Source organism: Colias croceus, chromosome 16, assembly GCF_905220415.1.
Source record: "Colias croceus chromosome 16, ilColCroc2.1".
In the NCBI taxonomy this organism is placed as follows: domain Eukaryota; kingdom Metazoa; phylum Arthropoda; class Insecta; order Lepidoptera; family Pieridae; genus Colias; species Colias croceus.
Genome location: NC_059552.1, coordinates 4460201 through 4510891, shown reverse-complemented (window position 1 = coordinate 4510891; position 50691 = coordinate 4460201). Strand labels below are relative to the sequence as shown.

General features: G+C 33.1%; 5 protein-coding genes across 5 annotated transcripts; 4 read left to right on the top strand and 1 right to left on the bottom strand.

Moving 5' to 3' along the window:
- The first annotated feature begins 3726 nt into the window (after positions 1-3726).
- Positions 3727-5252, top strand: LOC123698704. The gene is made up of 3 exons (XM_045645454.1): positions 3727-4396; positions 4534-4692; positions 4765-5252. Exons 1-3 carry the CDS (start codon positions 3727-3729, stop codon positions 5250-5252), a joined length of 1317 nt encoding a protein of 438 aa, XP_045501410.1.
- A 14016-nt stretch (positions 5253-19268) lies between these two features.
- Positions 19269-27985, bottom strand: LOC123698495 (dual specificity mitogen-activated protein kinase kinase dSOR1). Its single transcript, XM_045645141.1, has 8 exons — positions 27687-27985; positions 25231-25400; positions 24691-24966; positions 24173-24366; positions 23700-23864; positions 22611-22778; positions 21644-21799; positions 19269-21289 (listed from the first exon to the last, which is right to left on the bottom strand). Exons 1-7 carry the CDS (start codon positions 27803-27805, stop codon positions 21680-21682), a joined length of 1212 nt encoding a protein of 403 aa, XP_045501097.1. The 5' UTR covers positions 27806-27985; the 3' UTR covers positions 19269-21289; positions 21644-21679.
- Positions 27986-32050: 4065 nt separating this feature from the next.
- Positions 32051-36945, top strand: LOC123698465 (chromatin assembly factor 1 subunit A-like). The gene is made up of 6 exons (XM_045645099.1): positions 32051-33190; positions 33525-33744; positions 34217-34672; positions 35020-35198; positions 35584-35742; positions 36146-36945. Exons 1-6 carry the CDS (start codon positions 32186-32188, stop codon positions 36590-36592), a joined length of 2466 nt encoding a protein of 821 aa, XP_045501055.1. The 5' UTR covers positions 32051-32185; the 3' UTR covers positions 36593-36945.
- A 200-nt stretch (positions 36946-37145) lies between these two features.
- Positions 37146-40681, top strand: LOC123698466. The gene is made up of 2 exons (XM_045645100.1): positions 37146-37776; positions 40469-40681. The coding sequence occupies exons 1-2, from the start codon at positions 37486-37488 to the stop codon at positions 40631-40633; spliced, it is 456 nt and encodes a 151-aa protein (XP_045501056.1). The 5' UTR covers positions 37146-37485; the 3' UTR covers positions 40634-40681.
- Positions 40682-41750: 1069 nt separating this feature from the next.
- LOC123698464 lies at positions 41751-50197 on the top strand. The gene is made up of 3 exons (XM_045645098.1): positions 41751-42238; positions 43877-43898; positions 48650-50197. Exons 1-3 carry the CDS (start codon positions 42077-42079, stop codon positions 48781-48783), a joined length of 318 nt encoding a protein of 105 aa, XP_045501054.1. The 5' UTR covers positions 41751-42076; the 3' UTR covers positions 48784-50197.
- The last annotated feature ends 494 nt before the right edge of the window (positions 50198-50691 follow it).

Below are 50691 nucleotides of genomic sequence, written 5' to 3'. Positions count from 1 at the left end.
TGATTTGTAATACGTTATTCATCGTTATAGGATATCGGATATTAGATGTAATAACTGACAAAGTCTGGGAAAAGATAATCCATAACATATTAATTTGACTGTCGATATAATTTGCATTTACTAATATTTTATATATTTTGTTAAATATTATTCAATATTACAAGACATAATTGGAAATTCTATATTACACCAACTTCAATAAAATAATGTGGAGCATGTAAAATTAATGGAATCAATAAAATATAGGGTCCAAATTCGTATACTTGATTACGTCCATTTAATTCTGAATATGAGTTAAATTCTGCGAATATTGTGAGGTTAGAGTAGTGTGTGCCGGCATGTGCTGCTATCATAAACCGAATATAATGACCCACGTTCGTAAGTTCTAAATTAACTTACATAACTAAAATTTAAGTTTACGTGACTCTTCAAAATATTACATACATTGATGTGGAAGTAAATTGGAACGTTGGTTTATACTTTATAGTGAAATGAAAATATAGATATATAATTTATGACATTTTCTCGGTTTCAAGTTTCCGTAGCTATTTTATTTTTTAAGGCGGGAATTAAGATCATTTTTTTTTTAATAATATAAGTAGCTTTACCAATATGAGACCGTAAATAAAATACCTATATATATACAGGGTGTCCCACTATTGGTGTATAACTAAGCTCAAAGGAGCTTATAGTTTTGCATACGCTGAGTACGTAAAAAATACTTATAAAATTCCAGACGCAGTTTTTTTTTCAAATAGATGAATTCTTAAAACTCTATGTGGACACCCATAAGCAACCCCCCCAGCTTTGCTACCAGCACGTGACCTATCGTTTAAGATTATGTTTTCATAGACAAAATGCTCATATACAAAATACATTAGCGAAGCGGTATTTGCCGGCTGCGCGAATCTAGAGAAGAAAACATGGATTTTCAGGAAAAAATTAGCAAAAATTTTTTGATGTAATTTTGTTGTTTAAGTATTTTTTACGTGATTAGTATACCAATAGTGGGACACTGACCTGTATAGTCTTATGAAATTTCATTTCAGTTATGAAATGTAAATATACAACTAAATAAGACTCAAATTTTCCTCGACACAGCTGTTGTTTCGCTGAAGGTTTGGCAGGATACACGTAAACATTATTTTTTATCATAATGGAATCGCATTCGGAATAATAAGCAGTTTGGGGAAATTATGATAAAATAACATAAAATAAGAAAAGAAAAATTCTGTGATTTTGAAGAATCACAATATGAATATTGTGTTTTATTGTTACGTTATTGTCGTAAATATTATGAAATAGGATGTCTGTGTCTTTTAATCCCTACTAATATTATAAATGCGAAAGTAACTCTGTCTGTCTGTCTGTTACTCAATCACGCATAAACTACTGAACCAATTTGCATGAAATTTGGTATGGAGATATTTTGATACCCGAGAAAGGACATAAGCTACCTTTTATTGCGAAATATGTACCAAGGGCGAAGCCGAGGCGGACCGCTAGTAATTAATAAAAGAAAACACACGACAAAATCAGTGCCATAACAATTATTGTTTTTATTATAAATCCGGACTACAAAGGAAAACATTGAATGCCTTTCAAAGATTTAAGATTTTCATTGTTGTGTCCAGCACTTGTATGAAAAACATCTCATATTCACCTTTTATGTTCACTTGAGGCAGATCGTAATGACTGGCATTTAGAAAAATACCTATGTATTTCTCCTTATTTATATTATGGAAAAGAATACTGCTTGTAGTACAAATTTTGTTATAAATTAGGTAACAATTTTAATTAGAGGAGGCATTTGCACTGAGCTCCTTTTTCATAATACGACATCCACACGAATGACGAATTGCCTAATACTTATACAAATAAAAACCTACAGGTATTACGGCCAATTGTGTAAGTTTATTATTAAATAATAAAACATTCTCAGAAATTTGAGAACTGATGCAAAAACTACATTAACTTTTGTGCATTGTGTAATAATTTTCATGACGAAGTACACAAAATTCTAATTAGGTACTTTCAGCGAATGGTTACTACTTACTTCTAGCAGAATCAAGTTTAGCACTACGAAATAGGTTTTAACGGAAAACTGCACCAAACACCAAATATGTAGCTGAACGTAACCGGTTCTGAAAAAAAAAAAGCCGCGTCATGTGTCCACGTCACAAACCACGACAATCCTTTGATGTTACCGACACAAAAATCCGACGCCGGATGCAAAAGAAATTGAAAAAACCTACAAACGTCAATGAAAATACCTACATGGAACTATTTGCGAATTGCGCATAAGCTTCACTAACCTTGATTAAAGATTTCTGTTTGAAGCAATATTTAAAAAAAACTGCTCCTTTTAAAATTTTTTTGATTTTTTTTTAATTTCGTCCATTTGAACCATCTCAATCAAACAATGCCTTTAGCTTACATGTGAAATTTATACTTTATAATTGAGAATTTGGATTGTGAAGTACAAATATATAGTGCAGTCGCACTATAAATTACACTACCTTCCAAAGACAGAAATGCTTCATTTGCGTTTTTCTTGCCAGAACAATACAATTTGAGATCTCTATTCCAAAATTTTGTCTTTCGTCAAGTCCTTTGATAAATTCATCAGTCTATTTAATAAGCAGCATAATTTAATGCTTCCTTTCATTAAAATCGACTGACAGCGCTTGCAATTAATAAAATAAACATTCAAAATAAACAAAAGGACATGCAAAGACATTGCAGACTTTAATGAAATTTCGTTCATCATGCACAGACAGGTAAAATATTAATTATAACTACACAGTTGGAATGCATATTTGCCTCCATCAGCTTGACGCCCAGCGAGGAAGTGTTGACACAAACAGTTGTGAGTTGACTAACGGAAATAGAAGTTTATTCCCATTGCATCCAGCTATTTCATCCCTTCAGCAATTTAACTTCGTGTCTTGTATAATTGAGGTTTTATCATAAACTTGGTAAACGGAACTTTCATGATGTTGTATCGAATAATAATAAAATGCATCACAAGATTTTATTACAATAACTACTATTACCTATAGTTACAATATTTGCTTATAGTCGTAAAAACCTACTTGCTCTGAATTATGTAATACACTTACTATATTCTATTCCATTCCTTGGTGGATTTTATATTTTTCCAAACCATTTGTCATTTTATGAAATGTAGCTTTTGTGGTAGCTTTCTACCAATGCTTTTTTTTAAATAATAAATAGTTCCAGCTATTTCTTCCAACACACTTTCAACAAATAATTTACATATTTTGCAGTCTTGTATAATGGACATATATAAATATATGTAGGTGCTGTGCTGACGCAGGATTTTCGGCCGCGTCGCACAGTCACATAGCGTCGCCCCTCAGTTGTCCCATAGCTCGCGCCACCGACCCACGTTTTGTAGTTAGTGAATATAAATAGTATATTTTTGTGTAATTTAGAAGAAATATAAAATTTAATTGGCCGCTATCTTTAATTTCATCTCCCTACACACAGCTACACCAAATTGGTGACCCCGACGTGATCTCGACCGGCGTGATATATCGACGTGAGTGTGTAGTAGGGAGAATAAATATTCAAAATTAATATATAAATATATAAATACGGACAACTCAAGAAGAAACTACAGGGCGGTGGCAGCGGTAAAATTTAAATAACTAAATAAAATTTAATAACACATAAAAGTACATATAAAAATTAAATATCACCATGGAACCGGTTAAAGAAGAATTTGCAAGTTTATCGTCAGTCTCCATTACGTCCCGCATCCCAGATTTTTGGAAGAAATCGCCGAAAATATGGTTTATACAAACGGAAGCAGTTTTATCGCCACAGAAAATGTCAGATGAAGCGAAATACCAAATAGTAATTTCTAAATTAACGCCAGAAGTCATCGAGCAAGTCACGGACATTTTAATTAGCCCGCCGGAGACAGGAAAATATGAAAAATTAAAAAGAAGATTATTACAAATTTTTGAAGAATCGGAAGATCGACAAATAAAAAAATTAATTGGCGAAATGGAATTGGGTGATCAAAAACCGTCACAATTAATGAGGAAAATGCAAGATTTGGCGCGTGGACGAGTAACAACAGAAACACTTCTAGTTTTATGGCAAAATTTATTACCGCCGTCAATAAGAGCTGTGTTAGCCGTATCCGAGAGTAAAAGTGAAGATATTTTGGCATCAATAGCAGATAAAGTTATGAAGAGCATGACACCCTTAAACTCGGTATCAACAGTTCAACAGTCCAGTTTAAGCAACAGACCAGAAAATAATTTGATTGGTGAGATAGAAAAATTAAATAATCGACTGAGAAGATTGGAAACAAGAAATAATACATCAAATTTTAGAACGAGGTCACGATCCAGGTCAAGAGGTAGATTTCAACATAATCAAAGGCATAATCCCAATTGGCTTTGTAAATACCATTACAAATATAAAAACAAAGCGACGAAATGTGTGAAACCGTGCAACTGGAAACCTAGTCAGCGTGAGAAACCAGCGGAAAACTAGCATCGGTGCAGCCAGCGACGGGTGCCTGCGACCGAGTCTACAGAAATAACCGTCTCAGTGTTTTGGACAGAAATTCAGGACTAAACTTTTTAGTTGATAGTGGTGCAAATGTGTCCGTCATCCCGCGTAGTGTGGTGTATGGTAAGGTTTATGCAGAAGGTAATAAATATAAATTATTTGCTGCTAATGGAACGGAAATTAAAACATATGGTATTCATTTTTTGTCTCTAGATTTGGGTCTGAGACGACCGTTCCGTTGGATTTTTATATTAGCGGATGTAAAGCAACCAATTATTGGTGCGGATTTCTTAGCTAATCATAAATTATTAATTGATTTAAACGGACGTAGATTGATTGATCAAGTAACTAATTTGAGTACTAAGGGAAATATCTCAAATTCTACTGTGCCCACTTTAAAAACAATTATGGAATGTCCATATTCCGATTTATTGAATAAATTCCCTGATTTAACTAAACCTATTTCTTACAAAGAGACGCCAAAACACGATGTTTGTCACTATATCGAGACGACAGGACCGCCGGTGCATGCGAGAGCGAGGCAGCTTCCTCTTGACAGGTACGTAAAGGCTAAAAATGAATTTATTGTTATGCAAGAGTTAGGGATTTGTAGACCGAGTAGTAGTCCTTGGGCAAGTCCACTACATATAGTTCCAAAAAAGATGGTAATATTAGGCCTTGCGGTGATTATAGACGTTTAAATGCAATTACGAAACCCAGATCGTTATCCAGTACCACGTTTACATGATTTTACATATATTTTGGGTAATAAGAAAATTTTCTCTAAATTAGATATTAATAGAGCCTATAATTCTGTGCCTGTTGCAGAAAATGACATAAAAAAGACAGCAGTTATTACACCTTTTGGTTTATTTGAATTTATGCGTATGCCATTTGGTTTGCGAAATGCTGCGCAAACTTTCCAACGTTTCATGCAAGAAACAGTTTTAAAAGGTTTAGATTTCTTATTTATTTATATCGATGACGTCATTATCAGTTCAGAATCAGAAAGTCAGCATAGAGAACATTTAGAGCAAGTTTTTGATCGTTTTAATCAATTCGGTATAACTATCAATTTTTCAAAATGTAGTTTTGGTCAGCAAAAATTAGAGTTTTTAGGTTATGAAGTTTCTACCGAGGGCATTAAGCCGCTCGAAGACAAGGTTAAAGCAATTTTAGATTTTCCTAAGCCTAGTACTATAGAAGAACTTAGAAGATTTTTAGGCATGTTAAATTTTTATAGATCTCATATTTCTCACTCGGCTGAACATCAGTCAGAGTTAAATAAATATCTTGGTAGTGCGAAACGGAAAGACAAAAGTAAAATTAATTGGAATAAATTAGCAGAGCAAAATTTTGAACAATGTAAGATCGATTTGAAAAATGCAGTTTTGTTGACATATCCTTCCTTAGATTCTCCATTGTCTCTTATGACTGACGCTTCAGATACGTGTATAGGTGCAGTTTTACAACAAAAAATTAACAATATTTGGCAACCTTTAGGATATTTTTCACGTAAACTTACGGAAGCTCAGCGTAAATATAGTACCTATGATAGAGAATTATTAGCGATATATTTATCAATTATTCATTTTCGCAACATGGTTGAAGGCCGCGAATTAATAGTTTATACAGATCATAAAGCGCTTTGTTTTGCATTTAGTAAAATAGGTACAAATAGGGAAACTGCTCGAAGAACTAGGCAAATTATGTTTATTAGTGAGTTTTGTACAGATATTCGTCATGTAACAGGTAGGGAAAATATAGTCGCTGACACGTTATCGAGAATTGAAACAATAACATGTCCCACCGTGTTAGATTTCGCAGAACTCGCCCGAGCGCAGGAAACGGATGAACAACTTGCAGAAATGCGACACCGGTCAAACGTAAACAGTCAATTTACACTTAAGCGTGTTGCAATGTTCGATTGTAATAAACAAATTTATTGTGAAACATCCACAGATAGAATTCGACCATATTTACCTAAACAATTTCGACGTTTAGCTTTTGATGCTGTGCATAATTTAAGTCACCCGGGTATTAGAGCCACAAAAAAATTAGTAACAGATAGATATTTTTGGCCAGAAATGAATAAGGATATAGGAATTTGGTCTAAAACATGTATTAAGTGCCAAAGAGCTAAAGTCTCAAAACATACTGTATCCGATTTAGGAAGTTTTCAAGGCTCGAGCCGTTTTGAGCATATACATATTGATCTTGTAGGGCCATTGCCAATTTCATCAGAAGGGTTTAGATATTGTCTAACAATCATAGATAGGTACACCAAGTGGCCCGAGGCTTTTCCTTTAAAAGAAATTACTGCGGAGACTGTGGCAAAGGTGTTGTATGAGGGTTGGATTTGTAGGTTCGGTTGTCCCCTTAGGCTTACAAGTGACCAAGGTCGACAATTCGAAAGTAATTTATTTAAGCAGCTTATGTTATTAATGGGAATACAAAAGTTGCGGACCACCCCATATCATCCACAGAGCAACGGTGCAGTAGAGCGTTGGCATAGATCTTTAAAAGCAGCGCTTATGGCTCGTTTAAATTGTAATTCATGGGTTGATGAACTAGCAACAGTATTGTTAGGGTTACGCACAACTGTTAAATTAGACACAGGCGTAACTGCAGCTCAAATGATTTATGGCAGTAATATAAGGCTGCCTGGTGACTTTTATGACACAAGTAATATAAAACCGTGTGACGAACATAGTTATGTTGATAAATTGAGGTCGATTATACACAGTATGAAACCGGTACCTAGAATTAATAAATTACCGTTTAAAATGTTCATTCATAAAGATTTAATTGATTGCGAATATGTATTTTTAAGAAATGACACCGTACGGAAACCATTACAACCGCCGTATGATGGGCCATATCGTGTCATTAGTAGAAAGGATAAAACTTTTAAAATTCAATTAATGGACAGACAACTTAACGTTTCAGTAGATAGGTTAAAACCTGCATACGTTTTACCTGATGATAATAATATTGTGACTAAGTTCACAGGTAAGTCTGTTAATATGAGTGATAGTAAAATTAATGATTCGCTACATACAAAAAAGGTAATTAAAAAGGTAACGTTTGAGACAGACAAATCCAGCTGTAAAAATTATGTTACACGATCAGGGCGAATACGAAAAACGCCAAGTAAATTTATGTTTTAATCATGTACATAGCCATTGTTATTGCATCATGCAAAGTTGCAAATTGTATGTTGTTGTTTTAGGTCACGTAATTCTTTGAATTTAAAGAATGGTTATATTTAAATATTTTATTCAACATTTTTATTTTCAAACTATATACAACTAAATATATACATTTTATACAATTATTTTTCTATATACAATATTTTACAATTTTACTATGGGATTAAATCAAACCAAGGAAAGTGTTGTCATTAACGAAAGTATTTCCAATGTTTCAAAGCTGGAAAATAAAATTAATATATTTGGAATCGTAATAATTTTCATTGCAGTTATATTAACTATTTTTGTTTGTTGTGTTTTGAAACAACAGTGTATTAAAGTTGCTAGTAATTGGTTTAAAAAAGAAGTTATGAGTACTACTAGCTTATCTGTTCCTGAAATCAAGGTGGAAAGAACACGAGAATTAAATAAAGTTGTGTATTAACAAACATGTAAGTTATATTTCTTTGTGTGTTATTAAAATTTTAATGTCATGACGTTTCATATATTGCATTGTTATTGTATCTATCGTCATAGTGTAAGAGACGGGAACAATTTTAATTATATTTTCGTATTAATTGTGAATGATTTTATTTGCATGTTAATGTACTAGGTACATGATACCTTAATATTATACATTGCGTATTTTTTTTATTAATAATGTTACTTTACATTATAATGTTTGTGTGTATGTAATGTTATGTTGTTCGATCGTAGGACTTTATTAGATTGTACTGTTGGCAAATGGCCGCAATGATGCCAAGAGAGGACATCATAACGTTATATCAAACACCATGGCTGCAGACTAGTAATTTTTATATTATGTTAAGTATCTTTTTTAAAATAAATGTTCGTGTGTTTATAAAAATGTTTCACCGACTCCTGAACTAATCTTGTATTATGTTTCACATTGTTATTTTTTGTCTGTCAGCAGAATTGTTAGGGTTCGTTGTGCGAGTTAGTAATCTAAATAAAGATAATTTAATTTGATTTTGTTTAAAAATGTTCCACATTTTTTTTGAAAAGGGGGGAATATTGTAGGTGCTGTGCTGACGCAGGATTTTCGGCCGCGTCGCACAGTCACATAGCGTCGCCCCTCAGTTGTCCCATAGCTCGCGCCACCGACCCACGTTTTGTAGTTAGTGAATATAAATAGTATATTTTTGTGTAATTTAGAAGAAATATAAAATTTAATTGGCCGCTATCTTTAATTTCATCTCCCTACACACAGCTACACTAAATTTATACAGTTACCTGAATCCTGCCTGTGCCTCGTGCCTCGGTAAATGCACTAGGTATTTATTATAACTCTAGATAGCAAAAAAACCTTTTTCTAGTCTAAGGTACCTAGGTAGTTGTGACCTATTATTGATAAATATTCAAATACCCCCAATATTACCATTTCTAACACATTACTACCACAGATTACTAAATAGTTACTACTTACAACAAACATAGGCATCTTAAATTGTTATTATAATTAAAAAGAAAGAAAGGCAGGAAATTAAAGGCACAAGGCGGACTACTGTCTAGTGTAACGACAATAATTTATGAGTGCAAACAAAATCACTGAGTGAGACACTAACGTTTATTCTATTGTATTTGTGTATATTTTTATACAGCTATTAAATGTGTTTTTGTAACTTTGTAACCTTACTATCTCCACATTTAAACTAAGATTTTCAATTTGTTCGCTACGTTTGAAAATGCTTTCTCATTTTGTTTATCAAATAAAATTTTCCGTGTAGGAAAGTTTGTAAAATGTATTCTTGCGTTAAAGCTGACACTAGACGATCATGAAGTGACTTGCACTACGTGAATAATTTCCTGCAGCTTAGCTGTAGCTTGCATGACGTTTGCATGTCATTCACTTAAATCGATATAGTAAAAGGTTCGCATAATACCATGAACTCATACTGTATCATGATTCATGATCGTCTCGTCTATGCTCCGTTATCCGTATTTATAGCATATGGCTTATTGAATATAATATAATATAAGAAATCAATAAAATTATTCATAGCTCACTTTTAAAAGGTTGTCAAATTTTTTATGTGATTTCATTTGTATGCAGTAGGTATATCCTTAGACTGCTTTTTATCGTTTAACTTTCGGTTCAATTTCTTAATATTTGAAATATATTGCCCACTTTTAAAGACCTATTCTTGTATGTATGTGCCTATGTATTCAGTATTGAGTATCACCAAAACGGCTCTAAGGACTTGAAAGCACGGGTACATAGGAGTCTAGTATATACCTATTGCCTACTCCTTCAAAGAATTGAAATTACAATTAATTACCTAACAATAAATTGCGTATATGGACCATATCACTAATTGCTCAGTAGACACAATAATGTTTGCGGTTTGCGTAGAATTATGCCCGTATAAGTTACGAGCTCTCTGGCATTGAGATAAATTGGAAATGGTATCGAATTAACCGTGGTCATTACCTATATTATGCTAGTGATTTGTGTCGCATGTGCGGAATACGGATGGCACCAGATACTATTGGACAAAAGATTTGTCGTTGCAAATGCCATATCCTAATATATAAATAGGAGTTGGATCTAACCAAGAAGGATCTAACTGCTCCTTTTTGGGATATTTTGTACTGTATGCATTAATAATAATTAAAGTTGAAACAATAAACCTAATCATGATTTTTCATTGAGATATAAAAGATGAACAGGGGACGTACCTATCAAGGGAAATTTTCCAGGGCGGCGTGAGATGAGAATTTATGATTTCTAGCGTTGATTAGAACTTTCTTATAGTTGTGTTTAAAACTGTATGTTTTAAAATACACGTACTTCTATAAAACAATGCATTGAAGTATAAAATTGTCTATTATCGTGCCAAATTTTGCACCCATCCATCGTATTCTAAACCTCGTTACAATAATATCTCATAGGCCCTAAATCTCACTGAACCTGTAATACATCACACGGTGGGTAAAGGAAACATATCTAATACGTTTCTCATTGTGGACCCATATCTTTGATCCATATTTCCCCTCGTTATCGCCGACAGTTCATTTTATTAAGTTACATTACCGCTATAGTCTAAGATCCGGCTGCAGGATTAGTGCGCTCATCGGTTTTTTGCTGAAAACCGAATTTTTATGTATATTTATAATTAGGAGAATATATATCGACTAGGTTGCCAGTCAAAATTTGGCCACAAGCATGTTTAATTAAAATTTTTCTAATCGATTTTTGGGAAAAAAATTCGTTCACTTGTTTTTTTGAATAAAATGTAGTCTACATCACGGCAAATGATATAAAGATTCAAAAAAATCACGGTTGCCGCTTTTCACCTGGCTGCAACATCTTGGCAGCCTGGTGCAGACAGGTATGATTTCGATTCATTTTTACGTTCATAACGTACATTTATGAATCATATATCAAATTAAAGCTAATTTTTTTCTATTTATTATCATATATGGTTGCCTAATTAAATCCGGCCGCAAATAAGGGTTGCCGGCTGTTAAAAATTATATATATTTACGCCTATTAGTACACCAACGCATTCTTTTTATGTATATTTATAATTAGGAGAATATATATCGACTAGGTTGCCAGTCAAAATTTGGCCGCAAGCATGTTTAATTAAAATTTTTCTAATCGATTTTTGGGAAAAAAATTCGTTCACTTGTTTTTTGAATAAAATGTAGTCTACATCACGGCAAATGATATAAAGATTCTAAAAAATCACGGTTGCCGCTTTTCACCTGGCCGCAACATCTTGGCAGCCTGGTGCAAACAGGTATAATTTCGATTCATTTTTACGTTCATAACGTACATTTATGAATCATATATCAAATTAAAGCTAATTTTTTTCTATTTATTATCATATATGGTTGCCTAATTAAATCCGGCCGCAAATAAGGGTTGCCGGCTGTTAAAGATGTTGAATATTTAAGGTTGAGTGAAAGAAAATATGTCGTCCTTTTCAAAATGACAAATTTAAAAAGTAATATTGATTTAATATAATTAACAGCCGATCCTCTCTTTTTCTCGTTGTTTCGCTGCCGCACGCGAATGCGTCGGTGTACTAATAGGCGTAAATATTTATAATTTTTAACAGCCGGCAACCCTTATTTGCGGCCGGATTTAATTAGGCAACCATATATGATAATAAAAAGAAAAAAATTAGCTTTAATTTGATATATGATTCATAAATGTACGTTATGAACGTAAAAATGAATCGAAATCATACCTGTTTGCACCAGGCTGCCAAGATGTTGCGGCCAGGTGAAAAGCGGCAACCGTGATTTTTTTGAATCTTTATATCATTTGCCGTGATGTAGACTACATTTTATTCAAAAAACAAGTGAACGAATTTTTTTCCCAAAAATCGATTAGAAAAATTTTAATTAAACATGCTTGCGGCCAAATTTTGACTGGCAACCTAGTCGATATATATTCTCCTAATTATAAATATACATAAAAATTCGGTTTTCAGCAAAAAAACCGATGAACGCACTAATCCTGCAGCCGGATCTCGTACTACTAGGTATATGTTAGATGCAAATGATCTATTAATGATTCAGAAATTTGTACGGTATTGGCACAGACTAATAATAATATACTACGTATACAAGTATTGGTATAGACGTAGTAAACAATATTAGCAACAGCATACAGGCAAGATTATACCCTTTTCAGCTATATATTTTCCTTGGTAAATGTAGATTATAATTTGTAGGTATCTAAATATTATGTAATTATATTATTGTAAGGTTCTTTATAAAAAAAACATAGAAAATAAAATGCGTTTCCAGTATGTGGGATTAATACCTAAAGGACTAGAGCCTGCCCACAGGCCACAGCCCAATGGACGCTACATTTGCATAATACCTATGTTTTAAACTTTAATTTGTAGGCAGATTACTCTTCCTAATTCTACCTTATACCTCGTAGTCCCGTTTAAATACCGAGTTTAAAGGTGCTTTCGGTTTTCAAGTAATTGTTACCAGAAAGTTTAGAGGGTCGACTAAATTTAGAAGTTCAATAGCCTTGTAAGTTCAGGAAGCCTTATTTCAACATTCAAACTGATTTATAGGATATACCTAATAGAACTCAAACATTGGAACTTTATGTTTTACTATCGGTCCGCCCCGGCTTCGCCCGTGGTACATATTTCGCAATAAAAGCCTATGTTCTTTCTCAGGGTCAAATTTCTGTCTGATTGTCTGTGCCAAATTTCATTAAAATCGGTTGAGAGGTTTAAGCGGGAAAGCGTAACAGACAGACAGACAGAGTTACTTTCGCATTTTTAATATTAATTTATATAGTAGGGTTGGGTATAGGTATACCTACAACATCTATTTGTTTTCTCTTTCCGCTAAAACTTTCTTATTTGTGACCTCTGGCCTCTCCTACCTTGAACTTCTAAATAAATGAAATATTTTCTAATTAAAGCAATGGAGTAAGGCAAGCAATATACCTTGATTTTCTTGAATATATTAGAAACTTTAGTAGCTCAACTATTTGCCTTTGAAATTACTGTCAACCCAAAGATCCTTAATTAACAAATATTTGTGGTTATGTATCTCCTTGTTAAAGATCTGATATCGAACTCACGGAACAAATAACCACCAAGTCACAAACTACATAGTTTATGTTATGCTTTCACATTATTCGGTAGAAAACCCTCTATCTATCTCTTTCGGTAGAATAAAGAAAACCAAACCAAAATAAAGAAATCTACCTATTCGGTAGAAAACCCTTTCTTTATTTTGGAGTGGTATAGCAAAACGGGGAAGAGGGGCCAATTCTGATCCCAGATTTTCAATTTAAAATATATTAAGACAGGTGTCCGTCTAGATCTAGATCTATTCAATAAAATAATTTCTGATTGCCCTTTTAATTTAATTAGTAACTCTGCGCTAATTTCAAATCAATAATTCGTTAACTACATATTATATACATTACATATTATATTTAAGCTCTGCCCTATTCCTCTCCTCTAACCAATTTCCTTCCGTACTCCGGTTGTCTGGAAGAAATCGCTATTTAGCGATAAGACCGCCATTTGTTTTAATTTATAATGAGATTAAGTTCATATTTAAGTTATCTAAGAACAATGAAGGATAAATAAATAACTAGTTACGTGTTCTTCGTATTTGTGGTTTTAGTCTCAATATATCAAGACTATATTTACCAACCTAACGTTGTGGATCTTAGGGTTGTGGATCTCATATTCCAGGGCTACTAGTTTAAGAAGCAGTTTATATTCAAGATGATAACATGTCTGAGTAAGTGACATGTGGCAAGAACACGACAATATCTTACAGCGAAGGAGACACCGTGATTAATGTTATAATATATCATCATTACACGTGTTCTCTGGATATTAAGGAGTTTATTAAACGTATGTAAATTGTCGGATTGTGTAATTAGCCATTTAGTTAAGCATAATTGCTCTTCATTGGGAATTATGTACCTAGGTATTAATAATCTAAATATAAACAGCAGCCCAAATTAAAACAAAGCAGGGGTGGGTAGGTACATAATCTTTTGAATTATTTATATCTAATTCCAATGAGATTCATAACTAACTTACACTGAATTATTAAAGTTGAGTAATGGTATTGCGTTCCAAAATACGTTAAAATTCAATTTAATAAATATGTTTGACCGTAGGCCAAAACAGAATGGAAGGTTCGTAATAGAATTTTTAATATTCCGCTATCTCCTTTAATATCTTTCGCCCCGCTGTACTCCTAATCAAATTAAAAATTCATCGAGAATTCGCCTTCGGGTGGGAAAAATTGCTTGGTTATATATAACATTTCTGACGATATAGTGTTAGATGAAAACATTCATATTTAGGATAAAAAATGTGTGTAGCTTTATATGAAAAATACAAACTTTTTTTCTTCAAGTCGGCAAAAGAAATATTTTAGCCCAGAGAGGGTTGAAATGTAGGTAATCGAATTTACGAAGTTCGAAATACACAAAAGTGGCATAGGAAAAGAAACATAGTAGGTACCGAAGAAAGTATATGGTATGTATTTTATACCTGTAAAAATAAGTATCAAACATATTTTACCTATTCGTAAATTATTTTATTATCTAGATAGGTACTTACCTACTTATTTCATGATTAGGTATAAAAAGAACTGTTAAATTAAATATTTTTACAATTTCATTAACATTGCACAACAAAACCACTAATAAAGTGTTATTGTGTCAATGTTTTGTGGGCTAGGCACTGTTCATCGATATTACAGCCAGTCACGCCTTATCATTTCATTTCTCATTGCCTTGGCTGCGCCCATCTCTTCAAAACGATCTTATTAGTATAGATAGTAATAACTATAAATACACTAAACTTACCACAATATAACTGTGATATAACGATGTATTGATGGAAACGTTACAGTTAGAATAATTTATGCTGATTGTAGGTGTAAGTGTAACGAGTAGTTGTAACCCAAAAGTTTATAGGTTAAGTAACCTTAATATTCAGGACCCTCCAAAAGCACAATGGAATGATCCGCCATCGTAAATTTAAATTACTCCAACATATTCTCCCTTTCTTATGGGTCTTAATGATCCTTCTGTTGGGCTAACAAAATATCGATTGACCTACTTATGAGATGAAATCAGTGACACGTTTTATAGCCTGTGACTTTCCAATCAGCTTTATCTGATCGTAAGTTCTTAGAAGTCAGAAACTTCCCGAGGTTATGAAGGTAAAGTCTAGGCGCATCGATGGATATAGCCTGATAAATTAAAAAAAAGAACGTAGAGAATCTTAGGCAAAGTTAGGATCCGTATTTGCATTGCAATGTTATCATGATTTTACAGAGTCGCATTGTAAGTAGAAATCTTGCTGAGACAGAGAATGAGTGGCTTAGTGAACTGCCATTAAAACTTCTATTCACCTAGGTAATTTTAAATTAGACATTATTATAAAAAGGTAAAATAGGCAATAGCATAGCATAGCAATAGATACCTATTTGTCGAATAAAAGCCAGTTATTGACATGATTTAGAAATTTTTGAAGATAACCATTATACTGAAAATCATTCAGAGTTTGTGAAAGCAAACAAAAAAGCCAGATACACTGAATACAATGCAATTAAAACTTGCTGAATACTTTTCAATGACAACCTCGGTTTGGCCTTTACGTGGATAATGGATGAGATCGAATGAACCTCTAGAGATCAGCGGTAAGAATTAGCATTTTAAGTGCACTCACCGTTCTGAGTGAATGGACCATGAATTGGACCAAATCCCTTAGCTTCTTTATTGCTTCTGCAAATTACACCTTCTGTTTTAAAATAATAATGGCATTAATAATAAATTTTTAACAAAAAAATTATTTACCTTCAAGTTAGTTATAAGTTATAGTAACTAAACAATATAAATTAATGAGACAAACCGGAAAGCGCTAGCTTTCAAATAAAAAAGAATCATCAAAATGTTCACCCAGTCGAGAGTTTTAAGGTAATAAATTAGTATTTAGTGGGCAACATGTTGCAAACATTATATTAAATCTCCTCGTATTTAAACAATTGCTGATATTCCATCAATCCATATTATCCATAGGTAAGGATTGGACCTTTGTCCTTTTCCGTTAGAAAATCCTACATGATTAAACTTCTTTATTGCGGAGAAGGCAATGACCTACTGATACTAGTAGACGCGGCATACGCCAACATCATTGCACTAAAAACAGCGTAATTAATACATACCTACTTACTAACGCATTATCACCAATACAGTTGTTCTCTCTTTCACTCTCACGCACGAGACATAAAACATGTCTCACTCATGTACTTCGTAATGACAACTGCCGATCAAAATATAAAAAGAACGTCCAGCCACGACGCTGAATGGTGCGTGACTAAGTGAAACTCGGGCACTTAGCTGAGATTTTTCTTGCCAAAATAGAGAGCGGGTAACGTATCTAGCTTTTTTATATATCATAGGGAGAAGGTAGGTTATGTCAGAGATCTACAAATACCTCAAGGTGACCTATATCTGTATAAGATGTTGAACTAGAAGCTCAAATATAACGTAACCTAATTCTAGGTATATCATGATAATGTAACGTTATTATGAAAACTAAAACTCAATTAAACCATTTATTTATTCAACTATTATTAGAAGCAGTAACGAATCGTCAAAATGTTAAAAGACAGAAATAAGTAGAAAAAAGACGTGTGGCACTCGGGGACTGCCGCGGTAAAGCTATTGCATGCTATGCCTTCAAGCCACACCTCCGCCTGTCGAAGTGGGGAGCGTGAGGTTTTTTCGTTACGGAATTTCTCGATTCGGTCCCCGCGCTCAAGGCCCACGATAGTAGCTACGCAATAGCTTAAAAACTCACATTACTAAAATAGTATTATAAGAAAATGAGAATATGATAATATCACAGCTGATAAATATTATTATTAAAGTCGCAAAAATTTCCAACTTTACATAACTTTTATAAACGATCTTCCAAACAAACGTAGGCTTAAACTTTGCTCTTTAATGTCTTCTTAATGAGTTCCGAAAAAGAATATTTTTCTTTAAAACAATGTTATTTATGATGTAAGCTTAATGAAAAATGAAAAAGATTATGGAATTTTTCTGTATATTTGAATGAAAATATTCAGACATTTAAAATTTACAAAACTGGGTCGGAATAAATTTATAAATTAGCAGCTAGGTAGTAGCACATTACCTGTCATTAGCAATTGATTCTGCTAGATATTGACGGATTAAAAATTTGTGAAAAATTAAATTCTAAAATAATTAACATAAAATGGCTATGAACCTTATTATTGAACATAATAAAAGCCATAAAAATGATGTTATTAAATGTATTTTGTAATCCTTGGAAATAATAATTTAACCCTTCTGCTAGCGCAGTTCGGTGAGAAGAGTAATTGAAAACGCATATGATAACAACAAAACGAGCTGGATTTTTAAAAATAAATTTACATGATGTTATATTAAATAATTTAATATTATGGGACGTAAGTATTGTACCTGTGCATAGTTTTGTTTTTGTAAGTCAATTAAGTTTTAATTATTTATTTAACTTTTGAAAATGTTATTTACAGAAAGAGAACCACACCAGGTAGGATAAGTATTGTTAAATTTTTTAAATCAGAAATATCATTGGAGCAGGATTGTCAGTCAAATGGTATAAAACAAAGTCGCTTTCTCTGTCCCTATTTCCCTATGTCCTTTTGTATGCTTTTAATCTTTGAAACTACGCAACGGATTTTGATGCGGTATTTTTTTAATAGATAGAGTGATTCAAGAGGAAGGTTTATATCATTATATGTATAATAACATCAATATTAAATAGTGGAGAAGTACTGTTATTTTTGAGGTTTCTAATGTGATGTCGTAAATAATTACATTTTTTCCGCTTACATTGCAAACGCAGGCTGAACCCTACGAGTTTTATCAAAATAATGTACTAAGTATTGTACACATTGAAAAGGTCTACTGAAAAGTCCGTAATGGTAGATGTCTATCTCTTATGGATAACCCACAATAACATTTTTTTTGTCATTACTTTTTACTACAAATAATGGTTAATTTCCGAAGCGATTTTAACCAATACAGCATTAATCCTTAACCAATTAAATACCTTGAATACATTGTTCATGTAATATAAATCTATATGGCCCTTTACTCCGTATGATTTAAGTGAATATTTTCGAAGATATTACAGATTTAAAAATTGCGGGACGTAGCGTTTGCGGCGGTACCGGCCGGCCGCCATTGCACCCGTGCGAAGCCGGGGCGGGTCGCTAGTAGAAGAATAAATAGACAAAGAGAATTCAATAAATAAAAGGCAATATGCTTTCCATTAACATTTATTTGTACATGTAACCTAATAAGAAGCTAACTACAAAATAATACGATTGCTACACTTAGATACAATAATAATAAAAACAGAGATTTGTTCATCGACATTGTCTACTCATTAGTAGTAATACAGGTTTAATCTAGCAACATTAGATAAAAGTATTTTGATATGATAACACCGATTATAAATACACCAAGAAATGCGGAGGTGTTACCAGTTCAAAATAAAATACGTTTAAAATGTGCATAAATAAATGAGCAACATTTTAGTTCATAAATAAAGTATAATGAGTGATAATACACAAAATATGTTATTATGTCGTTTTCTCCTTACTGAGATCGATATTTTAAACTTCAAAACGCTTCCGTCAAATAACTTCGCGAGTCTCGGAGTTACTGCCTTATGTAAGTCAAATCTTACCACAAGTGATAACTGCGTTAAAAACAACCGACTTCAAACTTGCACTTGCACAAAATTCACAAATACCTACAGACAAAAATGCTCATAAAATAAAAACTACTGGGCCTATCCGAATAAAATTTATATGGGACCAATTCGACACCATCCCGCATCGAACAAAAAAAAAATCACGTAAATCGGTTCAGAAACCTCGGAGTAATCGGTCTACATACATAAAAAAAAAATATACCGGCCGAATTGATAACCTCCTCCTTTTTTTTGAAGTCGGTGAAAAAGTCTGCCTAGATAAATGAAATACCCAAGCTTGTCAACGAGCTACTACTATGTATTCATTTTAATAATCTGTATTTACTAATAGAAAAACACGCAGAAAGCCAACGATGTTTGCAAAGTTGACTGTATTATGACCCTGTAATAAAAACCTAACGTAATTATAATAACAACCATTATTTTCTAACTATAAATGCACAGATAACCTAGTTCAAAGGGAATTGAAGGCCAAACTTTTCGTAAAAAATATAAGTAAAAATATTTACAACAAAATTACATCCAAAACTAATAGATATAAAATAATTTCTCAATAAAATGCCATTAATTTCAAACGATTGCTAAAAATGGTTAATTATTTATTTACTAAAGTTTCAAATTACTGTCTTTAATAATTTCATCAATGTTTTTAACATTTAAAATTTTAACAATCAGTGATCGCATAGCGAAAATTTGAAAAATCTAAAAAGGGAAACATTTATATTTATCAAGAACATTTAATAAACTTTCATAACGATGAAAGTGTACAATAAAGACGAGGAACAAACTTTATTGGCACTGATAGTATCAGTAATTCAAATATTACACATAACATAATAAATGTATAGATGCCTATCTAAATAAGATTTCGGCGTTATTCATAAATAGTTCGATTCATATGCCAAAACATTCCATACAAGCATGATTATAATAAATATCACAAACTAACCTCTAAACAGGAAGACGGGGCAAAATAATAGCGACCACCAAGCGAACATGCAATACACACGGGACTTAAGTGCTCTAAGTGAATAAATGTACATACTACAACAATGTATGGAAGCGCCAACAATTCAAAAATGCTTCGTCGCACAAGTGATTATCACCCAATCGCAAGAATTGGATAAAAATCACTCACTCTCATCGTTCGTTCGGCACACATTGCGGTAGCGCGTCGCCTACGTACTAGGTGCAATTATGGGTATAAAAGGCGGGGCTCACTAAAACGAAGCGAATAAAACAAATCAAACGGGTAAAAAGTGCATCACGTCAAAAATAGAAAAAAAAAGTATCTACGAAGTAAAATTTTTTCGATTTTTTTTTTTCGTTTACATATTTTTTTATTCGTGTATTTTCTAGAAAACGCATTCTTTTACAAGATAACTAGATGAGGGTGGAGACCCGCAACGCTCCCACGCGCGGCGCTGGGCCGCCCGTTTGAGTATTGCGGGGCTCGACGCCGCCCACATTAGTGGCCGGCGCGGGCGTCTTAACTATTTTAATAACATTTACCAGCTGACATGAATTACGCACTTTCAGCAAAGAAAAATATGTCAAAACACTACTAACAATTTTTTCGACTTGCAACTAGTGAAATCAACTCTACTTGACCATTAATCGATTAGATGTTTAGTTCGTTTAAAAACCCCTCGATTAGTTTGTCCGCGAATGCACAATGTTTTAGTATCACACCCTGTGTCGGAAATGTCGGCTTCGCTGTCGTCGCGCGTCCATCGCACCGTATAGCGCCGCATACGGTGGTGGAGCGCCCACCGACACCACGAGCATATCGCGAGCCCTGCGTCGTCGCCACATAATCTCCCAGAATTATTCCTTACGTAATACAAGATTCCAATAAGCGAACGGATCTCGATAATTTAACATCGCAAAGGACGTCCGTTTATATATTTTTTTATCAATGCAATATGTTTCATAGAGACGAGATGCTTTAAGAACACATTCAATACTCGTTTTTAAATAAAATCTGAAAACACAAATTTCAATTGAACGATGTACCCGCAATGTAAACAACTTCGCAATATCGGGAAGACATAACGTAAAAGAACCGCAATTTAAAAGTGCCCGGGTTTGAAAATAGGCAAAGGTTCGTCTCTACATGAGTTTGGTTGATTGGTTGGTTGGTTGTTTGGTTGATTGTTGGTGTGTAATGGTTGTCTAGAGTTGACATACTGCGGCCTGTTGGGGGCAGCTACTCTGCGCCAGCGTCCTCACTGATTGTCTCGCCCGCTTTCTCTTGGGAAATGTTTTGACCTGCAATACAGAGATATCTGTGTAAAAATGTTCTTAGAAGATTACTTAAAAATATGACTACTTATTTTGATAAAATCTCGTGATACATAACTATTAACCCGGGATCATTATTACTAATATTGCAGGATATTTAACGAATTGAGTTTCAAAAAAAACGGCTTAAAATTAACATTTGAACTTCAGTTACAGGCCAGTATTATTCCCAACGGGAACACACTGAAAATAATACTGCTATAAGACATCATGAAACAGGGGCAGGGCATTGAAAAACTTAGACACGTTGACCTTGGAGATATTAAAAGATTTCAACCTATCGACACTATACCAAACACCACAAGCTAAACAAAAACTGACCCTTTTTCGCTGATGAAAGTATGCACTTCTTGCAGCTTATGAAGAAAAAGGAGACACGTTGGAGTTGGGTGTGGAGGGCATGAGGTCCATCGTCTTGCACACCCAGCCCGCTATGTCCACGCGCTCAGCCTCCGCGCCGCGGATCCACTCGTGGTTCTGTGCACAACACGTGTTTGGATTAGTTACATATTATTAACTAGATTTCCGCCCGCGGCTTCGCCCGCGTTTGCAAAGGAAAACCCGCATAGGTCCCGATCCCGTGGGATTTCCGGGTTAAAAACTATCCTATGTGTTAATCCAAGTTACCCTCTATATGTGTGCTAAATTTCATTGTAATCGGTTCAGTAGTTTTTACGTGAAAGAGTAACAAACATCCATACATCCATACTTACAAACTTTCGACTTTATAATATATATTAAGATTAAGATAACTCAGCCCCCGGAATCACAGACACAATAGAAAATCTATTGTGTCGTGGCCCGATCGAGCCGCTCGGGGCTCAATGGGTTAAGATTGTTTAGTGATTATTATGTCCGCGCTTGTTGCCTTCGCCGTCACTCTCGTAGTCAAAGAAAATTAACACTTGATTGATACAAATGCGCATCATAATATGGATCTTTCTAGCCTCTTAAATATCTCAAAACGCAAAAATCATACATAAAAATCGGCCTAATGTCACATGAAATAAGGTCAAATAAACAAACGACACACGCTTACGCATTTATAATAATATGCATACTAAGGCATAGATTCAAATTCTATAATTAATAATATTTTCGAGTGGGAAATTGATTCGATAAGTTTCCAGCGACATATCTTGAAAAACCATTAATGGGTTAGTTATATTTCAATAAAGTTTTATAAAGCTTATAATATATGCTTCTATAAAATTTTTGAAAGAATAAAAAATGCGGAACTCATGCGGAGAATAATGACATATTTTTATCATTACAAAAACAAACTTACCATCAGCGTCTTAAGGTCGGCCCTTTCATCGGGGTTTTTCTTGAGACATCGATCAACAAAGTCAGTGAACTCGTCGGAAAATACTCCACCCGGAAGCTTTGGTGGAGGTTCGTTCACTATGTAATCTAGTAGCTCGAATATCGCCATTGGACGAGGTGAATTTGGCGCCTAAAAACGAATAAATAAAATAAAAGTTTTTTAATCTGTTTTTTTTTTAATTGATTCGAAAACCCTATATTAGAAAATTCGCAAAATTTACAATTATTTCTCTCACGCGTCCTACTATAAAATACAGATTTAGTTACGCGCGAATAACGTGCGTAGGACGTGCGAAGGTTTAAATTTATGTGAATTTTTTACGAACAGTAAGTATGCTACAAAAAGACTATTCTTGGTCTTATAGCATGAAGATGCAGGATGATTCTGAAACGTATTTTCGATTTATAATTAAGATTTAGATATCGTTAGAGAGTGTGTGAAATATTTACTATTTTAAATTCTACCTACACTTTAATTTCATACAGAATAATAATAATATATTCATGTGCACGTGTTAAAGTTCACCTTGATGGGTAAGGTGAACCTTAACAAATTCACTTTGCATCCTTATCACATATAACGGATGTATGCAACTGATATATTGTGAATATTTGAATAAGAACTGTTCTTTTTATGCAATATAAACAAGATAGTTTTCACAAGAATTTAAATAATATTACATTTAAACATGGTAAAGAAACATCAGATTGTAAAAATGTATATTTCACCATCATGTAGACAAAATTTGAATTTTTCATACTATGCAATTTATAAAATACTAGCTTCCCGCCTGCGGCCTCACTCGCGTTTTCAAGGAAAAACCCGCATAGTTCCCGTTCCCGTGGGATTTCCGGGATAAAACCTAGCTTGCTCAGTGAAGATGCAGCTTACGAATGGTGAAAGAATTTTTGAAATAGGTCCAGTAGTTTATTCGTGAAAACCATACATACATACATACATAATTACAACCCTTTCCTCTTTATAATATTAGTATGTATACTTAGATAAAATATATATTTTTTGTAAATTCATAAAAAGTACATTATTTACCTGGCCAGGCGAGTGATCTTCATTCTGACCGCCAAATATAGCAGCTAATGTTTTCGCATCAGGCGGCGGTATGGGGTACATGCCTATAGCCATCTCTACAAGTGATAGACCGAGTGACCAAATATCTGATTGGACTGAATAGTGAGTGCCTTGCAGACGTTCCGGCTGGAAATAAAACCATCATAATGATTGCAATTATTGAAGCTAAATCTAAGAAGAAATTTGAATTTAATTGGTCTCAACTCTCAAGGTAATCAAAGGGATAACATTATAGATACGTTGTATACGCTCAAGAAGGGCAATACAAAATTAAGGTAATTGCCCAACTTGTAAAGATGAGCGTGCAAGATGTAATCTGTTTATTAGAAATTCAAAATTTTAGTTCACATCTTCTAATAATAGTTCTTTGATAATAACTAAAGGAATTTAACCTAAAAATATAATAAAAATTATTTAAAATCAATTATACATACCGACATATAACTTCGCGTTCCCACAAAGGAGTTAGCCATAGAATCAATGAGTTGTCCAGACACACCAAAATCACAAATCTTAATCTCTCCGTTGCTGTTCACGAGAATGTTGGACGGTTTCACGTCACGGTGCATTATCGCGTGCTTGTCTCGCAAGTAGCTGAGGCCCTTTAATACCGCTGATGTTATTGTTCCTGAAAAATATTTTGCTAAATTGTTTAGAGGCTCGAGGATTGCAGATATGAGTGATTTTTACAGATATTTTTGTATAATAGACATTAAGAGGATTCACTTCAATCTACATTAGGTTATGGGGATTGAAATAATTCAATTAGATTTTATAGTTTTTAAAAGTCTTATAAGGTCAATCTGGCCTAAATAAATTAAAGAATATTAAATACATATTATTAATGCCAGAACTAATAGAAGTGTGAGAAATACAAAAATTACATTAGCAATAACTTTCCTGTGTTAAAAAAAACAAACAATGAAACCCATGCAAATAATTAATTAATAACCTAGAATTGACTCAGGAATCCTTCCAGCCTTCTTCAATATCAAATCCAACGATCCACCATCCATGTATTCCATGCAAATAGATATTTCGCCATCGCTATAAAATGCTCCATAGAATCCAACAATGTGAGCAAAGTTGCATTCGTGAAGTACTTTCAGTTCCCTTATAATCTGTTTCTTTATAGCTGGCTTCACTTCGAGATGGATTAGTTTCCTTGCCATGATGAGACCCGTGGACTTATGGCGCACCTTCATCACCACACCACCATTCCCTTGGCCTGAAAATAATAAAGCTTATCTTATATATATCTACAACTTCTTTGAAAATGTTTAAAAATTACAAAGAGTTTATATTCACATTTTTATAACAATAACACAACAATTATTTAATTAATGAACAATATCAAAATGCAATTATCAGTATCACAAATAATTAACAAACTTATTTTAAATTAAAATTAAAAAAAACATACAAGTTATCAGTCCTAAATAAAATAATACTGTGAAAGTAATACATAAAATTAAAATGCTCAATAATGTACCTAGTTCACCAAGCTTTTCAAAGTCATCATCACTCAGTTCACCAATCTTCTCTTTCTGGCAGAGGAAGACTTCTATTCTTCGTCTCTGTGTGTCGTCCATTTCGATCTGCTCCAATCGCTCAGTGAGAGCTTCAATGCTCGTCTTCGATTTGCCAGCTAACCCTTGTCGTCTATAATAAAATTTATATAAAAAATATGAAAAAAATTATTTGCAGTTGCAATTCTGAATACATACAAACTAACTGGTAAGTGTAGTGGTTTGTTTAAACACTGTTTTGCAGGACACATAATGCCTACTAGTCCATAAAGAAACAGATGCATAATGCATCTACCCAAAAACAAACAAATTATAATGCATTAATCAAATGTATCTAAACTTTACAGTAAAAAACAATAACAGTCTGTTCAAATTATTTATTTCCCCATCTATTCAATGTAGAATACCTGTGTAGAATACACACAAGGATGTTCTTCCTTTTAATATTAACATATACTATTAATGAAATGACTATTGCATGTAAGTGCTGATTTACACAGGGTCAGTAGACAAGTCAGTCGCGGCGCCGAAATTGGCGCCGCGACTGACTTTAACTGTTTACATGAAGTAAGTAGTAGTGGTGCGTTTCCCACGGTGACCACACGTTTGTGAAGTCAGTGAGAAAAATGAATTCACGAAAACATCTGAAACGACGATTTAATTATTTGTTTTTTTTTTTTTAATTAAAAATTTATCAATTTTGCTGTTGAATGAGTTAATAGAAATTGTAGAAAATGAGATAACTAAAAATAAACGACAATGGGTAAGAAAATGGATTTAGGGATTTAATATCCCAAAGGCACTCGTTTTTGCCATATAATTGCACCAATTTTAAGGTTTTGTCTTCGCTTACGGGTCATTTATCGCAAGCGAAAAAAACGTGGTCACTCTACAACGCAGCGCGCGGCAGTGACTAACCACGCACTGACTTGTCTGTTTACACGGGGTTTATTTGGCTGACGCGAGGGTGCGCGGGTGGCGGGGGGCGCCAACTGACTTTAAAATATTCGTGTCCGAATATTCAACTCAGCGGTGACTTCAAGCCTCTGTACTGACTTCAAAACTGTTTACACAGGGTTTTTTTCGGGTCAGCACTGAATTGCCTCGAATTTGTAGTCAGTTACTGACCCTGTGTAAATCAGCACTAAAAGATGAATGAAATTATCAAATTAAAGGACTTAAAATATGATTTTGTAGTTATCCCAATTTTATGCTAAAAAATTAATGTTTCCACAGTATATTAAAATCAAAACAGTTCTTGTAAAATTTAATTCAATATATTGTTAGCTTGAATTCATACACTGCTAATTTAAAATAATAGTTCTTAATAACAGGTGATGCATAGAATATAAAATTGCAGACATCTGGTCGCTAAGGCAATCATATAAAGCTGAATCATGACATGTCTGAATACAAACATGCTTCTTAAATAAGCATAGTTACTTAAAGTTTGATTATTATTTGAATATTAATAAATTAGGTAGATAGATATAAAAAACATTATCAAAATGTAACTATTTAAAATATGTTTTGTTAAAATACTTTTTTGTTCATAAATACAAGATAGATATGCCATTAATTGATAATGGTAAGGCATTTTGTAGACTGTAATTTTCATAGATGTTTTTGTGAAAAATGTCACATGATTAATCCTTACTAATATCCTTACTTTCCTTAACTATTAATTGTTACTAATGTTATAAATCTGAAAGGTTGTAGTGAAAGAAATACAAACAATAGTTTGTATTTCAGAAAGAATTTCATGGTTTGATTGGCTTGAGAAGCTAAAGAGTGAGATATATTTTTTACTAACTACTCTGATACATTTCTTTGCATGGTAATTTCCTTTTACTATTATAAGTCTGGTATTCTATACCTAAGATAGTAATAATAAATATTGATGTGAAAGAACAATATCAGAGACCACACAATAATTTAAGAAATCTATGGTAATTATTTGTAATGTAAGAAATTTTCAGAAATTACTCAGTACTGATGCAAATTGTTAATTAATAAGAATAAATAATACAAAGTTAACAATGGCCAAAAATTCAGAAAAAAGTTTTTTTTTAATTAATCATAATTTATTTTAGTCTAGAAAGATCTTTTGATATACAGTCTACAGAAGTCTTATCAATGTTGTGCTTGTGGTATTCAAATGTAAAATTCAGACAAATGTTATGTAAAACCAATACTTTTTTTGTGTATAGTTAATATAATTGATAAAGTATGTAGGTATGTATAGTAAGTATGTAAAATAAAATTTAATTTAATCATCAATTCTTATGCATTAGGTATAGGTATCTGCTGATCACCCAAAACTGGTATAAGGTATGGGTACTTGAATTATACATATAATTTTTACATTTTTATTACAGACTCAAAAACAATATATTAATATAAAATTAGTGGTACTTACTCTGAACCAGTAGCTGATTTTAGCTGTGGTGTCATATTAGACGGTGTTACAGCTGGAGCCGTATCTATAGACCCTGGTGGGAGGGTCAAGTTTAATTTATTCTTCGACATTTTACTCATTTTAATCAATGTTCGTCACGGCATTTATACAGTTAAGTAATCTCCTTATTGCTAAGAACACCTTAACGCAGTCAAATACCAGGTCCGTGTAACAACATTAATCAACAAAAAAACACAAATTATAAACAGACAAAACTTTCGCAAGCATTGGAGGAATTTTAATATTATCAATTTATCATGTGGATACAATAAAATTTCGATTGACTTGACGTTTTATGACGTCAATAACGTTCTGTCATTTGTACCACAGATAAATGTTAGTACCCACCTGTGCCATAGAATACTTAAAATATCTGTACTGTTTTATCATCGAGTTCATAATAAGGCTGTGTAAGGACCCTTGTATGGACCACATCATCTAAGGGCTTTCAGACAGAAAGCTGGAAACTTATAAGCGCTTACCGGCGCTTGTCAGCGCTAGTAACCCGCACAGGAAAATATTATATGAACACGCGCCGATAAGCGCTGATCGGCGCCGACAAGTTCAGACACGCGCTTGTCAGCGATGGGCGCTGCCATATAAAATTTGTCTTGTTCTGCTTCAACCTGCTTCCTTCGTGTAGACTGTAGAACGAACCAGCGCTGACAAGCGCCGATATAAGCGCTTATAAGTTTCCAGCTTTCTTTGTGAATACGCCCTAAGGGTTTATCTTACTGGGTATGTACCTAGTGTGTAGTTACTGTGTAATATTATTGTTAAAAAGATAAATTTGTTGACAATGCAAATATTATGTACACGATATACTGTGCGATATACATACTACACCCACTTTTTAATCACAATTTTTTCGTTAGGTCCCCTTTAGTTTTTAAATATTTTTTTTTAATTTTGGGTTTAAAAAAATTACACTTTAGCACCTCATCCATAGCTAAATTGGCGAATTTTATCAAAATCGTATTTTTTATCGTTAGGTCCATCATTGAATTTGTTAAATTTATTATTTTATTAGAATTATAAAATAATTAAAACCTGCGAATGCGCCTTAGAGCATTAAGGCATGCGCACATCTTAAATAAACAGCGCCAAATTTAAATTGGTATCGTTTCATTTATTAAATAAATCAATTGTTCTGAGAGTGCTTATTTATTAAAAACCTACTTTTCAACCTTAGATCATTAAGTAATGGATGGAGTACGCTGGCAAATGTTCTAACTAAACTTTCTGCCGATTTTGGTGCGGAGAGGGTAACTCACACTATGAAACACAATCACATATTCACAGAAATAATTTGTGTCTTTACAAAAAAGGATGTAACCATATCGATATTACAAAAATAATAATTTTGTTGAAATTAGAAATAACATTAATATAATATTCATAAAAACTACTACACAGGTCTTTTGTATTGTTTTCATCATTATTATATGCATACGAAAAAACGATAAAAAGCCATTTTATTTGTATTTGAATATGTATTCATTCATCACAGCACATTTCAATAAATTCAACTCTATTTCTTAGTTCATAAAGATTAAATTTGAGTATTTATTTTTCCAGTCTCGTGAGGCCACATCAATGATCGAGTAAACATGACTCCATTATTTGTCTTGATCATATCGCTAAACGATACATCGACGATTATCGATATGCACAGGTTTTAATTATTTTATAATAACAAATAATTTAACAATTTCAATGATGGACCTATACGGACTTAACGGTAAAGAATACGATTTTGTTAAAATTTGCCAATTTTGCTATGGATGAGGTGCTAACTGATAAAGTGTATTTTTTTTTATGCCCAGAATTAAAAAAAAATATTTATAAAAAAACTAAAGGGGACCTAACGAAAAAATTGTGGGACCTTAAAGGACCTAACGGAGACCTATCGATTAAGGTCATTTTTGACCCAAAATTCTATGGTGGGGTGCTAAAGTGTAATGTTTTTATACCAAAAATTTAAAAAATTATTAAAAAAAAACTAAAGGGACCTAACAAAAAAATTGTAGGATCTTAAAGGACCTAACGGAGACCTATCGATCAAGGTAATTTTCGACCCAAAATTCCATTGATGGGGTGCTAACACGGTGCTAAGTTTGCATTGGTCACTTCAGTATGGTACACTTACATAAACCTTTTTTTACATATCAAAATATACTTTTTAAACGGGAAAATAGTTATAGCATTAAACTAATTACTAATACTCTAAAGGAAAATATTATATAAATAGCATCGAAAACGTTTCTGCTTATAGACCAGTGCAAACTTAGCACCCCATCTATGGAATTTTGGGTCGAATATGACCTTGATCGTTAGGTCCCCGTTAGGTCCTTTAAGGTCCCACAATTTTTTCGTTAGGTCCCCTTTAGTTTTTTTTTAATAATTTTTTAAATTTTAGGTATAAAAAAATGCAACTTTAGCACCCCATCCATAGAATTTTGGGTCAAAAATGACCTTAATCGATAGGTCTCCGTTAGGTCCTATAAGGTCCCACAATTTTTTCGTTAGGTCCCCTTTAGTTTTTTTTTAATAATTTTTTTTTAATTTTAGGTATAAAAAAGTTACACTTTAGCACCCCATCCATAGCAAAATTGGCAAATTTTATCAAAATCGTATTCTTTACCGTTAGGTCCGTATAGGCTCATCATTGAAATTGTTGAATTATTTATTTTATTAAAATTATAAAAACCTGCGCATGCGTCTTAGAGCATTAAGGCATGCGCACATCATACATAAACAATGCGAAATTTAAATTGGTATCGTTTCATTTGTGTTTCATTTATTTAATTTAAATCAATAAATAAATCTATACTAGTCACGTCCGAAAGATGAAACTGGCTTTTTATTTCGAAAATTTATTTGGCAACACTTGACAGTTAACTGTCATTAAAACCTGAGTTGTTGATGCTCAGAGCAATATGCTCTCAGATGCTCTTAGTGTTGATGTGTCAAAGCTTGTCAAAGTGATTTTTTTTTCTGCGATTTTAGCTTAGGATTTTAGTGATTTCAAAAAAAAAATATTTTTGAAAACTGAGTTGAAAACATGACGAAAACTTTAAACTATGATTAATAAATTTAAAATGAAACAATTTGTAGTTTTCAAGGAAAAACAAGAGTGTTTACGAGAAATATCAGCTCAATGCATTGTTAAGTGTGACTTGATATTTTGATGATTTTCATCTTGATTGCATTGCACATTATTATAAGTAGGTATGATTTGTTTTATATTATTATTATTATTTTGCATGGATGATACTAGTAACCCAGTTAAAAACCATTCAAGCAACAATATAAAATTGAACGATCTGTCCGTTCAAAATGTTTAAAGACTCAAAATCAGTATCTCGACGAGATTTATTCTATGACCGAACCATGTTATTCATGTTGAAGAGCAGTACAAAAAAAAACAAGATGGAATAACTGCAGAAATGGAAGAGTTAATGATGTCAGAGATAATGATAGTGATTCTTATTCTTTATTCGCGGCTTAAAGCCAGTTTCATCTTTCGAACCAGACGTGACTAGTATAGATTTATTTATTGATTTAATTTAATAAATGAAACGATACCAATTTAAATTTCGCACTGTTTATGTATGATGTGCGCATGCCTTAATGCTCTAAGGCGCATGCGCCGGTTTCAATTATTTTATAACTAGTGGTCCGCCCCGGCTTCGCCCGTGGTACGTATTTAGTATCCTATATCCTTCTCCTGGCTCTAAACTACCTCCCTGCCAATTTTCAGCTAAATCGGTTCAGCCGTTCTTGATAATTTAATAACATAAATAATTTAACAATTTCAATGATGGGCCTCTACGGACCTAACGGTAAAGAATACGATTTTAATAAAATTCGCCAATTTTGCTATGGATGGGGTGCTAAAGTGTAACTTTTTTATACCTAAAATTAAAAAAAAATTATTAAAAAAAAACTAAAGGGGACCTAACGAAAAAATTGTGGGACCTTATAGGACCTAACGGAGACCTATCGATTAAGGTCATTTTTGACCCAAAATTCTATGGATGGGGTGCTAAAGTTGCATTTTTTTTATACCTAAAATTTAAAAAATTATTTAAAAAAAAACTAAAGGGGACCTAACGAAAAAATTGTGGGACCTTAAAGGACCTAACGGGGACCTAACGATCAAGGTCATTTTCGACCCAAAATTCCATAGATGGGGTGCTAAGTTTGCACTGGTTGCTTATAGTGTTTTGAAATAATACCTATGTAAGACAGTAACACTACCTATTTCTGAACGAATCCTCAATCTCCCGCCCTTTCGGCGCCACTGTCAAAACCAAAAACTTTGCTATTGAGAAATGCGAATGTGTTCATTGTTGAATAGATCTAAATAACAAAAAGCAATGTGATTGGGTAAACTGTTTATAAAGCAGTTAATTATTATTTTATTTGCATAGTGTACGGTCTGTTTTTTGCGCACTATGAAACCTCAAAAATCACCTGAAAATGAAGAAGTGACGCCGTCCAAGAAAAAACTGAAGCAAGCTCGGCTTCCATTTAAACTTTTAACTGAAGTATCACCTAAAACTGATGTAGTGCAAACAAGAAAGAGAAAACTCTCGGTGCCAGATCCGCAACCAGTCACAAAAGTTGGTAAAATAACCAAAGAAAATGAAATATCAAATGAGTTAGTCGTGATCAGTGATGATGACAGTAAGGATACTGAAGGAACAAAAGTGGAGAATAACCCGAAACATCTCAATCCATTCGTCAAATTAGTAGATACCGCGTGGAAAAAGAAACTTAATAAATCTAAAACGTCTAGAAAAAAGAAAAGTGTATTAAATAATAATGTTACGGGAGTTTGTAATGGCAAAAACGACAGTGAAACCGCCAATGATTTGGTTCATAATGCAAATAATACTTCTCAATCTGAAACAACTGCAGATGTCGAGAAAATGGATGTTGACGAGACAGAAGATGCAGATCTTAATGAAACTACAGAGCCATCTGAAAAAGTTGAAAAATCAACAAAAAACCCAAAGTCTGATGGACTAAAAAATGAAAAATTAGATAGTAGGGAAAATAAACAAGATATAATATCATTGGAGGACTCTAATGATCCCACTGATATTGAACCCAAATGTGATGATGATGTGGAAAGTGTAAAAAGTAATAATGATGTAGAAAAAAATGAAGAAAATAGTGATTCAGAGAATAGTGAGGTTGAATGTAACACAAATTCTAAGAAAGATGGATCTGACAGTACAGCAAAGGAAAAAAGTCCTGTAACACCAAGAAGAACAGCTCGGAATAAGGTCAATAATAGTAATAATAGCCTTAATACTTCCCAAATAAGTACAAGTGATGATGTTAGTTCTACTCCTAATACTCCTAAACGTACCACCAGAAGCTCTTCAGTTGTTGCAAGTGAAGGGGATGTCTCGTTAAATGAATCTGCAAACACAAATCTCACTCCCAAACAGGTAAGAAAGCATATTATACAGTTTTGGTTCATGAAAATAAATGCTAAGATTAACTATTTATTTTGCTATATTTTTCATCCTATTTTGCCTTTTTACATAATATTTGTGGCAAATAATAAAAATTTACTGAGTGCATTGAAAATTGTAATGATGTTTTTAATTTCTAACATGAAAGCAGTGAATATCTGTTCAATAAAAAGATACCATTTATGAGAAACCTCATCCTTATGTATTATTAAAAATATAATTTATATAAATACACGTCCATCAAGAGTTAACAGATAACAGTACAAAATATAACTTAATGCACCTTTATATTATTATTAATTCACAGGCACAAAAGAAACTCGAATCTGCTAAAAAGAAAGAAGAAAGGGATAGGAAAAGACAGCAGGAAAAAGAGGAAAGAGCTAGAATAAGGCAAGAAAAAGAGGAACAAAAGAAAAAGGAAAGGGAAGAAAAGGAGGAGGCCAGGAAACGAGAGAAGGAAGAAAAAGAGGAGCAGAAGAGGAAAGAGAGAGAAGAGAAGGAAAAGCAGAAAGAATTAGAAAAAAGTGAGAATCATATTTGTTTGTATAATTTATTTAAATATACTATAAATTCTTGCCTTTGAGTGAAATGAATTTAATTTGTGCTAGATGGAAATACAATCCATCCTAATATTATAAATGCGAAAGTAACTCTATCTGTCTGTCTGTTACTCAATCACACCTTAACTACTGAACCAATTTGCATAAAATTTGGTATAGAGATATTTTATACCCGAGATAGGACATAGGCTACTTTTTACCCCGGGACATAGCCCATAGGATAAGTTTATTCCGGAAATCCCACGTGAACGGGAACTATGCGGGTTTTTCTTTGACTGCGCGGGTGATGCCGCGGGTGGAAAGCTAGTAATCAATAATATAGAAATTAAGCATTTTTGACTGAGTATTATGGAAAAATTTATGATTAATTATAAATGCTGCTTACCCATATTCTAATTTTTATTTTACTTGTAAAATAATTGAAATTCTTTTTTAGAACTGAGAGAAGAAAAGGAGGAACAGAAACGGAAGGAAAAAGAAGAAAAGGAAGAGCTAAGAAAGAAAGAAAAGGAGGCTCGTGAAGAAGAGAAAAGAAAGAAACAAGAGGCTTTAGAACAAGAAAAGCAAGAACAAGAGCAGAAAAAGAAAAAGGCAGCAGAGGCATTTGTGAGCTTTTTTGTTCCGAAACAAAAATCGGAAAAAGATCAAACCACAATTGGTTTAAGTAAAAATGATATGTTGTCGAACTTCACTATTAAGGCGGACATGAGATTAGCACCAGCTGTTCGCGTAACTTTAGAGGATGAGAAAAAACAAGCATTAGATAATTTCCTACAGACTCAAAATATAAAAGATCTGTACATAAAGAATATCAAAAATGGTGATATAAAGCCATTAAGTAGTGGCAAGACGTGGCCACTCGATGAGAAAGATGATGATGTTATGATTATTGGTAAGTTTCTATTAAGTTGGCTTAATATTTGTATATTTTCATACTTCAATTTTCAAATGTTCAGTTAAGGTTCTTGGTTCTCATATCTATATATTAATATAAGAGGAATACAACATGTTGTTGTACATTGCTTTTAAAAATATAAGATTCCTGTCATAATCATCATACATATTAATATTCATTCATTCAATGAAGGCGCTAGTCATTCAATCAAATTGCAAAGATATTATTATTAAAACAAAGAATGTATATGCTTTCATTTTATTTTATTTATTACACATAGAATTTATGCTCCAATTTCAATATTTTGCCAACTATGTATTACATATTATTTCTTACAATTACAGAAGACGAGTTGCCTCCAATAGACGGTGCTGGGGAGGTTCTGGAATGTGACTCGGTTGTAAGAGAAAAGCTAAGGCCCAAGTTGCTGAGTTTCCATGAAAATCGACGTCCTCCTTACTGGGGTACCTGGAGAAAGAAAAGTGCACATATTAATCCAAGACAACCTTTTAAAATGGATGAGGTATGTTCTTTTATAGTAGAAGTGTTTGTATAACGAATAATGAATATGATGGGTTGGTGTTTAGTAACAGATAGCATTAATTTAGTAAAAAAATATTATGTTCCCCATTATCTGATACTTACTTTGAAAAATTTTCAAGTAACTGTTTAAGAACCATTTGTTTTTATTGGGAGTCAAATTTCATGTTCGCGTCATGGGGTAAGGCGGACGAATTTGGTATCTTTGAATTTTGCCAAAGAAGTTTCACATCTGACACGTGTGCTCGGCACACACGCTCTTTTTTTCTATGCATATCTATGTGACGCTTTCAAAATTTCCTAAATGGGTAATTGAACAAATAAATATACCAGTTTTACTTTAATCACATGCCTTATTGTATTTACAGAAGCAACTGGACTACGAAGTAGACAGTGACGAAGAATGGGAGGAGGAGGAGGGTGAAAGTATAGATGGTAGCGCTGCGGGCAGCGACAATGAGGAGGGGCCTGATGAATATGAAGTGGACAATGAGGTGTTTGTGCCGCATGGGTACTTGAGTGATGAGGTAAGTGCTAGTTGCAAATAAAACACTAAAGATGTTGGTTCCTGGGTTGTTGCCTACTACAAAAATGGTGCAAATTTACTAAATTATACAAATTATAATATGGTATGTTTTTCATAAGCTTTTGTGTACACATTAAGTTTTGGAACATAATTTAGAAATCACTTTTAATGAGTTGAAAAAGAAGCCATATATATCTATACAAAAGTGTGGAAAAAAATTTGGAATTGATTATTAGCGACATATCTTTTTTGATCAGAATGCTATGTCATGTTCATTTGTATAGACTTGTAAATATGGTACTAGGGTCTCTGTATAATAAAAATACTAATTAAAAATAGTAATGAAAGTACTGATTTTTTTGATAATTCTTGTTTTTTAATCTTATAAAATTCTTAATTTCCAGGAAGCAACTATGGACGACGACGACGTATTGTCTCTCTCACCTGAAACACAAAAAGCAAGACTGAAAAATTTAGAAGATGAATTCGAGTCGGAACTGAAAAAACCGACAGAAAAATTAAAACCTAGACTCTATGGTCTGTTGTGGGAAACGGCTGATGGCGGGAAACCAGAAAAGTGTGTTGATGCTCTATGGAATTACTTTAGCAAAATGGCTATGATTATGAACGATCCAACTCCTTTCTTGCAACCGTCGACAGAAACTGAAGGTACAGAGAAGAAAAAAGTTAAAAAGAAAAAAGTGCCTACAGATACTGAACAAAAGAGTCCAAGCGCTGACAAAAAGAAAAAACCGAAAGCCGAATCTAAAGAAAACAAAACTAAAAATGAGAAACAAGAAAAGAACCAACTGGGTATTAACGCATTTTTGACTAAATTAAAGACTTCGTAAATTACAACTCCATTGTTAGATCAAATATTTTATTTTTATGTTTAATTTAAGGTTTGATACTATACTATATATGTGCATATGTGCCTTATTTATCTTTCTCCTAAAGTGTTGTGAATCTTTTTCATGAAGATTTAACTTATTAGCTGTATAAAAATGATTAAATATGTTGATGATTATAATTAATGGCGTATCATCCTATATTAAATACAATATTATTATTATAACTGTAGTAGGATAATAAGTTTCATAGGATTAAGATTAAGTTAATAATAGGATAGGAAGTCAAAAAAATGCCGTCATTTTTAATATAGTTTCATTTATAAATGTTGTACATCCTGATTAAATTGACATTTTTATACTTTGATTACTTAAGAATTTGACAAAATTGTAAATAAATATATTTTATAATTTCCTACTATACTACTATAGATAATAAAAATTTCATAAAACGTTAAAATATTATGTTTGATTTTATTAGGCTTCTATTGGCGTGCCGCGTGATGGCATTTAATTTATTTTAGCTTTATTATAGCGAAAGCCTTCCTCGATAAATGAGTTATCTAATACTCGAAGTATTTTTCTAATGCGACTAGTTACTAGTACTACAGACTTCTAGTATTCTAGACTAGTAGTTACTTCAGCTATATGACGTCTTTTTATAGCTATTTACAAAGGTTTAACTATTTATTTTATTCCATGAATATTAAACTAGCAAAACTCAGAAGGCAGTTAATTATTAAGTAGATATTAATGAAAACTCCATAATTGTTTGACATAAAAATAAAATACCATAAACAAAACATTAATATAAAAAAAAAATACAACTGACGTTTTGTTCAGTTTTAAACTTGGTTTTAAATAGCAATATATAGCTATAAACATCCCAATTTAAAATGTCGAAGAAAATACAATACAGAGATGTATCCGACGGATTAAAGAAATTACGAGATTTTTTACTGGGCAGGAAGTATACGTTGCCCCATCGTTTCCCGCCTTTCATTGCGCCTAGGACTATTCCGCCCGCCGAAATACCTAGATGTCCGGACTATAAATATTCTGGTCAATATTACTATGAGAGGAATGCATTTGATTCAGTCAAGCCGCCTGTAGTTGCCCCTGTCGCCGCCGGACCTCCTCTCAGTCATGACCCAAGTAAAAAAGGGGCTGCGTTAAAATCGGACGATGTAAGTATTTCGTCGTTTTTATGTATGGAGGTTTTTTGAATGCACTCTATCGTTTTGCCACTTATAGCACTATAACATCTAGAAACCATTCATTCCATGTATTCAAGTTTCAGTGTTGTAAATGAGCAACTATTGAATTTCAATAGAGAGAAATCTTTCGGTGTAACTAGTTACGAGTTATTTGTAATTATGTATTTGAACATAATATGTATATGATCGATTACTATGAACAATTTCAATGAACATATTAATAACTATAGTCCTTTTCACCTATGATGATTCCTGTGACACTTCGTCGTGTTCCGAATTACGTATTTTATGTTTAAAACGCCAAAATAATTTTAGTGCATAATATTTTTATTTTATGGCGGCATTATTAACAAAAATATAAAATGAAACATCTTAAGCTTATAAATCAAAAACAGTATTGTTTAGTTTAATATAATGAAAAATAAAATAAAATAACACAAAAATATAATACCTAGGGCCATTGCGCCTGTTCGCGTCCACCTGCCTATTCGCGTCCATTTTGCGGATATCTTTTAGAAAATTCACGAAAATAAGTATACTTTATATAAAATTGTAATAAGAAAAATTTCCGATAATACCTCAATGTATAAGAGACATGCACACTTATTCAAAATATGCCTGCGCACCGCCTATCCTTTTTAAAAAAAATATTTAATTTTGGCTATTAAACGAGAGAGCTAAAACGCGCGGGATTTTGAAAAAAAAAATAGTGCGCAGCGTCGCGTTTGACGGTAAGTATCTTATTGTTAAATGTGAATTTTTGAATATGTAACTGTTTCTTTACTTTGCTAACAAAACATGGAATAGTATGGATTATAAATCAGCTTATTTCTTTTACAATTAATAGCTAAAATAAGGTGGACGCGAATTACTACACCGAATTTGTACAACTTCCATTTTGCGTCCACGGTGGGCGCAAACTATACCTATAGTGCATAACAATAGAACATATTGCGTCCACATTGTTTTTCATTACGTAGCAATGAATTGTTTGTTAAAATATGTAATTTATAATAGATTGTAAATTTTTTACTAAGACCACAAGTTGATAATTTAAATTTTCATTCAAATTAGCAAATTTTTATGCTATTTTTTCATTTTAAAATGGGTATTCCAAGAATGAGACTACTTAGTATCGTTGAGAATGAGAGTCAATAAGTTTGTGGTTAAGAAAATAATATAAACAAAAAAAAAAAAATTCATTAGAAACTAAAAAAATAGGGTAGAGGTGTAGGTAATCTTAATAGAACTGATTATTATTTATTTACATAACGTAACGTTGTTTTTTGTTAATTTTTAGTTCTATTTATGATGAAAAGATAATGCTGCTGCAAATTATGCTGCAAATTTTCGCAAATTTCGACATTCGCAAGGGAATCAAAACCTACAGGGTACTTTACGTGAACACAGACACTTGAAGTTTGGTACGAAGCAACGTCTTATAGCACGAATAAGGGAGATATTGAAAAAATAATCATTTACAGTTAAAACATATGAAAAAAAAAACAGGTTAATACGGAACCCTCATTGTGCGAGTTCCACTCGAATTTGGCCGGTTTTTATTAAATAACTATATTCGTAAATAAATAATTTATTAAAATCTAATTTTTATTTGCATTTATCTGATAAAATATCACCCAATACACTCTTAATTATTTTTCTAAGCTGGTGGACGCGAACTGGTCCACGGGTGGACGCAAACTGGAATTTTTGGACGCGAACTGGGTAAAACGCCTAATTCTGCTATTTATCTAGATAAATAAAAACCACATGATATTTCCAACACAATTGAAAGTAAATCTTATAATAGACTATGTAATGAACACGTTACATAAATTTTGCGTTGAAATTTGTTCTGGAACATTTTTATTTTCTCCTTCAAACTTTCCAACTGCACTAAGTGGACGCGAACTGGCGCAATGACCCTACGCAATTCGTGTACATGAAATGGATCGTTGAAAAATCATAGAGTTGGAAAACATATAATCGGCGCCCAGTCAGCCTTGTATAGGTACAAGTTGCATTTTTATATTGATACTTTATGTGGTATTCTGTTATTGTTATTGTTGACTTTTTTTTTGCTGTTGTTTGCTAAGTTTCCTTAGTTAATTGTTGGCGAAATGCCGAAAAAACTAATTTTGATACTTTATTCAAATCGATTTCATTTCCATATAAAATATTATCGATTATCGGAAACAATTGATACGATTTCAGTAAAGACATCTCTGCACGTGTCAAAAATCAATGTGTCACAGAAATCATCTTAGGTGGAAAGGACTATAGCTTCCGCCCGATATTCCGTCCGCGCGTAGTCGGTCTTCGCGTGGATGGTTTATTTCTCCATTTTGAGTAACTCTGACAATGACATCTTATAAATATCTTTTATAAAGACCAAATACGGCTCGACCTATAATAATACGCAACGTGTGTTCGCGGTTCTACAGAACAACGTCTATGGATAAAACTGAAAAATTAAGTTTAATTTTTTTTCTACGTATTTTTTCAGGATAAAAAGTATCCTATTTTACGCCCAGGATAATAAGGTATAATTATACCAAGTTTCATCGAAATCGAACCGGTAGATTTCAGGTGATGTCTTCACATACAGACAGACAGACAGACTTTAATAAGAGTACATATTATATTGATGATTTTCTTTCAGATTTGCTTCAACCAACCGCCAACTCCCGGACAGCCCTGGTGGTGGGATGGGCACTGTTATTACGAGTACGTTGACGATCCTCCACCAAAACCAGTTGTGGCCGCAACTAAATCTGATCGACATTCCCCGCAATGCCCACCCTCGTCGTCTCCTCCGAAGAAATAGTTTTAGTTTTTGAATATTTATGAATGTTATTAAATTATGCTTTTGAAATTTGCTTGTAATTTTTTTTACAACAACGCAAGAGGTAGTTAGTTACTTTCCTTTAGTTACTTTAATAATATAAATATCAGTACTGAATAGTAATACAACAGTATAACTCTGTGGTATAACTACTTTTTCAAATATTGTACACATAACTTTAACCTTGATATTTGAACGAGCGGTCACGAGTTGTCCCTTAACCGTTGTCCGTTAAATAATAGTTTACGTAGTGTTTCATTTGTGTACTAAGAAAAAAAAATTAGCTCTTTTACGCTTCTTTTAGACAACTATGTGAGTAGCTTAGAAATATGAAAAAAAACAGTACCTAAATAAACTTTGCCTTCAACGATTTATGAATATGCAAAATGTAGAGCTGTTGTAAAAATTGAATATCGCGCCAATACCTAGCTACACAAAATATTATTAACTAAGATTCTTGTAATATTTCCTTTGTGGAGATTCTCTTATTCGATCGTATTTAATTTCCATAATGTCAAGGCAAGAATTGTGAAATATCAGACGTGCTTACATTCGCACTCCATACATTATGTATAACACATTTTCTTCTGACTGCATTTCATCCTTGAGCAATAGTTTTCAATAGGTATCACTAATTAGATGGCTGCATTAAATTTAGTGTGTGACAAATAGTCTACAACATAATATCTTAAAAGAAATCTGTTGTTTATCTATTTTACTAATTACTTTTTTACCTACTCTAGGTATTTCTATCTCTACCTACTCTGGGTCTATGTATGAGATGATGGGTACATAGACCCAGAGACCGCTACGGAATGTTATATTTTGATGTTGCAAAAAATAATCAAAATTATACGAGCCAGACGTCGGTGCGCTAACACAATTGTTTTTTATTATTCTAGCATTTACCCTATCGCTTTCTTTCATTGCGACATGTAAAGTATAGCTTTCAATTATCCACAATTCGCAAATCCAAAATGCGATAAGGGGCTTATGCTGATAACATCGAACGGTTATTAGACCGCGTTCGAGACAAGAGCTCAAGAGCGTTCATCGCTAGTGATTAGGATTAATCTGTTGAACCATAGCTACAAATTTACGATAGGCGACCGCGGCGGTCGGCGCATGAGCGAAATTACGCGGTACGCCCGGTCGCCAGTGCTTCCAACATCATTACTCACTCCACACGCATCGGAGTCTCGAACCTCCGACTTATCGAGAATAATGACATACCCACACCCTCCCTCAGCGCCGACGTACTTCACGAGTTATTAAAGAAACTAAAATAATGACCAATAAAAACGGTGTTGGAATGTTGTGCTCGCTCTAAGGAATCTGACTGTATCTGTGTTCAGTGACGCTTTTGAAATTTAAGTGCGTTAGTGAGAAGAGCCACCTGTGAACCGAGTCCCAGACAGCGTAAAGATGAAGGAAGACAGCGATAATTCAGCGCTGGCTGAACGAATAGCTGAATTCAAGAGTGATCCGGAGAAACTTCGGCAGGCCTCTGAATTCGTAGATCAACTGATTCAGCAAGCAAAGAAAGAGGCAGAAATAAAACATAAAGAGAAAGAAAGAAGCAAATTTGTAAGTATCAATGTATATTTATCCCCGTAAGGAAAGTGGATGTGATAGGGCGGTAAGTTCATTGTAGATTTGCAATAGAACGCAACCGCTTCTTGATACTAGATCCCTAGAATATCCGACTTAGGTCGAAAATATGTAAATAAGTTAAAACTATTTTGCATGTTTAATCTATTTTCGCGCACGTAAATTACCTCCATCACTCTTTGAGTCTTTTGACAGCAGATCAATACTCTTCATTCGCCAGTTTTATTATAAACAGCTGTTGGGAACAAAATATAATGTTCGGATGTTTTGATCATCATTTGCAATATGTTTTTGTTTTCAACAAGTGTGGGTAGATGTTATCTTTATCCATGTATAATGTATTGCATAATTTGATCCATATCTATAAGCAGATATCTTATATTGGACAAATAAGCGATAAGTTTTTGTAACACAATATTGATGTTCATGAGATTAGTATTTTCGATCTGATAATAATGTACAACTGCATAATATCTATAAATAGACTGATCAAAAACAAAACATATTTTCCGTTACTTTCAAAAGTACTGTAGGTACCTATCTATTTTGTAGGATATTATATTTAGTATACATATTGTTCTGAGGTGCTTGTACCTATTTTGAATGTTTAGAAATAGTACATTTACCTATTCGTTTAATTATACCCAATTATTCTCATCTATTTCGAGCTCTATAGTCTATAGGTACACTCTTACATAAATACCTCCCTCTAGCGAGTTTTTTGCTTGAGTCTTCTTGAAATTGTAATGATATCGACGATCTATGCTCATAAACGAATAATTTATTCCAAGTCTTTTCATTAAAATTCCAACAACCTTATAGAAAAGGAAACTTGGGTTATAATAAATAGATAAGTCCTAAGGCGATAACCTAGGACGACCTGAATACGATTATTGTAATTACATGTTATTTTCTCGCATGTTCGTGACTTCAAACGATGCTAAATAAGATTTCTTTTCATAATAATTTTCTTTGATAAATAAATTGGAAAATCCTTTTATTTAATGTAGGTACATAATCTTAGGGCGGCCGTACACGGACCGCTTCAAGCAGTTGAGACCGACCGCTTGAAGCCGCGACCGCACGGTGAACTATGAACATTCATTCACCGCCGTACACGTGACGGCTCGAGCCGTCGCGACCGCTTCAAGCCGTCAACTGCATGACGAAATTCCATCGTGCCGTTGACGGCTCGCGAGCGGTCGTGAGGCATACACGGACTGCTCGAGCCGTTGACTGCGCTAGAGCCGTCGACGGCTTCCTCTCCCCCTGAAAATCAATGACGCGACTAGTCAAAAAATCAACAGCTCGAGCGGTTGGTAGCGACGGCTCGAGCAGTCAAGAACCGACGGCTCGAGCCGTCAACGACCGACCGCTCGAGCCGTCCGTGTACGTCGCTCAGCCGTTAACTGCTCGAGCGGTCCGTGTACGGCCGCCCTTAGAGTATACTTTCTTACCTATAATTAATAAACTTCAATATAATAAACTCTATAGTGGTATTGGTACCTACATTTGTTTATAGTTTTTTTCTATTGCTGGCTTTTGCATCGTCCAATTTTGTAACCATTTTTTTGTAGTCATACTAATAGTAACACAAATTTCTTATTGTTTCAGGAATCACAAGAGCTTGGATCAAGTGAGTAAATTATCTAATTAAAATAAAATCTATTCTTTATTAACTTGTAGACAGCAAATCCCATACAATATCCTTGTAGATGGCATTCGCGTTGGATTTCGCGATGGCATTCGCGAAGGCATTCGCGATGGCATTCCTGATAGCTTTCGCGATGGCATTAGCGAAGGCATTCGCGATGGCATTCGCGATGGCATTCGCGATGGCTTTCGCGATGGCATTCGCGATGGCTTTCGCGATGGCATTCGCGATGGCTTTCGCGAAGGCATTCGCGATGGCATTCGCGAAGGCATTCGCGATAACATGCGCGAGGGCCTTTGCGATGGTATTTGCATGGCTTTTGTATGGCATTAGGCGTAGAAAAGTTTTTTAGAAAGTAAAATTTCGCATCTTCTTTACCTTGAAAACTTTCTTATATCACTCACTTTATTCTGTCTAATATTTTTTGAATTTTTTTTTTTCTAGTGCCCATATTTTTTTGAGTTGTAGAACGTGTAACATAAAACAAAAATGAAATTGTATAAGACAGTGATGCAAGATTTAAATATTGATAAAGATAACGTGATTAATTATATTACCTACATACGATTTGAACCCACGACTTATAGACGTCTGTCTAGCCGAAGTCAGCATCTCAAAATCTAGTCTTGCATACTACAACCTGAATCTAAACAAGTTGATCCATTTACAGTTTTATTATAACTACATACCTAACTACATATCTTTATTATATTTTTATAACCGTATAAACTACATATAATCGATCGTTCAGGAATACTCTAATACATAAATACTCTATACATTACCCAATACAATTATTACTATGTAACTACAATAGACCTTACAATAGACATAATCATTACGCATATTTACATTTTTTTTTGTTGTAAGTTCTAAATTACTTAAAAGTTATTCAATTTGTCATGAACAAAGCTGCGCTTTGTACTTTGTTTTTGTCAATAGCTCTCTCATTTTGTATGGCCTCTTAAAACTTTGGTAATCTTTTATCGTTCTTTAACTTTGAGAATATGAAATAAGATGTAATAGGAATAAGATGTATACCTACCTATGAATTAAAATAAATACGTAATATACGTAATAGTAACACATTACTTATTACTTATAATTCGTTAAATGAGAAATTCATAATTTACCAATGAATGGATTAATCCATCATTCTAGTTGTAGGAACTTTAATACAAAGCATTTCGATATTTTTGTGTTTAGATGTACCAACAAAAATAGGTCATGATACGTTCCACCCTTCTTATGAACAAAAGTCTTCAAAGAAATAAGAACGGATGGCATTCGTGCTTATTCAAAATAGGTGCCCTTTCGAACAATAAGGTCACACGAAAATGGACCTTTTATGTTCCGGAACTAAAATATTCATAACCGTACTGATATGAGGGTTCCGTAAATTATGTAGAGAACTTTAAAAAGGAATAAACCATCGGGCATCATTTTTAATTTAATAAATGTTTTTATTTAAGAAATAGATAACAATATCAAATTGACATTCAGTTATGTTTCCTTTTATAATTGATTTAATTTCTTTAAAATAAATTAACTTGTTGACATATCACATAGGTAAGTAGCTAGAGGACAGCTCTCTCAGCACATACATACTTAAGATTACCTAATGTAAAATTAATTGCAAAATTAGGAATATAGGTACGCTACTTTCCCACATAAAGAAAATCATAATATACCTAATATTAGGTAATCAAATTAGTAATTTTTCTTCTCCACACTGAAAGTGTACCGATAAAAATAGTTATCTTTTAATAGTAGATACCTGCCTACCCACCTTATTAGCCATCTCTATCAGCTGTAAGATACAAATTAAATTTGAGGTCTGATGAATGTAGGTACTAATTGCGCGTTTATTTATGTTGAAATAATATTGCATAAAATCTATTACCTACTACCTAGTAAGTAACTACCAATTCTATGAAATGTCGCATGATAAAGAAGGCATTGACATGATTGTCGACCTATCATTAATTGATACTACTTAATTAAATACCTGTAGCCTATTATAGGTAACAATAGTGCATCGTAAAGGCAACCAGTAACCACGTTTAAACCGTTTATTTAAAGTAATGAAGGAAGTACTCAATTGTATTGTGAGTTAAAAATAACAGAGCGAAGTAAAGCGACATGATTGTTTGATGACGTCATTGCTATGTGTTTACTCACACGAGGCAAGTATTAATTTCGTGAACAATAGATAAGAAAATCACGAGCTACCTGTAAATATGCGGATTATTTGTCATCTTTATCGAGATGACATGAGGGCCTTGGCTTGTGAGTTGTGATTTGGTTGTGATAATAATATTTAGTAACCTTGACAGTGCATTGTTTTGCGAGGTAACTACAATGTTTTTTGTGGCTTTACTTTTTTGGGGACACAAAAAGTTAGTTGGATAAATTATACCTACTTTGTTTGAAGCTTAAATAATAAATGTTACAAAGCAAGCCGAACTGAATAAGTAATTATAGTAACTGTGCAAAATAATATTTAGAAAATATGAGGACGGTTTATTAAAATAAAACCGGCTAAGTGCGAGTCGGACTCGCGCACCGAGGGCTCCGTACAAACCTATTTTACTTATATTATGTTGTAGGTAATTGTAACTTTATGCTTTTGGTAATTTTACCTTTAAGTATCTCTTTCTCAATACCTTGTGTTCACGGGAAGTTCCATGTAGGTTTGATTCTATGACCAATGTAGAAATTTGTTATGCATAATAATTAATAATTGATAATATATAACGTGATCATGTCATGTCAATTTACGCTCATTATCATCCGAAAACAGAATCTGAATACCTCTGAATACGATAACCGCAGACCACAGAGACAAATTTATTGATCAAAATAGGCCAGCTAGAAATAATTTATTCATAATTTTGTCACTGTGGTTAGATGATTCACTATAAATAAGATTTTTTTGAGTTTTACTTTGTTTTCGAATCTTTCTGCTCAATCTATGAGGTTTGAAAAAAGAACGAAGGACTAATTCCACTATGTACCTATTTGCAAAATCTACGAATTAATTAATAGGTACTTTACTTCATAATATGTGCTATTATATATGGTCATTAATGTCAATTATGTAGCGGCTCGCTCATTAAAATTTTGCACAATTAATGATGTAAATAATACTGAAATATCAATAACGAATGCACTTATGTTGTCTGGGCTTTTGCTCGCACAATACGTTCGCAATTCGCATCGATCGAAGCTCCGTAGCCTCCCTACGTGTAATCCGCCCCTGAGCGATGAAAGCAGAGGTTTATTTGCCTTTAGAATATATTGATTTTGCATATTATTTACCTGCATGAGCAACTAACGTGTCGCGTAACGTGAACTGACGAGAATGTGCATGTATAATTATGCTAAACTCTACTAGGAACTAGGAAGGTAGTTATGTAAATATACACTCGGACTTATTACCTACGTAACTGTTTCAGTTCAATTTAAGTTCATTGTACGAATATACATTAATTCACTATTTAAAAGTACGTATTAGGTAATTTTGACTTATATTTGAATGTAAATACCTACATAGATAATGTTAATAGCATAGAAATCTAAATAAAATAAAATAATTTTAGTTTCTGATTGTTCTATCTTCATTGACAAATAAATTATTTATGCAAAAATATATAAATTATTTATGGAAAATCTAAGGCAGGCAACCTATTATCTAAACCTTTACCTATCTACTATTATTTGTGGCATTACAAAATTTTATTCGTAATATAATTATTTTCAATGGCATTATGCTCAAATAAATAAATCATATTTTGAATAATTATTTAGCTGGCTACATAGCCAGCTAAATAATTATTCATAATAACCTAAAGATACAATGTAAAGTGTAAACTCTAGACTCATAAAGCTCAATACTGTAGCTGTACGTCTACATCGTTACGCGTCGTAGCCATTTCATTCACTTTAAAGCTCCGCTAGCCGCTAGGGGAGATACTTGGGCGGAGGGCGGTAGGGAGGTGCTCAAATGAGACAAACTTCAACCCTAATTAAATTGAAGGTAGACACGACAGTACTTCTCTTTTTTACTATCAAGCCCGGCACGTTCATTCTTTTATTACGTTTGTGGAGCTTTTCGCGATATCGCACCGTTAAACCGTGATTTATTGTTCGCGTGTTAAACTGTAAACCAGGGGATTTAGTGCAGTGTACAGCCACATAAATCGACCATTATTTTAAAATGTATTTAGAATTTATATTTTCTTTGAGGCATAATAAATCTGGGTCAGTGTACATGCCGTAATGTATGCAGGTCTGTTGTTTTAAAAAGTATACGATATTATCCGGCGTATTGGAATTTTTACTATGAAATATGCATAATGCATATTCTAAAGTTTCATTTTAACTTTGTGTTGTAAGGTTACTCACAATACGTAGGTTCTCGACTACTTACACGTAGCATATAGGTAGTCAGCCTAGCCAAATAATATGAAAATAATAGTCTCCAATAATTTGAGGCTAAATCGGATTACATAAATCAATCAATTTATTTTTTGAGCTAGTTGGTAATTTTAGTCCTAAATTTTAAAATTCACACGGCACCCTAAAATCTCGTTTGTGCTACTATCTAAGTATTTAACAGCGATTTTACATTTTACTTAAGCGCGATTGGAGGCTACTACCACTGCCGGAACAAAGCCTTACTATGAGGGTAATTAATATGTAGTTTCATTTGAAATTATTATCTTTTTCAGACAACCTCAAACGGCGGTTCGGTCGAGCCCGCGGTTTCATGCTGCGTATGTTCGACGCTCTATGCAACTGCACGCAGACAGCGGCCGCTGCCGCACGCACACACGCCCGCAACAATCCCTTTACAAAGCGCTAATTGCTAAACATTTGCCGCCATTTTCGAGATCAACTGCAGTACGTGTTGGCAGTGAGGGTTGGTTTGAGACACGCGGGTAACTAAATGAAATACTGGGAGGAAAATAAAGAACGTCCGGATGGAAAATATATTATTCATTTTAAGAGTGGTGCGCTTGCAATATGATAATTAATAATTATGATACTGCAAGCATTTCTAGATAGGATAGAGATGATCTGTTTTGTATTATTGGTAATCCGGGATTGAATAGTGATGTTAGCTTACATTTTAAGCGTATACACGTGACCTGTGAAGTTAAATGTCGAGTTATGTAAAGTTTGTATGCCGAATTTGAGCTACGGTAATCAATATTCTGCAGAGCGAAGGAAAGCTTGCGATCTCAAATCATAAGATTGTATAATATGGAATTATTAGATAAACTCTGTGTTGTAGGTACCTACCACGAACGCGCAAAAGCAGACACAAATATATTTAATTTATATTATTATACCTATATCCTTTACCAAATAGTTTAGATTAGTGTCTTCCTATTTTCCTTATAGACGTTGTGATACCCACTGATGTATTCGTAATTAAAAAACGCTTAGTATTTATCTTCTATATTGTGTATAGTAGCATTAAACGTAGCGAAATATCTTGAAGACCCATATCAGTGTATTTTGGATTATACGAAAATGTAGAACTTAAAATAAATGTTGTAAGTTATAGTCGATGATGGAATTAAAAACAAACATTTTAACAATTGATGTAAATAAGTGTTAAGTTGTCTGTAATGAAGCTATTTTGTCTAAGTACTTATATCCCAATCTAATTTATTTTATAGTTATCTTAAAACATTTATATACCGAGTATATATTATATAAAATTATCATTTAATTTGTACATAATATATAAAATGACTGCAGTATTGAAACTTTAACTTTTACGTATACTTTTTGATGGCAATTTTAATAAAAAGTATCCCTAAGAATTTTTATATGACGAGATTTTTACTTTCTGGTAGGTAGTCTTCGGAAAGAACATTTTTATTTATGAAGAAGCATTATTTTCAAATTTAACCAAAATATTTTGTTAAATAAGAAGTCAATGCTATCACCAAATATAACAAGAAATGTTTACCTACTAGGTACTGCACCTTTAAACTAATTATTGTGTTCAATTTTGGTTTTTAAATAGTGAATTAGCAGTGGTAGATAATCTAGAAGCTATAATATTATATTCTTCTATATAATATTCTTCGACCTATCATAATATAAATGTTTATTGTAAAATTATTGTTTCACTGTCGAGCGAGATTGTATGTTCTTGTGAGCTGTACCTATTATAAATGTTCAATGTGATATCCTGCCTGTAACTAAAACTTCCGATGTGATCTGACTTGCGAATTCTTCTATCAAATAAATGATTTTGTGAATGTTGTTGTTTTATTTAAAAGCTATTTTGTGTGTTATATTTAATTTTCCTGTGTAGGTAAGTAAGTACTTGTTACTTTAATAGTTACTAAAATAAACAAAACCTGTGAAATAGGAACCACCCCTTTAAAAACCCTTTTGAAGTAAGTACATTTTTTCCATAATATCTTTTTGGAAATTACTTACATATACTGTTATACAATATGTTAGTTAAATACATTAATATAAAACCATTAACCACCAAGATGATAATTAAAGTACATAATGCCTCTCCTCTGGAAAAATAGTCCGGACACAATACACTCCTTTACCCTATAACCTATTCCTAATAGTTTTAGCAGAGATTACTAAATATATGTATATGTAGGTAGTTACCACGTAAGTAGTAATGTATAGGTAATCTGATAAAAGAATATGATACCAATCAAAAAATAAAAATAAAGAATAATTACTGTGTGATGTCAATAAACTTTTATGAAGCGCTTATAGCCCCAGG

Excerpts from the sequence above, each read along its gene's own strand:
- LOC123698704 (XM_045645454.1), top strand. The coding sequence starts at position 3,727 with ATGGAACCGGTTAAAGAAGAATTTGCAAGTTTATCGTCAGTCTCCATT. Across the intron at positions 4,397-4,533 it reads GTCACGATCCAGGTCAAGAG|CATCGGTGCAGCCAGCGACG; the intron begins GTAGATTTCAAC and ends GCGGAAAACTAG. Across the intron at positions 4,693-4,764 it reads TGGTAAGGTTTATGCAGAAG|ATTTGGGTCTGAGACGACCG; the intron begins GTAATAAATATA and ends TTTTGTCTCTAG.
- LOC123698495 (XM_045645141.1), bottom strand. The coding sequence starts at position 27,805 with ATGAGTAAAATGTCGAAGAATAAATTAAACTTGACCCTCCCACCAGGG. Across the intron at positions 25,401-27,686 it reads AAATCAGCTACTGGTTCAGA|ACGACAAGGGTTAGCTGGCA; the intron begins GTAAGTACCACT and ends ATTTTATTATAG. Across the intron at positions 23,865-24,172 it reads GAACGCGAAGTTATATGTCG|CCGGAACGTCTGCAAGGCAC; the intron begins GTATGTATAATT and ends TTTTATTTCCAG.
- LOC123698465 (XM_045645099.1), top strand. The coding sequence starts at position 32,186 with ATGAAACCTCAAAAATCACCTGAAAATGAAGAAGTGACGCCGTCCAAG. Across the intron at positions 33,745-34,216 it reads GCAGAAAGAATTAGAAAAAA|AACTGAGAGAAGAAAAGGAG; the intron begins GTGAGAATCATA and ends ATTCTTTTTTAG. Across the intron at positions 34,673-35,019 it reads TGATGATGTTATGATTATTG|AAGACGAGTTGCCTCCAATA; the intron begins GTAAGTTTCTAT and ends TTACAATTACAG.
- LOC123698466 (XM_045645100.1), top strand. The coding sequence starts at position 37,486 with ATGTCGAAGAAAATACAATACAGAGATGTATCCGACGGATTAAAGAAA. Across the intron at positions 37,777-40,468 it reads CTGCGTTAAAATCGGACGAT|ATTTGCTTCAACCAACCGCC; the intron begins GTAAGTATTTCG and ends ATTTTCTTTCAG.
- LOC123698464 (XM_045645098.1), top strand. The coding sequence starts at position 42,077 with ATGAAGGAAGACAGCGATAATTCAGCGCTGGCTGAACGAATAGCTGAA. Across the intron at positions 42,239-43,876 it reads AGAAAGAAAGAAGCAAATTT|GAATCACAAGAGCTTGGATC; the intron begins GTAAGTATCAAT and ends TTATTGTTTCAG. Across the intron at positions 43,899-48,649 it reads ATCACAAGAGCTTGGATCAA|ACAACCTCAAACGGCGGTTC; the intron begins GTGAGTAAATTA and ends TATCTTTTTCAG.